This window comes from Acartia tonsa, chromosome 7 (genome assembly GCF_053477335.1).
Source record: "Acartia tonsa isolate MP-2025a chromosome 7, ASM5347733v1, whole genome shotgun sequence".
Lineage (NCBI taxonomy): Eukaryota > Metazoa > Arthropoda > Copepoda > Calanoida > Acartiidae > Acartia > Acartia tonsa.
The window spans coordinates 27464629-27519159 of record NC_137266.1 but is presented as its reverse complement, the minus strand read 5'-3'; the positions used below and the strand labels follow the sequence as shown (position 1 = coordinate 27519159).

At 32.1% G+C, this 54531-nt stretch overlaps 3 protein-coding genes across 3 annotated transcripts; all 3 read left to right on the top strand.

Moving 5' to 3' along the window:
* Nucleotides 1–5374: 5374 nt before the first annotated feature.
* Nucleotides 5375–13830, top strand: LOC145324478 (protein-lysine N-methyltransferase SMYD4-like). Its single transcript, XM_080167064.1, has 10 exons — nt 5375–5453; nt 6433–6494; nt 7293–7358; nt 7682–7718; nt 7890–7963; nt 9437–9469; nt 9817–9882; nt 10229–10319; nt 12876–12972; nt 13808–13830. Exons 1-10 carry the CDS (start codon nt 5403–5405, stop codon nt 13828–13830), a joined length of 600 nt encoding a protein of 199 aa, XP_080023190.1. The 5' UTR covers nt 5375–5402.
* A 400-nt stretch (nt 13831–14230) lies between these two features.
* LOC145325181 (SET and MYND domain-containing protein DDB_G0273589-like) lies at nt 14231–40988 on the top strand. Its single transcript, XM_080168049.1, has 20 exons — nt 14231–14299; nt 15053–15107; nt 16616–16668; nt 17644–17708; nt 19242–19286; nt 19440–19495; nt 20107–20187; nt 21481–21536; nt 22035–22096; nt 23177–23252; nt 24348–24372; nt 26549–26589; nt 29136–29227; nt 29552–29658; nt 30167–30217; nt 32778–32835; nt 34146–34295; nt 37364–37486; nt 39043–39132; nt 40359–40988. Exons 2-20 carry the CDS (start codon nt 15061–15063, stop codon nt 40407–40409), a joined length of 1329 nt encoding a protein of 442 aa, XP_080024175.1. The 5' UTR covers nt 14231–14299; nt 15053–15060; the 3' UTR covers nt 40410–40988.
* Nucleotides 40989–43429: 2441 nt separating this feature from the next.
* On the top strand, nt 43430–51068 carry LOC145325180 (uncharacterized). Its single transcript, XM_080168048.1, has 15 exons — nt 43430–43822; nt 44458–44664; nt 45100–45186; nt 45581–45705; nt 46216–46408; nt 46700–46771; nt 47119–47208; nt 47674–47790; nt 48164–48238; nt 48647–48763; nt 49212–49292; nt 49950–50003; nt 50270–50353; nt 50543–50626; nt 50763–51068. Exons 1-15 carry the CDS (start codon nt 43814–43816, stop codon nt 50925–50927), a joined length of 1560 nt encoding a protein of 519 aa, XP_080024174.1. The 5' UTR covers nt 43430–43813; the 3' UTR covers nt 50928–51068.
* The last annotated feature ends 3463 nt before the right edge of the window (nt 51069–54531 follow it).

The following is a 54531-nucleotide window of genomic DNA, read 5'->3' as shown; positions in this document are numbered from 1 at the left end:
ACCTTTGGGTAGGTTATATTGAATACTGCGTAGCCCCCAGGTTCAGATCCTTAGCAGTAGTAATACAGTCGTTGGATCAAACAATTCTAACTTGTATTTTATGTAACAAATGAAAAAGAATTACATAATGACCAAATAAAGATTCGAACATGACACCCTCTCCCTTCCGGCAGTTAACTAGAATGTAATAAAACCACTAAATACAAAATGGTTGTCATTGTCAAGTATGCTTAACAAAACTAAACATTTTAACCACAGATTTGGCGTTCAATCAATTTCGCGGATTTTTTCAAATAGCCAAAATTAATTAATTATGCAAATATAACATTTTAGATATTAGATTACTTCAGTAACAGATTATTTCCTACCTCACGGAGCAGTACATAAAATAATACATCAAGAAACTGATGATAGTGCCTAAAAATATGACGTCATACAAAACAAATGACCAATAATAGGCTGCATACATTTAAATTGACCAACGGTAGGCCAGTTTGACGTCATTTTTTAGACACCATCATCAGTTTCATCAAACAACAGGCTACTGCTTAGTACCTAATGTACTTTACAATAATTGACTTGATATATAGTTTGCATTTACTAAATATGTACAGAAAATATACTGTATTACTGGGTAATTTTGGGTTTTGTTAGAATATATTTGGTACTGGGTTGAGGTTTAGGACACCGGAGTATTGGTACTGCAAGGTTAGGGTCCCAAGCTTGGATTATGCATAGGAAAAAATTCAACTGCACTTTTTTCAGTTTATTTTATAAATAAAAAGTTGGGAGGGATGGGGGGGGGGTCTCTGAGTACTCAACAGGCACTTAGTGTGTAAGCACGGAATTTTTTTTTGTTATTTCGTATCCTCCCCACCTTTTGAGAAATTTGACGAGATTAATTTTCTGTTTACTTTGGTAAACCTATACTTTACAAAACAAACTATGCAACCAAAAAAACTTTCGTTCACCTACACAAATAAAGTCATTCACATGAAAAAGCAAATGTTAACATAGCAAGGATGCCAGCATCCATAAAAAACAAAGCTTAACACATTAAAAGGTTAGACAAACGAACATTAACAAATAACAACTCGTTGAACATTCTATGATGATTTATAGAATTGCTACTCCTTCTTAATTGTGCCTGACTGATAAGTCATGCAAAGTTTGAAAACAATAGGATAATTCAAACATGCCTAAATTTGAGCAACAATGTGTCTGTGTGTCTGTCTGTTTAGCTCCCGGGAAGGTTTATGACTATATTGGGGTGGAAACCACCAACCTCCCTAAAAGAAATCACCCCTATAAAAATTACCCACCAAAAACCTAATTTTTTTTCTTTACTTTTTAAAACTAAAATTAAAAGTGGGGGGATGATTGACTCCTACGTTCCCCCTCCTCTCCACATCATAAGCCATTAGAGGCTTTTAGGGATGTAACCGCTATTTTACAATAAATTGGAAATTTTTTATAAAATAAATTTCTGCGACCTCCAAACAAAAGAATTATTTAAAAGAATAGTTACTTGGTATCTATTTTGCCTAATTATATAAAGTGTTAAATAATATCATTAACATGTTTTTTTGGTACTAATTAGGTGTTTCATAATAGAAAAATGTTGGTACTTTATCATAGAGTAAGTAAGGATTATCAGCCGTTATATTTCCGCGCAATTGATGGCCGCTGTGGACTGTCAAATGTTGCAGCGAAATTGTGTAAACTGTTGGATCTGGTACGTCTAAGGTGGTTGGACAGGGTGGAGGATTAAAGAGGTATTTTGTTTCCTCCCCCCTTGAAGGAATTTGGGGGTAAATTATTTAATACAGATATTTAAGACAACTTATATTGCACAGAAATTTCCAATTTTGAACATTAACAAAAGGGCCTGCTTCCTTGTCAGATTTATAGGAAATACACGTATATGGGTAGGCTCGAGTTCTCCAGCCATAAAGCTATTTAAAACTCATTGTGGTCCAATAATCCTGATTAAACTCTCATTGACAAAAACGATAAAACCTTTCTTCAATTTGTTTTTGGAATGAATTAAGTTTTTTAATTCATGTTAATATTTGAATTACATTAAAGTATTTGATTTTTATAGAAATATATTATAATTTGATTCCTTCCAACTAACCTTTGAATCCCCTAAAAAAAGCATTTTGTTTTTATAAATGGGGGTAATTATAGTCAGGCATAATGCGGATATTCGATGTTTGATGCCAAAAGATGCTCACTATGATGTGGCTGTCCCTAATGAAAAGTTACTCAATGATTTTTTAATGAAATTAAAGTTATCTAATATAATATATTAATTAGTTTTTGTTGTTTTACGGGTCAGTTATTTTCTTGTACCTTTGAAATTTATTATTATAACCTATTGAAAATTTTAATTTTTAACCATGATTTCTTATTCGTTAACTTAAAAACTTTGGGTGCTTTTATTCATTTAATCATGATTTGTTTGTTAAAACTATCAGTCTTTTAACTTTATTACAAATAATTAGAATAGTTTGGTTGATCATCATTTAGAGTGTATATCAATTTACCATCCATTGTATTCATTGGCGTCGAAGGGGGGGGGTAATGGGGCGATTACCCCCCCCCCCATTTAAAATTTACCCCTACCCTGGGGGTGCCGTAGGCACCCCCAACCATTTAGGGGGGGGTATTTACCCCCCCCAAAATAAAAAATCTCTAACAAAAAAAATTTTTGCGCGCTTCGCGCGCATTTTTAATACTAAATTTTTAATAAAATTTAAATTACCCCCCCCCCCAAAAAAATTTTACCCCGGGGGTAAATTTTGGGGGGGTAAACAAATTTTACCCTTGCCAACAGATTTCAGGGGGGGTAATTACCCCCCCCCAAGCAAATTTTACCTCCGGGGTAAAAATTTTGGGGGGGGAAAAAAAATTCGCGGCGCGCTTCGCGCGCCATTTTACCCCCCCCAAAACCGAATTACCCCCCCCTTAAAAAAAATTTTACCCGCCCCCCAAAAAAAAGCTTCGACGCCCCTGATTGTATTTTTTTTTTGTAAACTTCAAAATGTGTATACTTATTATTTTTGAACACATGTATATTTTCTATTTCATAGCTGTTCAGATGGACTTTTCATCCTAGTTATGATTATAGAATATGTGGATATATTGACAGGGGAAAATTTGTCGTCAATTTGGATTGCTATAATGGTTCTCATTTATTGGTCAGTTTGTTCATCCAGTAAAAGAGGAGATGATGGTGTAAAGGGGGTGGATGGGGGGTATAGTTATTTTAGCCAGCTGCGAGTATCACTTTATTAGAGGACTTTAAAATCTGGTGCAACATGCAAGTAATAATATATCAATTAACCTAAGGTGAATTCTTTTTTAAAAATTGCCTCACTAAAATCAGTTAGGCTCGCTAAAATTTAGAGGGAATAATTTTGCCTCACTAAAATTTTAGTGGGGAAAACTGATTTTAGTGAGGCAAAAGTTTTTTTAAGAATTCACCTCTGGTTTATTTTCAACTAATGGGGTACTTTCTATCCATTCTTATCCTAATATTAGGAAAAACTTAATTAGTAAATTAATGAAAAAATTACAAAATATTATCCATTGTGTTGATTTTGAAAAACAATTACTGCCTTCAATTAAAAATATTAAGATTTTTTATATTTTACGATTTTAATTACTATACAAATTAAAAAGACCGAAAAACGGTCATAGACGCGTATATGTTAATATGTATATATCTATAATACAAAGTAGAACGATGTCTGTCTGTCTGTCTGAAAAATACCCCCCCTTAAAATTTTTTCTTTCTTTTCAAACTAAAATTAAAATAGTGGGGTCGACTACACCCCCGCCCAACCCCCCCTCCCCAATTAAAAAAAAAAAATTTCTTCAAAATCTAAAACACGAAAAATTTGTTTGGTCAAACCTCTTGGGGCAAAGCCCCTAGAGGCTAGGGGCGAAACCGCTAGTGATTTAATATGGAAGTGTAATTTTATCCTTTTATGGAATTTTAATTTCTTTTGTAGTTTTGTAGTATCCAATCTTTTCAACTAATAATTCTAATTTACAGTAGGGGATATCTTGTTCCTCATAATTGGGGATATACATATACAATCATCGTCCATTGTCTTATATATCTTTTATATCTCTGAGTATATGAAAATGAAAGTTACAATAGTTATAAAGAAAGGACATAGGCACAATTGGGGGGAAGCGGAACAGATATACATACCTAGGCATTTATTCATGGAATGCAGGGATAAGACAATTAATGATAATCAAATCTTACCCCTTTCATTTATCAATATTTTGCCTTTGGTAGATAGTAAATATTAGAAGGGAAAGATATGTTGATTCGTTGAAGGCTATTTATAAATTAACATAATTTGACCTAAAGTTAAAAATATGCGAACACACGAAAAAGTACCCCCCTCCCTTTATTCAAGTTATTTCAAAATAAGGGGGATTTTCTTTGCTTGAAAACTCTAAATCGTTATAGTTAACTATTAATTAGATTATCGCACATACAGAAAATTGGGGAATTAAAGCCCATTGTCCTATCCCCATACCCCAGCAACTTTCTTTATTATCTCATGCACTGCATAGGCAGAAAGAAAAGAAAGCCATCTTTGTGAACAATTGTATGGATTCTGTCTGTTTACAAAGCAAGCGTATTCTATTTTTGCCGGAATCAAGACGTGCTTGTGCAGTGCATGCTTATGTTACTTGTGAAAATATTTTTTTATTAAAAACAAGGATGACAACATCAATAAAAGTGAAGCTCTGAAACGGTAGGACAAACGAAACACTTGTCAGAACTCATTAATCAGTTTATAGTATAAAAGTCAAAAAAAATGTAAGTAAATTTGTTAAAAACTGCTGAAATACAGGATTATGTTTAATGATATACTTAATTTTTTAGGACTTGATTATAGAGATGCTTCGCTTATAATATTGTAATTTGTTGTCTTAGAAATCAGTATTCCAAAAAGCAGATCAATCGGATAATAATACCACATACAAATTTGTTGTTAGAAAAGTTAAAAATGGACTTGTTTAAAATGGACCTACGGGTATTCTGGTATTTATTATAGAGTTGCTACGCTTTCTAAATTGTACCTAACTACTACATGAATCACCATGCAAAGTTTGAAATTAAAAGGACAACTCTAACATGCCTAAATTAACAAAAAAATACGCCTCTTGGGCCTCTTTTTTATATTTTTGAAGAAAGAAAACTTTCCTTGACCTGTAAGATGCTTCGCTTAAAGAGAATTAAATCGGCTCAGTAGTTAGCAAGCTCTTAAGCAATAGACAAATAGACATCCTGCTTCTTCTTATAAAAGGATTATGCTATTGAAAAAAAGTGTGAAATAAATTTCAGATCCAAATTATTAATTATTTCTAGAATGGAGAAACAATCTTTTATACAGAAGATATTTAGTGAAATTAGTTTAGAGGTAAAATAATATTTTAACAAAAATTACAACATCCATAAAACAAATAAAAAAAATAATTGACGTACTTAAGACTTTAGACTTCCATATGGAGACGTTTCGCTTGTTACATTAGCCTAATCGCTCAAGTAATCAAAATTTTAAGAATCATTGCAACTACATCAAGTCAAAAGAATTTATGTTTAAAATAAATACGACAATTCTAACATTCTTGAATTAACAATCAGACGGACGGACGGATTCCTCTAGTAGATAAGTCCCTAGAAGCTAGAGGCACAGCTGCTAGATAAAGATAAGTTTTAAATTCTCTAATTATTTCTTATGAATTTAAATTAGACTTAAAAAGATAATCGTATTTATGTTTGATAAAATGTTATATTTAATACTTTAACGTAAATAAAACATTTGACGGCGAAAATTAAAATGCGCAGTAAGAAAAGGTTTAATACATTTTTTGTACGTACTTTTAAGAGCATGAAATAGTAGAAAGAAAGGTGAAGTTAAAAAATTCTTACTCTTAATGCTAACATTTTTGGATCCATTCAGCCTTGCGGCCACTGGAACCATAAAAACAATTAGAGATGCTGCGCAAAATGGTACAAAAAAAATGACGTCATACTATAAAGTTGTCCAATGAGAGGCCAGTATACATTGTAATTGACCAATGGTAAAATATATACTCGCCTCTCATTGGTTATTTTATCATATGACGTCAATTTTTTTGTACCATTTTGCGCAGCATCACAATTAGAAATACAAGTTTGAAGGTGCCTATATTAATACTAAAATACTTTATACTCAAATTTACATTGATAAAAAGTTTATCGCTCTTTCTGACCTTTTAAATTCCTATGACAGGTATAACTGATACAGATGTTTCAAACAACTGAGGCGCCAGGTTGACTTAAAGCGGTCATAAATTCATTGATCAAACCTTATGATAAAGGTTTTGCAATCAAATATACTAATTTCATATGTTTAGAGGGATCCAGAGATTTGGAAAGATGAGGAGGACAGTGAAAATAAAAATATTCAAAGAATCAGGAATTTTACTCATTCAAGTACTATGCAATAACAATTATTTCCAATTTTGCAAAGCCTTTTACGTGGTATATTAGCAAATTTAATGTTTTGGGGCCTTTTTAAATAAACCATTCCCTCAAATTGCCTAGTCAATCACAGGAACCTCTCCCTTAATTTGAAATGAATGGAGGGGGGGGGGGGGAAGTTTACCATGTTTTTGTGTTTTACTTTAAGTCTGGTTGGGTTAGGTTATATTTGTCATTTGATACAGGGTGTTTTCTATTTATACTAGTCGTGCACAGGAAACCTACCTCCCTCTTAAAATTGATAGATTGAAATAATAGGATGTTTTCAAGTTTTTTTTATAATTACTTTTTGAGATTAGATTATAAGACGCTAATAGTCGAAATTATAAAAGCTACTTAAACAAATTTAGGATTCATTATAGAATTATAGAAAATCTTCTAAATGTGTTCTACGAAAAATCCTTGAGTATGAAAAATAAATCTGTAGAATTTCACGTTTTTGTATTTTACTTTTGTTGATATTAGGTTAGGTTATATTTGATACAGGGTGTTTTCTATTTATCCCTAGTCGAGCACAGGAAACCTACCTCCCTTATAAAATTGATAAATTGAAATAATAGAATGTTTTCAAGTTTTTTTTTTATAATTACTTTTTGAGATTAGATTATAAGACGCTAATAGTCGAAATTATAAAAAGCTACTTAAACAAATTTAGTGGGTTCATTAATAATTATAGAAAATCTTCTAAATGTGTTCTACGATAAATCCTTGAGTATAAAATGTAAATCTGTAGATTTTTGTCTGAGTTTCCAGAGTGTGAATATACCAAAGAATTGGATGTTTCAAAATCATCTACAAGGTATTGATTTTAATTATCTTCATCTATTTTTAATATATAAAATTATAGCTTAGGAACTTTTTTGGTGGCTATTGATATCCTATAAATTTTTGTGTTTGGATGTACTTGGATTTACTTCGCCACTAGCCTATAGAGAGAAACAAAGAAATAAATTCCAAAAATAGCCCAAAACCTGGCAATGAACAATGATAAAATTGTAAACTTGTCTGTCTTTGCATCTTTCTAGTATTTACTTAGTATAAGTAGTATAATCAAACTGCCATGCTTTTTAGGTGCTTGTTGGTTTTAATAATAATAATAATATGTTTGTTTTTTCATTTTAGGAAAAATTCTAACCTTGCTCAAGCTTTAAAAGAAAAGGTAATTATTCATATTTGTTCAGTTATGTAAACTATTCATTACAACATAAATGTATTGGAAAGGCATATAAATTTAAAAAGGACTTTTTTATTTTTACACTGTAAATAACTTCAATTATTTACATATTTTAATTCTTTAGTAGATTTAAACATATTCTTTTTACTTTTATAGGGAAATTATTGTTACAAGAATAAAGACTGTTATGGAGCTATGGACCAATATAACAAAGCTTTGCTTTTTGCCAGGTATAATTTACAATGATGCTTTTATCTTTGCACATATATTTTGCAAAAAATAACGTCAATAGAAAAATTAGACATGATTATTTTATTATTAAAAATATACAAAATAGCAATGAATAGAAATATTTATATATTTTAAGTAAAGATATATGTATAAGGATTTGTTATTGAAAATAGTATCTATTCTACATGATGTCTTGTCCTTAGATACGTATTCCACTTTTAATTCTGAATATTTTGGTAAGTCCATGTTCGCTGGTCCTCCGACAAACGCAGGAGTCCCAAACGTCGGAATGGACACTTAAGCTAACCTAACCTATTTTGGACCACCTAAATTTTTAAATGCCTAACCCCTGCGGGGGGCTTATTTGTTCATTCATATCTTAACCTATCCTAATCTGTATAGAAATACTTAATGAAATTGATATTTTAACACTCCTGCGTTTGTCCACTCCGACGTTTGGGACTCCTGCGTTTGTCCTGGAACCTGTTCGCTTATTCAGTTTGTTCGGCGCTATCACGCAAAATACCCTCTTGGACAACCTAAGGATCGGAAGGAGAAAACTACCTCCCCTTTTTTTCAATTTAATTAAAAAAAAAACTGGACATTTGTAGGCTATTACCGTTAGTTTCTCTTCGCTTTAACACATGTTGTCATCCTTGTTGATAGTAACGTTTAATTTAAACACGTGATGATATAGATTTTATAATTTATTTCTTTTGTTCTTTTCAATAAATACTAAAGATTGAAAAATTAGTTTTAGCTTTAGAGTTTTCTTTTTTAAATTTGCTTTTAGGTAACCTTTTATTTTATTGATATCAAATTAATGAGAAAATAATAATAAATCGTTAACGTTTAATCTTTTAAAAGAGACGAAATATAAGATAATCAAAAACTAATTATATGCATAATTATTTAGAGCCAAAATTCTAAATTACATAAAATCATTATAGATATATTACCCTAGATGATCGATGATCAATAAGCAACAATTAACAAACTTTTTTTTTTAAATTTCCAAACAACGCTTTGCTCTAAGAAAGTCAACTGTTTATAGCTGACTTTTTATTTGTATTTAATTTTTAAAAAATACTATTCTTTTGTTCCAAAGTACGTACAATTTCAAAACAATAATGTGATCGGATTGTCCTTACACTGTCTTACTGTTAGTCCAATAAAGGTTTGTTCATCTATACTTTATAATTCATCAATGACTGATAAAATCTAAAGCATAATTTAATAAATCAGATGGTAAGATAAAAAAATTATTAAAATTAACGTGTAAACTTATTTTATAGTTGCTATGCTTTTATATTCAATTTTAAAAGAGGAAGAAATCTTGCTAATGTTTTAAATCAAAAGGGCAATCCTAACATGCCTGAACTAACTAATCTAAGAATATATATATTTTATATATTAATTTAATATAAGTGATAATTAGAATACAAGAAGTCAAAATAATCATTTATTTTCAGTGGTGGAGATATTTCAGTTCTAATTGGAAACAGGTAAACTTTTTTTTTCTAGTTTCAGAGTTTAATAAAATATTAGGGAAAAAAAGATAAATCCTATTATAAACATAACAGGATGTCTACTTGTGTGTCTATGGCTATGGTCGATAAATTGATGCACATCTCTAAAGATGTTACACAAAATTACCTCTTGTATAGGTTGAAACGTTTGGACATCCACATTTATCAAACGACTAATTAAAATTCAATGGAAGCCAACAAAAAAGAACTGTTATTATAAAACTTTGGGGACTAATTATAAACAGACAATTACCCCCTGCCTACCTGGAACTATTCTATGTTGTTCAGCTAGTTTTATTCAATCTAATATTTGTTTTGTTAAGATCTGCGATTTGGTTTGATGTTGGTGATTATGAATCTGTCTGCAACGACGTACAGGCAGCATTCAGGTAAATTATAAAGTTGCTGCGCTTAATTTATCTTAATCCTTATATAAAAGCAACAGGATATCTCTGAGTCTCTGTGTCTGTCTGTTTGACCTGTTAAAAAGAAAAGAATCGGTTCTTTCATTAATAAGATTTTCATAGAAAAACAAAAGATATTCATTTATTTTCAAATATATGTTCAATAGAAAAGTCATCAATTTAGGGATTTTCAAATAGGTCCCGGGTTGGTTGAAGCTACTTTCTTATTATTAATCTTGACAAGGTTTTAAGCTATATATCAGTGGTCTACAACTATCGAACCTTCGTAAACACTATTTTTTTTATTATTTTATATTTATACTATTTTTAGTTTTGGGTATCCAGATAATTTGGCTCATAAATTGTATGAGCGGAGAGCTAAAGCAAGCTTTGCACTGAAAGATCCCGCTGGAGCAAAAGAAGTAAGTTAATTTCTTTTAGAAGCCAAGCAACTCTATATCTAACTGGATCATTTAAAATTGACTATTTAGTTAAGCTTTAAGTAGTGAAGCTATAATTTTCTTTGTCCGTCTGTCAATCCATAAAGCTATGGTAGAAAAGTGATTTTCTCAATTGCTATTTGATATATACGATTTAATTTTTTTCTAAAGATTTTCTATACCAATAAGCAAGCATCCAACCTGTCAGTTTGTCGGTTATACATAAAAATATAAAATACATTGAAAGGTTTCGTGATTTTTTCCAATAAATTCATTCTTGTTCTAAATATTTCCTCTTTAAATCAATGATTTTTTGTATTTCGCAGATAGAAGATTTGTTATCATTGTTTTATATCTAAATTCAAAATTATTTAATAGTTATGAAAGTATTACATCAAAATACTTTCATTATTATATTTTGCAATTAAGTGCTTAAAGATTTTCGATTTCCGACGTATATCACATAATATATTTTATTATAAGGTTGATATACAAATTTTTCCTAATATGTACTCTACATAATAAATGTACTGTTCATAAGCAATAGTTTTTCTTTTACCTGTCAAGCCTCTAGAGGACGTGTACGTAAGTAACTGGAGAAAGTCGCTCAAAATCAGACATGTGACGTCATAAAAATGAGGGAGATGATATTAGAAGTGGGAAAGAAAACACCTAAAAAAGTAATGGATAATCACTCATTTTTATGACGTCAAATGTCTGATTTTCGAGCGAATTTAACCATTTTCATCATATTTTCGCCTACTCTAATAAAATTGCCCTTCTAGTTAGCCAATATAACGAAACTGGCTATTCAAACTTTCTATCCATCCCCTCTTCTGTTACTGGAGATATATACTGACCAATAAAAGAGAACTGGGGTAGCAATAAATAATCTAAATTGACGACATAGTTTTATTTATACCTAATTCAAAATTTAACCCGCGACCGTGGCTCAACATGTAGCGCATCCGCTTGTCGTCGGGAAGTTCATAACTAAAGACGTTAAAAATGGTTCCCACTGCTACTATGTCAGATGCGCGACGTAAATAGTTAGAGTGGGGGGAATCTCTTGGCCCAAAACAGGCGCAACTCGTTACCATGCACAGTTGGGACTTCTCAGACAAAGGTCGTGCATCTCAGAGAGTTGGTTGTCTGATGGGTGAATGGACGCTTTACACTGCTATCATAAGCGGAGTATGATTCAAGGTGTGTGGAGAAGAGGTCTAGTACCCGAAGCGACACCTAGCCCCCTAGAGTCTTGTCTTAATTCCAAATTTACTTAACACAGTTTTTAATTGCACCCCTTGAACCCTTTGAATGCGCGAATTTTACTTACAAAATTTTGCAGTTATTTGCAAAAAAAATACTAGATGGTAGAAAAATAGATTTTAAGTCCATTTTCATCAAAGATGTATAAAAAGATCGAGACTTGCGTCTATTGTTTAACAATGACCATTTTCTTATCAGATACTTAAGAACATAAAAGTAAATTGTATGTCTGATAATTCACCCTAAAATCTATTGTACAATCTAAAAAATATAAGAAATATCTAGAACACTAATTTTAGTAGCAAAGCTACTCTGTAATTCGTTTTATCTGTCCGACCGCCAGTCAGTCTACTAGTCCCCCCGAAGATAGATAGATTACTGAAATCCATTGTTATGATTACCTGTACTAGCATCCAGTAAATAGTCTTCTTATTCCGTTAATCTGTCGATCAAGCTATACAAGACGATAATAATAATTTTTTTTGTAAAGTTTTCGTGATTTAAAGTAAGGATTTAACGCATTTTCTCAATGTCTTTTTTATGACAACTGAGCATATGTTCTATAAATAATTTTGTCAATTACTCCATGCTTGATATTTGTGTACTTCACTACAATTATGGATGTGTTTTCTTGTTTAATTAAGAAAGTAATAAATATCGTAATTTTTCTAAACCTACTTGCTTCATGTTTAAGCAAAGTCATGATTTTTGCAAAGTTTTGATGCAAATGTCATTAATTCTTTAATATCTGCGCCTACCAACTTAATATCTAAGCATTTTTTAGTAACAAAGTTAAACCGAAATAAACCTTTTCTTACTGTCTTAAACGCTCACTTAGTATTTTTCTTCGTTTTTTTATTTTTATTACACCTTCCAATTTTTAGTTTCTGTTCTCTTTTCAAAATTAAAGTTTTAACTTTGTTCCGAATCCTTAACCAATATAAACCCTCAAAACATGCTTTTTGTAGCATCACAAATGTATCTATACTAGCGGCTTCGCTTCTAGAGGCCTCTTTTGGGAAAGTGGGCGACCCTTTACTTTCAATATTAAAAAAAATAATATTTTTTTTCTAGAGGCGAATTTTCTTTGAAGGGTGGTGGTACCCTCACCCAAATTAGTTATTAATCTTGCCAGGAAATATAAGAAGCTCCACTGTAAAGGAGAACCATTTTAGTTTAGCGGTTAGCGAGATACTTTGTAACACACAGACAGACAGAAACATATACTGTTACTTTTATAATGATGGACACAATTGTTCTTGTTTTCAGGATATAAAACTGAGTTTGAAATACCTGGATTGTTCAAAGCTGGATGAGAACATGGGAAAATCTAAGGAATCCAATATTAACATGCCTTTTATTCTACGTAAGTTTTATATTGGAATAGCGGCTGCGCCCTTTGTATTTAATTGAGGAGTTGCAATAAAATAGACTTAAGGCAGAACCAGTCTTTTAATCTAAATATAAATATCATAAATCATATAAGGAAAGATTTTTTGGAATGCTTTTTCACCTTTTTTATGTTTTAAGAATTAGATTTGTCATTGCAAGAAAAGGACAAAATAAAGTTTTTTCACGCGACGAGAACAGCAATTCATCAGGGGTTTGTAAACCAACACACCCTACTCCATACAACTGATTGGGAGGGGAAAAACTGAAAATCAAAAGCTTAAAATATTAAGCTGTTTCTAAGCAAAAATAGAATTGAATAGAATTAAATGATATTCAATTTAAATTTTCAATTTTTTTACATACGGATATCACATAGAAACACTAAAGTACACATATTTCACATGAAAAATTGGTGAAATGTTTTTTACATTTAAATTTGTGTATAAACTTACAGTGAATGATAAATGAGGAAACATATTGAATGTAGATTGATACAAAAATGTTTTACTTTTTTGAACTACAAGATGATTAATCCTAAGAGGAAGGGTGGCCGAGTGGTAGGTCCAATATTAATTTTTTTCAAGAAGAATTATAAATAACCTAAAAACTGTCATATACAAATTACAAGCCTTTATTAAAACTACTGCATGACAGATCTGTGTAAATAATTAATTATATGATCATTATTAAAGTACTCTTGAATGACTGTTTATAAAGCATGTTAAAAGTACAAATTAATGTTTTTTTCTTCAAAAAGTTGCTCTTTTCTTTCAAGTTTGCCCAATGCCAAATGTTTGTGTGATTTTAAGGTAATGTATCCTTCTCCTGTTGAATCAACATTAGATGTATTACCCACAATGCACTTTTTCGAATTTCATTCTTCTGATGACCTAAAAAGTTACTTTAGGGGCCTAGGGATATATAAACAAAATTTTACCTCTCTGTCTCTACTGGCTAACTAGCGTCAGGCCTAAAAAACAACAAAGTTTTTACAGCAATGGGAAGGTTTTTAGCTATTCTGCATATTTATACTTAAACATATAAGGCCAAAGATAGCGTGCACATTGATTCAACAGGGTGGGTAGAAGTCTTAAGGGGGTGAAATGGGTAGGTAGGCCTACCCAATTTATCATTAAAGGGAGGTGTCGATAGCCCTCCAACATTCTGGCTATTTATAGATGAGTAAATTGAGTTTGTGTTAATATTGGATGTATGCCATTTCCTTTAGAATGATGAACTGAATAAAATCCTGAAATCTTTAGAAAAATCCTCAACCGACAAAAAACAGACAAATTCAGAAGGTGTAGTACATTCAATGTTTTTTTAGTAAAGTATTAAAGATTGATAATTGCTACAGAAATTGTATATAATGATCTTCCTCCAAATTCTACCAAATTCTATTTTATATCTAAATGGAAAGCATACCTAAATGAGTTACGCCTGTGCATTGCCAATGCATTTCTCCTATTCTTAGAGTCCGTTTGATAAAGCAGCTATAAAACGTCGTTAGTACTCAATAATTAGAGTACACTGAAAAGTTTTACTTATTTAAATATACTTTGTCTAAAGTTATTTATCAGAAAAATATTCCTCCCATGAAAAAATTGAATTTTGAGAAGCAAATTCAAAACCTTAACAAGTAATTGAATGCAATTTTTGTAGATTGCAATACAATTTCAGTACTTTTTATACATTAGTTGTAGTTTTATTAACAAGATCAAATTAGGTATAGCTATCTATATCTACAAGATTAGTTAACTTACGTCAAAATTAGGCGTATATAAGTGTAAGGTAGCTTAGACTAATAAAAATTGGTCTGCTCAAATATTTTTTGTGTTTTCATTTACTATAGTATTGTAGTTATAGGTTTTTTATGATTTATGCATAATGTTGGATTAATTTTAATTATACTTATTTCAACATGTCAATAGTATGTCAGCAACATCAATTTTTGATGTTTTTAGTCGACAAGGTGCCATTAGAATTGTTTGTTAATTCATTTATACTTAGTTTAACAGTCCTTTGTTGTATCCTTACTTTTTTTTCTTTTTCAGTCACAGACATGGATTTAAAGTTAGAAAATCCAAATCCAAGATTTCCAAACTTCAGGTAAACTTTTAATAACGAAGCTACTCTATGTATAATTCACTTCGTCTGCCCTTCAGTCCGTCTGTAACGCTAAGGGGGGAATGTTATTTTATCAGCTGCAATAGAAGATAGACATTTTTTTAAAGGTTCTCTGTAACAATGAGCATTAAATGTATAATTTACTTTGTCCGTCATGCATAAAATATTTTTTATTATTATTTCAGAAAAGTTTCGTGATTTCTATGAATCATTGCACATTATCAACTTAACATCTTCTGTATAATTAATTTTGTCTGTTTGTCATTTCATGAATGTTTTATGCTTCACTGCTTATGAATGTTGTTATCCTTGTTATTCATACATTTTGATGTGCTATTATTCTATAGATAAGTTTTCTCGTTTCGAGTCTAATAAATAGTATTTAATGCTGCTTTATTAGAGCTTGTTGAAATTAAAATGATATTCCTTTTTTATGTTAACAAAAAGGAATATTTTGGTTGACGATAGTCTGCAAAGCAATTCTTTGGTTGATAAAAAAATAGATATCTATATTGGACATTTTCGGTCCAGTATTTTTAATTTGGAATATTTTTTTTCGGCAAAAACTATTCACAATTGTGCTATGCAGTAATTAAATATCTATTTGCCAAAGTAGTAGGATGTACGTCATTTGTACTTATGTATTGGATTGGTCATACATCGTTTTAATAATAGAGCTGCAAAACTAAAATGAAAAGAATATCTTGTAAATGATGAAAACTTGTGATAAATTTCATAAAGAGTTGCATGTTAAGAACATTTCATGTATCGAGTCTAAATTATTAGAATAGGGTCTTTTCAAATTTCATAATAGTAAAACAATAGAGGGGAAACTGTATGTTCCCATGTGGGGAGAGTCTACCCACCCATTTTTAACTTTAGTTTTTTTTTTGTTTTTTTTTTGGGGGGGGGTCGGGGGGTTGGGCCTTTTTTCTAGATGCTATTTCTCTTGGGAGGGTGGTGGTATCTTCCCCCAAAATAATTATAAACCTTCCCAGGAACTATGAGAAGCTATCCTGTAAAGACAGACAGGCTTCCTTTACTTCATTTTAGACGTTTTACAGATATCTGTAGACCTTAGTGTACCAATTATTAAACTTACTGTGTTTTCAAACGCCTACAGCCCTAAATAAATCTCTTCCATCACATTTCAAACTTGATCTCTGTTTATTTATAATTTATGCTGCTTACAAACAAGACACACAATTCTTTTCTTAAATAATTTATATTTTGTTGCATTTTGCATATCATGTTTTACACAGAATAAAAAGTAGAAATATTCTAGGGGCGATATCTTTTAAAAGGGTGGTGGTACCCTCCCCCCCAAAAAATAGGTATGAACCTTCCCAAGACCTATGGCATTGTAAAGGAGTACTATATTAGTTCTGCTGTTAGCAAGATCCTTTGGTACAGACATACATCCTGTTACTTCTAAATAAGGATTACAGCAAATAATGACAATAATGTTTAAATTTAGTTTTATTTTTCAGCAATGCAGTAAGAGTAGAATATGCTCCTGGACGTGGCAGATATACAGTTGCAGGTCTTCATCATTTTATTCTTGAAATAAACATTCAGTGCTAGGGAGGACAGAACCCCCCCCCCTGCCCCCACTCCCCTATTATTTAAAAGATAAATTGAAAATTGTTAGGAGGGGTAGTATTTTGCATTATGCCTAACCCCTGAGGAGGACCCTATCTATGTGGAGTCTGTACCTGCGGTGCCCTGACCTTCTGGGGCTACTCTGTTCTCATTATAACCTACCATGACGTGACTTAATGTAAAACATAAACAAGCGAAAAACTTCCCAACCGGTTATTTCAATTTATATCAAAGTAAGATTGGCAGTGAGCACTTTGAGTGAAAACGCTGAATATTTTTTCCACATCAGGGGGGAGAACCCATACCTTGTTAATACAAATATCCATTTGAATTGTATCACTTTGACTTTAGTAAAGTAGTTGATATGTATATAATTTAAAATCGGATAATAGTTATTTCTCGTATCGTATTATAAACGGCTTTCTGCGGATATAGAATGTACAATTATAAGATTAAAACTAGTTTTTTTAGCCCCGTGGTGCCGAAGGCACCGGCTAAAAAACTGGTTTTAATCTTATGATTGTACATTTCTATATTCGTAGAAAACTGGATATAATACGATGCTAGACATAGTTTTTTCGTATTAATGAGAACCGGTTCCTATCCACCGGATTCGAATGAATACGAGAAAACAACTTTAATCAATCAATAATTTTAATCTTAAAAAGGGTTAATTTTGTTCATCATTATTGGATTAACAGATAATTTAATTCTCCTATATTGATCTTAATTTATGTGTATTCTTTTTTTTTTAACCATAAACGATCATTTTGCTTATACGCCCTTTCCAATAGGAAATCTTGAAATTGGGTAAAAATACTAAAAATCTGACGTTTTGATAGCTCGAAGATAGTTCTACCTATTACCAACTACAATGAAGTTTCACCATGTTCATAAAATTTTTGCTAAATTATAGAAAGAGATATTGAGGTCGGCGAGTTGATTGCGGCAGATGAAGCGATAGTGGGTGCTATTGATCAGGTTCAAATTAAAGTGTGAAGAATTATCCCTTTGGTAGATTAGCATTATTTGGGACATAAGGTAATCTTGTACTCTCAAAAGAATTCAAACTTTTTTAGGATTGTATGTGGTTTTATTTCTTTTTGAAAAGTTTAAGAAATTGGCGAATTCGATTTGAAGTAAAAGATTTTCTAACAGTTTTTAAATTAGTATTTTATCGTATCCACAATTTGTTTTATGTTTTATAATCGCAAACAGAAAAAAGGTTTAACAAATAAATCAAAAGATAATGTCTATAGTCATTATAACAGTAAAGAATAGTTTATGTTGTAGTAATCCTATTATCTAAAGTAGTAAGCTAGGTTTAATGGTTTGTCCGTTAAGCTTTCGTTAACCTCTGAACTGACTGAGTTTTCCATTTTAGGGAAGCTATATTTACTGGTATGCATTTTGGTCATTTAATTAGTCTTAGGATGGTTTTGGGCTATTTAGCTATGCTAGGGGTACAGCAGCTAGTAAATATATAATGTATACAATTGGAGGAATTGAAATCACACTCTTTTGAGTACTAGAATCATCATGTTTTCCTTTTATATCTTGAAAAAAGTAAACAAATATACATTTACAATCTGTGATTTCTCACAGTTAGGGAGTTGAATCCATTTTTATAGAAGCAGAAATATAATCTATGATTATGGTTTGGACCCTCTAAAACTGTTCTCTACCCTTCCACTTTCCCCTCTCTTGGTGAAGATATCTTCAACGCCGATACGATTTTTGAAATATAAGATTCCACTTTTGTCTCTCTTGTTAAAGATATCTTCACCAAGAGAGGCAAAAGTGGAATCTTAAATTTTAAAAATCGTATCGGCGTTGAAGATATCTTCCCTAAGAGCGGGGAAAGTGGAATCTTACATTTCAAAAATCGTATCGACGTTGAAGATATCTTCACCAAGAGAGGGGAAAGTAGAATCTTACATTTCAAAAATCGTATCGGCGTTGAAGATATCTTCACCAAGAGAGAGGAAATTGGAAAGGTAGATTACAGTTTTAGAGGGTCCAAACCATAATCATAGATTATACTTCTGCTTCTATAAAAATGGATTCAACTCCCTAACTGTCTCATGCTTACAAAGTATTAAAAAATCTTTTCATGTTTTGATGTAAGGAGCAGGGAAAAGGGAATGCGATTCTGACAAACAATTAATTGTACCTTGTCCCTTTCCTCCCCTTCTTACCCACCCCTCTTCAGTTACTTGAAAACTTATTTTCAAAGGTTACGTGATTTTTTGTGGAATTGATTGTTAGAATAGCTAGGCCTGGTAAGGAGTAACTTGTATGAATTTGCAAAACATTTATAGTAGGGAACTGTCAGTGATAAAAAAAAATGTTTCAAAATTTTGTGAATCCTATAAAAAACTTTTTAAGTCACCCTTAGAAAAATCTTTGAATAATATGTTGTGCTTTTTTGATAAGCTTCAATGTGGTCCTTGGGTATTTCTGGTTTTTTCCAAATTAGAAAATATCAAGAATAATTTTTATTTTATTTTTAAGGAATATAGCAGAAGTAACTGTACAAATTGCCTCAAACATGCAAAGGTTAGTTAAAGCAAAAAAGAATTTAAATTTAAACAAATTTGTTTATGCCTTTTTTTAAAATTGCCTTTAGAGTCAAATTTTCAATGAATTGGTTTTGAAAAGAATAACTATTTTTCCATTTATCTCTTGATAATGATTGTTTTAAATTTTTAGTGCCCTCTACCATGTGATAAATGTTCTGGCGTGGTTTTCTGTTCTTTGCAGTGCAGGTACTTCATTTTGGTAGTTTCCCTAAAAGTACCTAATCAAGTACAAACCCTCCCTTTTTTGTACAAATTGAAAATAAGGGGATTGGGGGGGGGGGGGGAATTTCGCTTGTAACATCTTTTAAGTGTTAGGTCATATCACAGTCTTTAAGGAGAAAAAACTCCACATCCCCCTTTTTTAAAATCTATTTTAAGAAAACAGCGGGGTGGATTTCATTGCTTAATAGACACTTAGAAGGAAAACACCATATGATCAATTTAGAAAAGAGTATTTGTGGGAGGATAATGAATAAGTTTAAACTTGAATGGGACTTTGATATTTAAAATACTTTGTAATGTAAGGAAGGAAGGGGAGAAGTCAACCCTCCACTTTCAATTTAAGTTTTGAAAATAAAAACAAATAAAGTGGGTGGGTTTAACGGCTGATTTATGTTTATAGGGTGGAGGTATACTCTCCAAAAGAGTTGTAACTTTCCCTGGAAACCCTACGCTTCAGACAGACAGATTGACTGTTAGTTTTGTATAAAGAAAAAGATTTAATTAAGTTAATACAATATACATATACAAACTTTTAATTACATGAATATATTTATTTTAAAACGACTTTTTTTCAGGGATAAAGCGATGAGTACTTTCCACAAATATGAATGTTTATACTCGGATTTAGTTTCAAAGGCTAATATTGGTGCTTGGAGGTAAATATGTCAATATAGATATGTTTAATTCGATCTGCAATAAATTGGAAATGGTTATTTTAATTTGGCCCGAAGGCAAACTTAAACACAGTTATACTCTATAGTGGCGAAGCTACCCTTAAAGATTTCTTTCAAATAAAAGTCATTTGATTTGGTTAAACAAATAATATTTGTGCTTAGGGGCGTGTTAGATAAGTTGATGTAAACCGAATAGAGTGCTTCAATAAAAATTATTTTCTTGTGTAAGAGGACATTTTCTTTAAGAGTTCAGCAACAGCTTTATATTAAGCCACTAAACAGTCTACCTACGTACTCTGCATTTACATATAAAATAACCTATATCAATAATATCTTACCAATTAAGAACCATTATTATTCATTTATTGTTTTTTGTGTCCTAATTTTTACAAATTGGTCTGTTTTCTTTGTACTTTATCTTATTTTGATGTTTATTCAAAAGTAAAATAGAAATTTAGATCATTTCATTGGCTATTATTCGATTGTTTTTCATAATAAAATGAATTTTATTGCAATTTAGAAAATGTGCTTATTACAGAACAAAAAATACAAGATTTTTTATGGTCTATTTAATCTTCGCATAACAAATATCTATTTTATTTAACTGTACTCTGGCGCATAAATAGAGGGTGCTCACCAAAGAGACAATAGAAAAGACGTCATGTCATCTCAAATGCATTGTCGACAGACATATTAATACCCTTTGTAAGACGTAGTATTGTTTTGCAAATGTTTGTTTTCTGTTTGTTTTTGGGTAATTTCCCGTTAAGTGCCTTTCGAACACAGAAACCCTTTCCGCTTCCCCAATTTTATTATTTTAAATATAAATTTACCTTTACCCTTTTGTTATCAATTTATCTATAAAACAAAGAAGAATGATGTCTGTCCATCCGTCCGTCCCTTAAGATCTCGGTAACGACTGAACCGATCAGATTCTACTATTTAGAGTATATACCTATTGGTCCTGTTGTGGTTTAAAGCTATTTTCTTGGCGGGAGGGACACCCCAACCCCCCCAAAAATGAAAATTTACCCCCCCCCCACAAAAAAAAAATTCTGGTGCTGCCCATAAATTATGGGCTCAGCACCAGATTTTTTTTAATTGCCCATAAATTATGGGCGCAGCACCAGAATTTTTTCTTTTTTTAAATTACCTCATGGAGCAAAGCCCCTAGAGGCTAGGGGCAAAGCTGCTAGTTACAAAATAAAGGGGTGGACGGGTTCTGTGCCCGATAAGGCTTTTTGAGGGAAACTATCGGATTGTATTTGTTTATAGATTGGGTTACAGAGCTATGACCACACAACCATGGACTTACTTTCTCCAAAAAAAAGGTATGCTTTAAATTTTAGTAGCATCGCTACTTTAAATGTCTTATCCGTAAGGTTGTCTATCAATTTTGCCCCTATGACTTTACGAATCAGTAACTGGACAAAGTGTCTCAAAAATCAGCCATGTTACGTCTTAAAATGAGTGTTTATTTATTTCTTTTTAGGGGGTTTCTTCTCCACTTTTCCTTTCTTCTCCCTAATATTTATGACGTCACATGGCTGATTTTTGAGACATTTTGTACAGTTACTAAGAATCGGCGATTTAAGAAAGAAGTTGTTTGACTAAAAGAGATAAATAAATAGTCATTGCATTTAAAGCGCGGCTACTCTACATATATTTTAATATCCCTAACCCATAATCCAATTTTGAAGAAAATATATTTGCAATTTTTGTGACTTGTTGAGATAATATAGCTCTACTCTGTACACTAGCCCATCATTAAATTTGAAATATAGTTTGCTTTGCTTTCATATACATGTTTTCATCCTTATTGTATTTAGATTTCTTTCTATCCCGTAACGAAAAGGCTGGTATGGCATCTGACTATATCTATTCTTCAAAGGTAAACTTGTTGACAAATAACGTAACCTTATTTTAGGGGGCTGGAGGATGGCGGTGGGGGGGGGGGTTGATCTTAGGGTGTCACATGGACCCCCTTTAAGATATTTTTTGTTATGTTAATTTTAATCTACCTACTTTTTTTAACAACTTTAATTTGGTGATTTTCAAGATTGTCGTAAGGTTTCCCATGAGGGTTTTCATGGGCTCCCCCCCCCCCCCCCCCAACCGGTTAAGAACAAAAACATTCTAAATGATTGACAGAGTTGATGAGGTTGTTATAATGATTATATACATTTATCTGAATTCATCTGACAAATTTGATTTTTGATGATAAATCCAACAATGTGTACTCTGTGAAAGCATTAATATTAAACAAAAAGTGAAAATAAATGAGTTTAAGATTCATTTTATTTTCTAAATCAATAAATTTTACTGACGTGTTATATTTTCATTGAATGTGTGTAGTACTTTTCTTTCAACTTAATTCTATATTTTCTTATTGGTAGTGCAGCTACTGTATAACTTAGGGAAAAGGGAATGATATTCTGACAAACAATTATAATGGAAAATTTCCCCACAACCCCCTCCCCCTTTTCCACTCCTTCTTACCAACCCCTCTTCAGTTAAATGAAACACTTTAAAAGGTTTCGTGATTTATTTAAGAAAACGTTAAAAGGTTTTGTGATTTTTTTTGTAGAATTTATTGTTAGAAAAGCAACCCCTGGTATAACTAAAGTTGCTCGCATGTTCGGCCGTTACACAACTTCACACATTCATAAACTCGGGGATCTTAAGGGATAGGACATTCAAAAATTTGTATACATCCTCAATTATAGACGAAATTATTACTTCTGTAGATTATAATCATTTGGTAGAAACGTTCAGACACTGCTAGATTGTACAACCCAATCAATATGAAAGAAAAGCCTTTGTTCAATGTTATCTTATTCCCTAGATAAAAAAAAATATGTGTACAAATACTATAAAACAAGTTCTGTATCACATCTGACTGTCCTTTTTCATTTTATTAACTGATTGTTGCCGTGCTAACTATGCTACTAATTATCCTTGTTTATTTTAGGATTTAAATAATTTCCATTCTCTCGTGACGCACGATGGTTCCGCGGATAAACAAGCTCCTGAACTAATGATGCAGGGAAAAAACAAATAATTACATTTCATTCATTCGAATCCGGTGGATAGGAACCGGTTCTTATCAATACGAAAAAAATATGTCTAGCATCGTATTTTATCCAGCTTTCTACGAATATAAAAATGAACAATCATAAGATTAAAACCAGTTTTTTAGCCCGTGCCTTCTGCACCTCGGGTCTAAAAAAACTGGTTTTAATCTTATAATTGTACATTCTAAATCCGCGGAAACCTGTTTATAATACGATGCGAGAAATAACTATTCTTTCATTTTATTAAAACATTAAAATTAGAAAATTAATGGTTACCATCAAGTCAACGGTCAAATCCTATAAAAATTTAAGGCTATAGCCAAGGCATTGAGATTTTCTTAAATATCTCTTTTTATCTATGTAAGGCTAGGGAAATCTTAACACAGAGGCTATTCTTGAAGGAAGGTTTCCTAAGTCTTACATATTCCCTAACATCTATGCAAGCTAAGCAAACCTCATAAGCTAGCTTAGGAAATTTTATAGGATTTTGTTATGTAATTGTAGTTATACTTTTATTTTATTTTAAATGTACAGTGTACAGATTTAGAATCAATCTTTTAGATTGAACGAGTGTACATATGTAAAAACTTCCAAAGATTTTTATGGATAAATCCAAGAACGGCCAGGTTTTTTTGTGGGGGGGGGGGATGTTAAAATAAGGGGGTTTCACATGTTAAGGAGGGGGGTTCAAAAAGTATTTACATAAATTGTAGGGATTTCTTTTGGAGGAATGGGGAGTCAACACCTCTTTACTGCCCCTCCCCCTTTTTTTCATTTTTATTTTTTCTACACCTATTAGCCACCTGCATCTCGGGGCTTAAAAACTGGTTTTAATCTTATAATTGTACATTTTACATCCGCGGAAAACTGTCTATGATACGATTCGAGAAATAATTATTTTCCATTCCCAATTTGAAACTATCATTTTCTTTGACACATTAATGTCTAAAGACAAACTGAACCAACATAAACCTACATAAGTAAAGAGAAGCTATGCTGTTAACAAAATATTGAAATTCAAATTTAAGAGTAAAAAGATTGATGTTATGTTTTTTCCTCAAATTTAGGCTCATGTTGTAGTTTTCCTACTCAGGTAATTTTTTTCCCAGTACAGCTTGGAAACCGATTGATATCCGGTGGATTAGAACTGGTTCTCATTTGATATCCACGGAAAGCTGTCTATAATACGATGTGATAAATAACTATTATATAATTAGGATACGTCCATCCGACCGCACAGTCGTTTCTCCGCCAAAGTATTAATAAATTTTATGTAGAGAGATAAAAAAATTACTTATTATTTAAATTACACAATCTAATTTTATAATGTTTTAAAACAATAAATTTGTTATACTTTATAAGTTTATCTATGATTGAATAATTTTACTTTGTTGTTGCTACGATAATATCTTAGACTTTAAACCTTAAATAAAGACTGACAATCATAATTTTTTTATAAAATAAAGAAAACAGAAAGTTTTAAAAATAAGAAAAAATAAAGGAATATAGAACAACTGACTTTGGCTAGTGTAATCCCGTTTAATGTACATTTGAAACATAGAGCTAAATAATTATACACTATAATTAGGGCAGCAGATTTAGTTTAAAAGGAAGATAAAACATCAGAGCTAAAATCTCTATCCTTATATTCTTGTACTAGCGGCTACGCCCCTAGGACCTCTAGGGGCACTTGAGGAGGGGAGAGTCGAATTTGAAAACCCAATTTATTATTTTAGATTTAAAAAGAGAAATTAAAAAAAAATTTAGGGGGGGGATTTTTTTCTAGGGGCGATTTCTCTTAGGAGGGTTGTGGTACCCTCCCCAAAAATTGTGATAAACCTTCCTGGGACCTATGTGAAGCTACCCTGTTAAGGAGAACCCGATCGGTTCAACGGTTAGCGAGATCCCTCGGTACAAACACACAGACACCTGTTACTTTATAGAACAGATCTATAGTATAGATGTATATACAGACAACTACCTCCCTTCCTTTTTCAAAGTCCTCTTTCGTCTGCTTCTAAATTATTTTATGCTACTTGGCTTTGTAATATAAGCGACACCATTGGTTGATTTTCAATGACCCAATGGAAAGGTTGCACCAGGCGTTTGCGATGGAGAGATACAGTTATTTAACCCTTTCTCCCTCTAGTAATTTACTCTAATCTTTATAGTATAAGGATATTGTAATGTTTTGTAATACTAGCTAAAGGTGTGATTTTTGTTAGGGGATCTTTATATTTAAACTGGCTTTTATCTGTTTAGATCTTTTTTTATTTCAGTATTTAGAGTTCTTTATAAAAATTTTAGCTCCTTCGTCGCGTATTTTACTTGTCCTGTTTCCGGATAGAAAGAGTAGCTTCGCTTCACAAAAATATTTATGCATATATAGAAGGATCTTCACTGTTCAATAGGAACTTGGAGGGAAAGCACAATTTTTATGATCGCTTAACATCCTTCTGAAAGCATATTCATTTTTTTCTTATTTTTATTAATTACTTCAAAGTTTTATAAGATGTGAAAAGGAAAAATATTGTGAAGAAAAAAAAATGAAAAAAAAAGAATTAGATAGATTTAGTGACTTTTAAAGATACCCAATAAAATCCATATAAACTTACTAATTGTTAATTTGATTACATTTACGTACAATCTCCCCCCCCCCCTTTTTTTTAAATTTTTGATTATTTGAAATGATATGGGAGAGGGATTTCTTGATCGCTAGGAACTCTAGGGGAAATAGCCACATTTTATGTTAGAATGTAAAACAATGTTCAAAAGACTTACTTTTCAATTTTGTTTGTACAATTGTTCTTCAACTTATTTTTTCAGTATTTATATCCCAATCTTTTTGTAGCAAGATATTTAATAACTACTTTAACAATAAAGAAGATTGTTTCATATTAATTAAACTTTTTAATTGATAAGTTAACAAGGATGGTAATAAACAAACTAGCCTAGAGCAGAAATAAATTTAAAAACAATTGTTAAAAAGCGAATAAACTTATGAATTGACAGTAAATTATTAAGTAATGCTTAAATAAATCTGTAGAATATTTTTGAGGAATTTTAAAAACAAATTTAAACATGCAATCAAGAAAGTTGTATTTTTCTACAAAGATAAAATTTTATATAAGAATCTTCACAAAAAATAAACTTATAACTTACATAGAATCCTAGAAAATAGCCTTATCTGTGAGTTGTGACCTATCTAATATAGCAACGGACAATTATATATGAGATTCGCTACTAAAATAATTGTTAACAATGTTTAGGTTACTAAAGAAGACTGGATATATAACATCACAAAATAAAGGTTGGTACATCAAAAGCAAGGACAATCAATGTCAACAAGAAGCGCAGCAACTTTTTTTTTCTTTAGATTTTTAATAAAAATCACCAATATCAAAATTAGGTAGATGGATGCTTTTAAACAAAGTGCCTGTTAACACTCCCTTATTTTTTAAAAGGGTTGGGTCGGATATCCGTTTTGGCCGAATTCCGGATATTGACACTATCTTGATACCGGATACCCGGCTGATTTATAATGCCGGATATCCGGTATTTTGCCGGATATCAAACTTTTGCCAGATATCCGGGCAAAAAAGTATCCTGCCCAATCCTATTTTTTACATAATTTGAAAATATGATGATGGTATTTTTCCCTCTGTGGCTAACCCCTGCGGGGATCCTAAACCTAAAATACCCAATACCAAATATAATCTAACATTACCTGTCTAATAAGAAGTAAGCATAGAATAAGGAGGAATAGAAGTGAAAACCCTAAAAATTTCTGGGAAATTTGAAGGAATCTTTGACTTGCGCAGTAAAGACAATAATGCTGAAGTACAAATCACAATGACTAGTTGGACAAAATTTAATTTGTATCAAAATCTAATAAATACTGTAAAAAGTTAATTGATCATCATGATTAAAATATATGTATTGTAGTGTGACACGCTTGACTTTAGAAAAATTTATAATAAGTCTATAAATTCAGAAGGTAAATCTTTACCCTTAAACATAAGTATCTGATTGAGACTGACCCCTCTGATACACACCTCATATTGAAGTGAAACAGCAATAGCTGCTTGGTTGGTTTAGACATTGAAGAAAAGTCACTTAACTTCTTGTTGTTTTAATTTTGGTAAGTACGATTGACCACATTTGTAACTTCCAAGGGTCAGCTAAATGGGTAGCTTCCCTTCTTCCCCCCTCCCCCCCCTACCACAAGTTAATGTATGGATGTAGTTGCTATCATGTATATATCAGCTGTTTAAAAACATACATAGGAGCGCAACCTAGTTTTATAATATAAATACCAAGACCAATATTTTTTGTAAATTTTCTTACATAATTAAATTTTTTAAGGCTTAAAATGCACATCAAATTCATTTTTAATCTATTGTGAATAGGGAAGAGAAAGGTGGAAGCTTGGCTACAAGGCTTTTAGTAAATTATTGCAATAGGAATTGTTTTTGAATATTTTTTCTAAATAATTACTGAAATCATGTTATTTACTAACAGCCTTATAGCCGTTTTAGTCTTTCAAATGTTCCAATTTTATTTCAGGCTAGCCAGGCAGAATCTTCTACCTGGATTCTATTCTATACTTTATCTTCTTTGACGTACGTACGTAACAGAGATAGCTCTGGTCGTAAATTTAAGCATGTTAAAATTGATTTTAGGGCCTATGTTAATTAGATTTGACTTAAAAACCGTAGCTATTTTGTTAAGACTAATAAATTAATATGCTGCTAATTAAGTTCAGACACTCGACAAATATATGTTCGTTTGTCCTACCGTCTTATTTTAAAGCTTTGCTTTATAGATGTTGTCATCCTTGTTATAAATGTGATTCCAATGCAGATCGATTAGTCATGATTTGCAAAAGATCTTTATATGGCCAATCATTTTAAATATAAAAAATATGACACAATTCTGTTATATCACAAAGATAGCCATAACTTGCATTTTTCAACAAAAATTGGTGAAATATGGGACATTGACAATAATTCTAAAAAAAATATTGGTTTGGGAAGCAACATTTGTAACAATCTTTCCATTTACTGTTTTAACCTGTGATTTTAGGCATAGCAATCATTTTCTTTCCCAGTTGTTGGGGAGCTGAGATGCCATAGGATTCTAAGCGGTTTTCTTCGAAGTGCCTAGTCGAGCACAGAACACCACCCTTCCCAATTATTTTTAAATAGATTGAACTAAATAATGTTTTTTCGTTCTTTTAGGTTTCCTTAGAGTAATGAATCTCCGTTTGATATAGGCATAGGGAAAAATCTCCCCCCTTGATGGTAGTGTGGTAACCCCCCCCCCCCCCACCCTCCCTAAAAAAACCTTCCAAGGACTTATCATAAGCTACATTGCAATCATATTGCTAATTGGTTCAGCAGTTAGCGATAAATAGACAGAAATACAGACAGACAACCTGTACTTTTATATAATGATTATTCAGTGTTTCATTCCTTTCTCCGCTTGTTTCAATTATATAAATATTACTCATAATTTTATGCAAGATGGAATTAATGCAATTTTTTGTCAATACTACTAATAATTCTATAAATACAGTTTATGCAAAAATAGAGTTTTGTGATTAAATTTCTTAGTCAAATTTAGAATCAGAAAAATTTTAAAATCAAGAAAGTAACAGGAAGTTTTTGTGTGTTTTGAAGTATCGCACTTAACCGATATAGTGCTCCTTTACAGCGAAGCTTTATGAGGGGATAATAGATATTTTACCTCCATCCTCCAAAGAGAATTTATCCCAAGAAAAATGCACCCCTCCACAAAAATTATGCACTGCTGATGAAAAGAGTAGCTCCTAACACTTTATAAAATTTTTTTCAGGTGGAGAATTAAGCGAAGAAGAGATAATAGCTGCCAGAATTTTGCATCATTTTATGAGAGCTGCCTTCTTCAATACTCATGAAATGACACAGGTCAGTCCACAATTTATATTATGCAACTTTATCAGGAATCTAAAGGGATAAGCCAATGACAGAAGAATTTATGATACACAAAATCACTCCTTCTGTAGATTAAGATTAGAGGCTTAATTGTACTGACACTCAACTTAATAGACCAACCAATCAAATACTAAATTTAGCCCTCATTCAATTTTGTTTTCAAAAGTATTTTTTTAAAATTTACAGAGGAGATTAATTTTCCTGGAGGGCAAAAGACTCACAAAAACCGAATAAATCATTTCACTTTTTGTAAGGATTAAAATTTAACATTTCTAAAGTTATAATTTTCCCTTTAAGATTTTGAAAGAGGATGAAGACTGGAATTCCAACAAGATGATCAGAATTGGACGGGTTACAAATCCCTCACTGGCCTTGATTAATCATTCTTGCGATCCAAATTATAGGTAAGGAACTTGGACAATTATATCTACTCAAGGGGGCGGGGTTAAAAGGGTGTTAGGCTAGCCGTAGGTAACCCAAAATTACATTGGAATTAAATTAGATCACCCCCCCCCCCCTCCCCCCCCCCAAAAAAAAGCTTTAACATCTTATATCAACGAGTAGGGAAGCATTTACAATGAAACAAAATTTTAAGGAATCATATCTTGACTTCTTTCTCATTCTAACCTTCTCTCTCTCTCTCTCTCTCTCTCTCTCTCTCTCTCTCTCTTTCTCTCTCTCTCTCTCTCTCTCTCTCTCTCTCTCTCTCTCTCTCTCTCTCTCTCTCTCTCTCTCTCTCTCTCTCTCTCTCTCTCTCTCTCTCTCTCTCTCTCTCTCTCTCTCTCTCTCTCTCTCTCTCTCTCTCTCTCTCTCTCTCTCTCTCTCTCTCTTACAAATCTTATGTAATTTCTTAAAATTATTTATTAAATTTTACCTTGAAAGTATAGGTTATATATTTTTATATTTGATTAGGCGAGTTTCTAATGGCATGAAAACTTTTGGATTCGCAATAAAACCAATAAGGTATTGCATATTTAATAATTTGATTGATAACAACAAATATTATTTATAACCTTAGTTAGAATTTAATAGTCTAATTTGATATCATGGGTAAAAAAAATTAAATTGAACCCGTTTCATTTTTGAAAAATAAATATTAATTGCATTGTATTATAGACAGCTATCCTTGGTTATTAAAATGAAATATTCGTGAAGAATTATATGTAATACAATGGTATACATGATTTTTTCTGATAGTTGAGAACCGGTTCTAATCAAGCGGATATTTATCGGTTTCGAAGCCATACTGGAAAAATTTGTTACACTTGCAACAATATTTAAATATAAACTCATGACTATTTCCAGAATGGATGTAATCACACCAAGAACCTGTTAAAATATACATTTTTGTAAATGCAATAATTGTACCTTTGAAAATAACTTTTAAACTCTGCTTGGCACAGAGGGAAAGGGATACGTACGTAGGGCAACAAAGAAATAATTCATGGCATGCTAAACATTCAATACTGCAGCTGGTATTTTAACAAGGAGATGCGTAATTGGTTCATTTAAAAATTAAAATACGTTCATTATAACAAAAGCTTTAGCATATAACTGTTTTTCAAGATTCAAAAATTTCTTGAGTAACTTTTTTAGTATGGCTTCAAAAACCGATTAATAACCGCTGATTTGAAACTGGTTCGGAGCCATACTAAAAATAATGCATTAAAGACAATTTTCAACGAATATTAAAATAAATAGTTCTGAGCCAATACTAAAAATAATGCATTAAAGACAATTTTCCACGAATATTAAAATAAATGGTTCTGAGCCAATACTAAAATAATGCATTAAAGACAATTTTCCACGAATATTAAATTAAATCATAAAATTTATTGTAGGTTTGATAACATTAACCAGTGCCTTTTGCCCCTCGTATGTAACAAAACTGGTTTTAATCTTATGATTTTTTTATTTCAATATCCGCAGAAAGCTGTCTATAATACAACGCTATAAAAAGACTATTCTTTCATTCGATTGTCCATATACTTATCACAATTTCCCTTTTTTGACGTGAATATTTTATGCAATTTTTATAACAGAAATGTATAAATAGTATTGTATTCATATTACATACACATTTTTAAAGTCATTTCTAATTATATACAAGGATGACAACATTTACAAGTTCGTAGTCCAAAAAATATTTTTTGGACAAACGTACGAAGTGATATATAGAGTAGATGTTCTGTGTCCATTAAAAAAGAGAGGAAGAAAAGGAATTATATAATTGATAACAGAAAAACACGAAACCTTGTTAGAAGTTATATTTGATCAGAAACAACACAATGGGGGCTAAAACTGTTGTATATAAAAATCAGCAGTCTATCTTAAATGGCATCTGAGTATTTAACACTTTTCCAAAAGCATTAAAAAAAGTAGGACAGACCAAAGGACAAACAAAGTGATATACTATAGAGTAGACTTGCTATTGTTTAAAGATAATTTGGATCTACTGCAGTTAACGGTAAAATATTGCAGGTAAGCAATATTTCCAAAAATCTATGAATTTTAAAGGCTGCTAGCTGCCAAACGGCTGAACGTACACATACCCGCACATCATTTTAAGCGGCATAATAAGGCCTACAAATAATCTGGATTTAGCCAAGATCCAATTATGCACAGGGAAAGCTTCACTGAAGAAAAAACGCGCAAAATAGACATTTTTCGTAAATTTCTCAGCACTGCGAGATAATTATGCATTATTGATTTATGGCTATTCCAGATTATTTATAGGCCTTTTTATGCAACTTAAAACAGTGTTCGGGCCATAGAATAAGGAGTAATAGAAATGAAAACCCTAAATATTTCTGGGAAATTTGAAGGAATCTTTGACTTGCGCAGTAAAGACAATAATGCTAAAGTACAAATCACACCGACTAGTTGTCACTAGTACATACTCTTGTTTTAATTTTGGTAAGTTCAATTAACCACATTTGTAATTTTAAAGGGTCAGTTAAATGGGTACAGCCCCTTCCTCCCCCATCCCCCCCTTCCTCAAGTTAATGTATGGATGTAGTTGCTATCATGTATAAATCAGCTGTTTAAAAACAAACATAAGAGCGCAACCTAGTTTTATAATATAAATAATAAGACCAATATTTTTTTTTTTGTAAAATTTACATGATTAATTTTTTTTAAGGCTTAATATGCACATTAAATTCATTTTTAATCCATTGTGAATAGGGAAGAGGAAGCTGGATTCTTGGGTACATGGCTTTTAGTAAACTATTGCAAAAGGAATTTATTTTGAATACTTTTTCTGAATAATTACTGAAATCATGTTATTTACTAACAGCCTTATAGCCGTTTTGGTTTTTCAAAAGTTCCAATTTTACTTCAGGCTAGCCAGGCAGAATCTACTACCTGGATTCTATTCTATACTTTATCTTCTTTGGTTCGGGCATAATCTGTACGTTCAGCCGTTTGGCAGCTAGCAGACTTTAAAATTCATAGATTTTTGGAAATATTGCTTGCCAGCAATATTTTACCGCGAACTGTAGTAGATCCGATAATTTTGTAGGAAAGGAGAAGAAATAACTGATATTTACTGTGATCCATTTTCTGTCTCTGATTATCAGGTGGTTATTTTTAAAAAAGAAGAAAGTCCCTCAAAAAATCAACATGTTACGTCATAAAAACAAGGGATTATCCATCTCTTTTTTTAGGAGTTTTCTTTCCCACTCCTCCTCTCCTCGTCCCCCATTTTTATGACGTCATTGAGGGACTTTCTTCGCCTTCGTTATATTTAGTAGCTCAGCTATATATTATACATGTTTTTAATTAAAATTGAAGTTACTTTATAAGTAGGGTGCTTCTAAATTTACATCCCTCAAAGCAATCATACTATAATGATGGCTTATGTCTTATGTATGCAGATTTACATAATTTTCATTATGACATAATTCATTACATGCAGACATTTTCACCCCCCCCCCCCCCTCCATATATATTTTGGAAAGAAAATGAAAAATAATAAGGGGGGAGATTAATAAGGCATTTTCTAGTATATTACTTTAGTACAAGCTGCTAAATGGGTATTGGAAAGCACCACAGGGTTAGGGCACCACGATTATATTCCTGCAGGGCTAGTGTCCTCCTATGAGTTACTCGGAGGAAAAAAATACCCCACCCTTATTTCAATTCAGGTAAAAAATAGGGTGGGGGAGGGGTTATTGCACAGGCACTTTGGATGGAACAAACACCTACATTTCTTGATATATGAAATAATAAGTTTTGTATTGTTCTGTTATCTCAACTGAATGATTTTCTTTTCATATATATTCAATTCAATTATTTCCAAAATTTATATTCTATCAGTAAAAAGTATAATACGTTTTTTTTTATTTGAATTTTCATTATATGGTTTTGTCTGAAAACGTTCAAGCACAAAAATTTTAACTTGATAGACTTAAAAGTTTAGAACAAAGTTATTTATAGAGTAGTCTTTTATTAATCAGGAAAATCTTCACAAAAAGTAAATCTTTCAACATAATATTTAAAAACCAAAACAAAACATTTCTCTAGCTAGGTGTTTTTTCCTTGTAGGACATGTTTTCCCTTTTTAATATTGAAATAAATTCAAATAAGGAGGAACCTGGGTAGTTTTATTTCATTATGTCTAACCCCTGTTGCCCCTTCATTCTGTAAACCATTGGTGCCCTAACCCTGCGCGGCCATTCTACCTCCCCACTTCCCTGAAAGGTACAACCCTTTTGAATGACTAATTTCTGAGATCTTTAGCTTTTGACATTTAGACATAAACCTTACTACTTATGAGATAGGATAAGATGGGGGAGGGGGGTTTGTTTGCTCGGCTAGACTTTGAGGGAAACCGCCTTTCCGTTTTAATGACATTAGAAAATTGATGAAATAACATGTTTCAATTTAGTCTCGTCACAAAAGACTGGCAAAGTACAACTTTACCTGTGCCTGCAGTGCCTGCCAGCAAAAGTGGCCAACTCTGGAACAAATAAACTCCCAGCTGGATGGATTACACCCCAAAGCATATAAACTGCCACAAAATAAGATTAATGCGCAGGTAAATATCTTTCAATTATATGCTTCCCTTTTTCTTTGTCAGTTGTATTTATATTTTTCTTTAGTTTTTTATTTCCCTCGCCAAGTAATTATGTCTATATCTCTTTGCTTTTGAAGTGCGTAAAAGACAGGCTTTGCCAATTTCAATTTCAATGGTGGTTTTGACCCCTCTACACTCCTTACAGCACGCCACTGTAGATGCGACATCTAAGTTTCAATAAATTAAACAAACTTATAGCCTTATTACTTAGAAGCTTCACTTCTGTCTTCTTATATAGAGCTTATTCAAATGTTGTAATTAAAGTGTAATTTGTTAATCAACACCAAGCAGTTATGATCACATACTCCATATAGCTCACAACTTTTATTTTTACATGCCTTAACGAAACGGCCTATAAAAATCATATTATACCAGAAAAAAAACAGTAATTCAACTACTTTATTGTATTGTTTATACACAGATACGCATATATGACCATAAAAAGGATATCTCTTACTGTAAAAATACTATTATTCGTAATATTTGTATTGTAAACCTAATTATATTCATTGTAAATTAACACATTATGATATTATGTAAAACTCAGTTTGTGATATCTTTTGAATCTTATATACATATCAAAGCACCCTTTAGTTAACCTAAATTAAGCAACAAAGATTTCATCAGCCGATAATTACTTTGGCCTTGGTTCTCCCCTCTCAAACCAACTATCTAAAATTAGATTCTTGGATGCAATGGCAATTTTATTCAGCTATTCAGTGAATCTTGAAGTATTAACTTCTCCTCTCTTAACCAGTTATTAGGTAATAATGATTTAGAACTTTAGGAAGCTTTGATTAGTAAAAACTTTGTACTTAGAATCTTGGAGTAATTCATGCATTCAAGCCCTTCTCTATAGGCCTATATATGTATATGCGAGTGCACTATTACACCAAGAACTTATTCACTTGATTTCCTATTCAATCCATTTCTTTTCACTTACTTGATTTGTATTAGCATGTTGTAATATTTTTGATTTACCAGCTTACTTGTAATATATAGAATATTTCATATGCCCAACAAACTATAAATATAGCACATAATCTTAAAAGGCTTTACTTTCTGATTCATTATATACTTGTATTAAGCATAATTCACCATTATATACTTTAACACTTATAGGTAGCAGTCTTATCGTGTGGGCTTTTGTGATTAGTGTACTGATCGTAAATTCATAAGGCAGTTATTGGTTTAAGGTATCATTGAGCATTCTACCCGTCATAATTAGCATTGAGATACATATTCCCTTTATTAACTACTTGAAATATTCATAGGAAGCAAAGCGTCTTATTTTTGAGCATTACTGCAGGAGAGCGTATCGGCATCACCACCACCTCAGAGAATACCAAAAATAAGATAAAAATATACATATTCTTTTTCTTATTAATTTTGTAAATATTTAAAAAATAAACGTGTAATGTATCAAAAAAAACTTTACTTATGTAATATTTCGTTAACCTTTTTATTAAATATCTTTTATTGAAAAATAGATTATTTTATAACTTACTAATATGCTTTGCTTTATTACAAAGTAATTAATTCTCTAAAGACAAAAGCATTTTTTCAAATATTTAGTTCTTATTAACTTTATTCTGGTGGGGTTGGATTACGATAAAAGGGTTAATATTAATAAATTACATAAACTTCTTTTTTTTAAAAGTATAATACCTTTTGTATGAAAATATTCGATATACAAAATTTTTCAAATGTATACATACTTTCCTTGTGAGAGATGTTAAATTATGAATATTGTCGTATGACAACAGACAGAGCATTGATTGGTAAACAAAACATGTTCAACCAGTATTTTAATTACAAAAGTGTCAAGATCTTTAAATATTTTTTTCATATCTGTTGAATAATTAACCCAAAAAACAGAGGCTTGCATAAAGGAGGTGTATACACCCCGAGGCAAAATTAAGGGGGATTGAAACGAACCCCAAGGTGTCAAGCAATCTTCACCTCTCTTCACCCCCCTTCCCCTATCAGTTGATAGTGGTCTACACCCCCCTAAATCAATTGAGGGGGGGGGGGGGTGTCAAGGTAAGTTACATAACCTGACAATAAAATAACACCACTCAGCTCCTATTATCTTTATTATCTGTATTACACCTCTCTAAACTTTACACTCACTTCGATTTTGTTTTATAAGGGGTGTTAAAAATCGTAATGGGGGTGTAAAAATTCAACTATTATGATGATAGATTTAGATATTCTAGACCACACTATAGCTTAATATACGATAAATGTTTTTTTTTTGTATTAGGTAAAGTATAAAAATTACAAAGAAAACTTCTAATAAATAGCCTAAGTACTTATATTGAATTAATCTATATAATTTAATTAAATGATATACAACTTAATGAAATTTTTGGAATTAGTACTTTGTAATAATTAAAATTACATAATAATAAATGTTTAGTAAGATTTAATAAAGAAAATTACAGGAAAAGATACTCAATAATATTCTTCTATGTGCTTTGAATTAAACTTAGAAGGAAATATTGTTTTACTATGAATTAAATTTTGTTAAATCAGGCGAGTAATGACTAGAAACTAATTTTTGATGATCCTTAAATTATACCATAGTACAACAGACAACCATTTTTTATTTTTAAAAAAAGAAAAAAAATTATTTGGTTTTTATTCCAGAGGCCAATTCTCTTGTGAGGGTTGTCGTACCCTCCCAAAAATAGTTATAAACCTTCGCAAAACCTATGAGAAGCTATCTTTTAAAGGAAACCCATTTAGGTTTTGTGGTTAGTGAGATCCTTCATTACACACACACACACACACACACACACAGATATTGTTACTTTATAATAAAGGTTGCTTCGCCGCTATAGGAAGTCATGGGAGGTAATAAAATTAGCCTAAAACCACCCAAATACTGTGTACTGAAGAGTAAAACACATATAGGCGAACAATTTCTGAGATCTTAAGCTTCCGACAAAAATAAACGCACTACTTTATAGTATAGGATTATAAGTATAAAACTAACCATGAGTATAGCCATCCTTGTTGTTTAGGCCAAGCGGATAGTGCGAGCTGAGGAGAAATTTACAAGTTACTGCAGAGATGCCGCCAGAGTTGCTAAAACATTGGAGGAACGTGAACAAATTACAAAACTAGCCACCTCAACTCTAAATGAGGTATAATGGAATTTTTTGTCCAGGATTATTTCCTTCAAGTTGGAAATATCCGCAAATTTATTATTGAGTTGTAGGCTTGAACCTTCTTTTTATACATACCAGCGGCATCGACCCTAGAGTTATGGTTAGGGGCACTTGAGGAATAGAAAAGTTTTTTTGTGGGGGAAAGGGGTATATTTTTTTAGTGGCTGTTTCTCTTTTGAGGGTGGAGTAATAAACCTTCCCTGGCCAAATGAGAAACTTCACTTAAAGGAGAATCATATCGGTCCTACGGTGAGCGAGATATTGAGCTACAGACACACAGAACTCTTTTGGAGAGGTTAGGGAGGGGGGGGGGGGGGGTATGTCAGCCCTTCCTTATAATCTTATAGTCTTTTTCTAGTTTAAAATAATATATGTAATCCTTACATCAAAGGGCGACTAGAGGATTAAAAAGTAGCTTCACTCAAAATTAGACTCTTCTAGATTTTGATAAACAACTCGATACCAAATAAAACACAGATGGAATAGTAAACACTCATTTAAGTGTATAGCTTTTCTTTAAATATTTATTTTCATTTTTATAAATCTATAGACTATGTAAATCTATGTTTATTATCTTGGCAAAAAATTATGGGGTTGTTGTCTAACCAGGGGTGTATATTCTGCAAATTTGACCCTGCTAAAGGGAGGGTAAAAAAAATATAAAAAAAAACATGTGGATGGGGGAAAAATTGTAAAAATTAAGAGATCTGAAAGCATTTTTTTCCTTTTTTCTCCTCTTTTTGGTGAAAAAAAAACTAAAAGAATATGTGGGAGTGGGGATAATATAAATAAAATAAAGAGTTCTGAAAATATTTTTCCACTTCATCCCCTTTCTTTGTGGAAAAAATTGGGTGGGGAAAAAATAAAAAAAAATTCAGCAGGGGAAAAAATTAATGTTGTGCAGAATATATGTACACCCCTGTGTTTAACATGCACTAATATACTCTAATAGCTAAGGCTCTAAGGGTAATCTTTTAGCATATACTCTTATAGCGTTACATGTAATGCATAACAGACAGACAGTGTGAGGGAACTTAAGCTTTGTAGAACCCGCTTTACGTCTTAAAAATGACTGCCCTATCAAAATCTGTAAACTCTCTGACCAATAATGTCGATGGACTATTCCTACCCAGCAAGGACTTCAAAGCTTTTTTTTACTCCCCAATTTTTTTACCCCAGGGGTAAAATTTACAAAGGGAGAGAGAAGTATTTCCCACCACAATTTTTTGCCGATAACACCCCTAACAAGAAGGTTAAATTTTATTGGGAGGGTGAAGTAAAATCTAATATTTTTCCTAAAAATAGCTAGATAACTAGCGGCTACGCTCCTAGAAACATCTAGGGTAGTAAATCGTCCACCCCTATTTTCAGTGTTCAAAGGAGGAAGCACCATAGGCGATTAGCTAGTTCCATCAGAACACACACACACAAATATCATGCCATGTTACTTTTGTATATGAATAAACTGAGCATCTAAACTTTATATATCTATTAAGTTTATCTTTTTTTATATAAAATTGTTTTATTTTCAGCACGTGAAACTGTTGCAACGGCCCCATCAGTTGTTAATCTATTGGGAGAACCAACTACACAATATTCTAATACATAGATACGCAGCAAAGGTGAGTTGCTATATATTTAAGACAAACAGACCGATTTTATTGATTGTACAGAAGATTTATAAAAAAAATCATGTCTAAAATTGATTGTATTAAGTATATGCATATTACAGTTTCCCGTCCTAGAAAAAATTTGTAAAAATGGTGGTCGAAAATTCATTGTATAAGAACTGAGAAAATCTCAAAAAACCTCTACAAATTGGACAATTCTCAATAAAAAATGGTGGTTTTTAGTCATTTCTAAGGCTAGGAACGAGATATTTTGAAACGGACAAAGTTTCTTGATTCTACTCCTTGGAGCATCATGAAGCCATAGTTCTGATGCAACGGATGTTTGACCTCCATAAGTGGGCCTTAAAATTTCAAAGTGCTTGTATCGACGCAATTTTTGCATTACAGAAAAAATATTTTGCATGGGTCATTATTTTGCATAAATCATATTTTGACTGGTGGCCAAAATTTAAAAAAATTCTTGGACGGGACACTGTATATAATGCATATTCATATTATTACACGACAAGGGTAAGCAACTCAGAGATCTAAAGAGATGAGACAGTAAACGATAAATTGATGTACATCCCTAATGATAACATATAAAATTAACAGTTTTGTAAAATCCATCGGTATATAAAAATTGATGTAGGATATTATTACAGGGGAAAAATTGTCAACAATTTAGTTTGCTATAGGACCCTTATTGGTCAGTTCATACATCCCGTAGGGGAGGGGAGGGGATGTTGTAAAGGGAGTGGAAGGGGTATTTGTTATTTTAGCCCCTTACTAGTTTCATTTTAAGAGAGAACATATAAATCTGGTGTAGTATCCCAAAATAATATATCCATTGGAATAAAGAAAACTTTATGCCTAACTATCGTAAAGTTGCGGACAGTTTGTAGACATAACTGTAGTACCAAAGAATATTGAATAAAGTAAAAAAAAAACTTAGTAGCGAAGCTACTCTATAATTAATTTTGTCTGTCCGTACCTCTGTCCGTGTTTACCAACGATCGTTATACCAAGCATTATACAACTTAACATGTCTGTCGGTTTGTCGGTGATGCATCAAAAGGTTTTATAATTTCCTATAATTTGGCTGTCTTTCATTCTTATTTATTTCCTTACCTTCTTTTTTTATTGAGCAACGAATATTTCACCTTGTCCGTTCGTTAATACACGATTTGGATGTGCTTTGCTATTTATGTATTTGTCATTCTTGTTGTATATTTCAGGTTAGAAGATGCACATACAACGGAACTACATTGCTGATGCCTACAGAATAAACAAATATCATGGTGCTTTCCCTCATGGTGACTATCGAGCAATGAAACAACCTCTTATGTAGACAATAAATTACAAATAAGGAAGGGGGGTGACCCTGCAGAGGCCTTAACCCTATGGGAGCTATACTTTCTGTGTCCTAACTCTGCTTGGCTACCCAGTACCCAATATAACCTGAACTAACGTCACTTAATGTAATCAACAACAATACGCAAGTCTAATTCCTCTCCCCCCGTTAATTTTCTAATTATTCTAAAAAGGGAGGGGGGGTTCTATGTTCGACCAGGTACTATAAGGGAAACCACCAATATTATTTTGAAATATTTGTTTTTGTATATTTATTTGTTATATTGTAATTTTAAAAGAGAAAATATTAGTTTTTGTAAAAGCTGCACTTATTGTAAACCTATGATTCTTAATTAAAAATGGTAAATGATGATGTAGATTGTAGGATCATTAAAGGGGAAAGAAGGGCTGTAGATTAATTAAAATGACATTTGTATATTGTATGTATTTGTATAGAATATAATTTGTAATGTTTATAATATTTTTTCATTGAAATAAATCAGTTTTTATTTTTACATTTTTTACCGGCCGCAAAATTTTATATAAGTTGAAACAACAGCCGCTAAAACGTAAACAAATGACAGTTTAACCGAACATTTTTTATCAACTCATAGCCGTTGCCAAACATGATTTTTTGAACAAAATATGCAGCCGCGGTCTAACCGCTACTGGCCTATTTTTTATATAAAATTGCTAATTCCGGAACAAATGTTTTTCCTGTTTTATTTCTTTACATCATATTTGTCTATTTAGTTTAATGAAAGAACATCAAACATAAAAGTACGTTAAAAATGAAAGTTAATATATCTAATTTTCAATATAAAAGTTCTAGACAAGTAATAATTAGGTAGAATCCATTTTAAAACCATTATGTAACCACCCTATAAAAAAAATAGAAAAAAAACACAGATTAACATTTACGGGCTCACCCAAACCTTGAATAACCTAACCTAATTAAACAAGGAGAACAACAAAAATCCCTGAAGGCGGGGGGCGGTGCTATTTTTTTATTGATGCATTGACGAGGATTTTGCCAATGATTCATTGAAACTTTTGAATTATCATTAATTCAAAACTTTTCAAAACTTACTTAATATTATAAAGTATTATCATTTTTAAGACTTCATCTAATTTTAAATTAAGTTTAATGAAAATATAAAATGAACATTATTTTTTTTCCATCTAGGAGTTATCGACAATAGAGTGAAAAAGGGAGATATTTTTTATGCAAAATAATCATCGATTCTTTTCTAGTATTAGACAAATTAAAAAAAAATATATTTTATATATACATATATATATTAGGAATTTTAAAGTTACCGAGTTTTATTAGTGCGGTTACTCTATAACTATACCGATTTTGTCATATATAGAGATACCTTAGACAATACATACAAAAAGAATTATAAATTAAACACTTCAAATCATCTTTTTTAAAAGCAATTATTGTATAACATTTATTTTTAGTCTTTAGACCTAATTGTTCTTGTTAATTTTATGTTCGTAAATTAAACCTTTTATACTTTTTAACCTACTAGCGGCTACGCCCCTAGAGGCCTTTAGTGGCACTTTAAATGTTTTTGTTTGCTACGATAATTCTTTAGTACGATACCCATAGGCGTCCAAGGGGGGGGGTAATGGGCCATTTGGCACCCCCAAACGATTTTGGGGGTGCCGTAGGCACCCCCAAAATTTTTTGAACAATACCCCCCCCAAAAAAAAATTACCCCTACCTTGGGGGTGCCGTAGGCACCCCCAACGATTTTGGGGGGGGGTATTTACCCCCCCCCGAACGATTTTTGGGGGGGGTAATTACCCCCTAAAATAAATGTTCTTTAAAATTTTTTTTGGGGGGGGTATTTACCCCCCCAAAATTGAATGTTCTTAAAAAAAAAAATTTACTGAAAATTTTTTTTGGGGGGGGGGAGAGAGTAATCCCCGCCCCCCCCCCCCCCCTAAAAAAAGTCATAGTGTGACTCGAGCCTTGAGGTGTAATATATTTTATGTTCCTCGTTTGGTCTCCTAATAGTTAATGAAAAGTATATCCTAATGTTTCAATTAAATCAGATCTTGAACACCATGATAACAAAAAATTTAATAGTTTGATCATGTTTTATTTGCTTGGGCCTTTATAAGGGCTAAAACCATCCCGGGAATCTATGATGTAATTGTAAAGCACTGAAAATTCCATAAAATAGATACCTAACTAAATTAAATATTTCATTAAATAATGAAAAAGAATTTCTATAGGCGATTTCTTTTGGGAGGAAGTCAGGGTGTCTCAAAACTAGTTATAAAACTTACCAGGACCTATAAGACGCTTCACTTTAAAGTATAATCATATTGGTTCATTGGTTAGTGAGTTAATTATTGTATTTTTATGTTCTAAAGAATGAGATACTACTATATATTTGAATAGTAGTGGCGCCCTTAGCATCTAAGAACTCGTATTTTCTAAAGGGTAAAAAGGGAGGAGAAAAAAAGCCTAAAACCACTCAAAGGATTGATCTATAATAGTGTGGAACCATCATGGGATCTATGTGAAGCTTTCCTAAAAAGGAGAACTCAGTATTAAAAGTAATGAAATCTGAAGCTATAGTCAAATAAACCTTACTTTCTACTTTATGTTATAGGATAGTACTTATTAACTTAATAGATTAGGTAGGTGCTTTTTTTACATAATTAAATTACCCCCCCCAAAAATTTTACCCCCGGGGTAAATTAGTTTGGGGGGGGTAATTACCCCCCCCAACAGATTTGGGGGGAGTATTTACCCCCCCCAACAGACTTTAGGGGGGGTAATTACCCCCCCCAATCAAATTTTACCCCCGGGGTAAAAATTTTGGGGGGGGTAAAAAAAAATTTCGGCGCGCCATTTTACCCCCCCCAAACACGAATTACCCCCCCCCCTAAAATTTTTTACCCCCCCCCAAAAAAAAAGCTTGGACGCCCCTGACGATACCCCTTTATTTTACGTTGAAGTCTCCCGTATTTAACAAAAATTTTCGATTTTTTTGTCATTTCTCTTGGGAGGGTGGTGGTACCCTCCCCCAAAATAGTTATAAATCTTCCCGGGAACCATGAAAATCTACCCTATTAAAGAGAACCCGATCGGTTCAGTGGTTAGCGAGATCCTTCGCTACAAACAAACAGACAAACAGACAGACATAGACAGACATCGTTCTACTTTGTATTATAGATTAGTCAGAATAAGAATCAAGTAGTAATAAATAATAGGAAAGATACAAACTGGTTTGAAATGTAAACAATATGGGTTATAAAAGGTTAGGTATCTGCTGATTAAGTTGTAGTCGCTTACAGCATCTTCTACCACTTGAAGATGTACAAGGTATGTATTTATTTATGTATTCACTAGCGGCTACGCCCCTAGAGGCCTGTTGGGGCACTTGAGGAGGATAGAGTCGAATTTAGTAATTCAATTTCTTATTTTAGATTTTAAAAGAAAAAGTAATAAAAATTTACGTTTGATGTTTGTTTTTCGTTGAACTCTCTTTCTAAAATTGAGAAATTTAAAAATAATTTAATTTCTCTAGGGAGGGTGGTGGTACCCTCCTCCGAAATAGTTATAAACCTTCCAGGGACATATGAGAATCTACCCTGTTAAGGAGAACCCGATCGGTTCAGTGGTTAGCGAGATCCTTCGCTACAGACAGACAGACAGACAGACAGACAGACAGACAGACATCGTTCTACTTTGTATTATAGATTGTTTTATTATTAAATTATCTTTAGTAATTAAGTTATAAGATTTATATATCTGGTATTTTACTGTGTTTCATTATTGCTTTTAAATATGATATGTGTTAGAATTTAAATTTTGTTTGCATATCCTTTTTCAACTGAAACGGACATTTAATCTATTTATAGTTTAGATATCTATATTTATCTGATTATTCTTTTTCTTTATGTTTCGCTACTTAAAAATGTTGGGCGTTCTTGTTATAATGTTTTAAATATTCTTAGTTTTTCTCTGCCGTTCTTGTGTTGTCCTACGCCTTCGCTGGCGATGCGGGTGTGCCACAAACCTGCAAAACTGTCTGGGAGGAGAAGTGTTGGGACGAGCCCCGTGAGAAGTGTGAAACTGTGCAGAAACCCTATACTGTAACTGTTGAGGATACACACTGTGTTACTCATTATGATCAGAAGTGCGACACTGAATATATCACAAAGGTTATATTTTTACCATGTTTATTTTGTTAGTTTTAATTGACTCTTTAATATAACCTCTAAAGTTTTTTTCAATTCAGAATTTTATTAGTTTCATGTCTTTGGAGTATTTTAGTGTCTCTGAAATTTATTATAATAGCATTTCTGTATTACAGAATACTTTTAAATATTGGTTACTTTTAGATAAAATTAAAGATAAAAAATAAAGAATAAGCTTTAACTAACAAGAGAAATAAATTAAAAATATTTGTTTGGCAAATAAAAGGTCTCTAATTTAAAGTGTTGTCTACCAAAGACAGCTGAGAATCTCTTGCGGGTTTCGTCATTTATAAAATTGTTTTGTTGTTTAAGTTGCTTGCGTGCGATTTATTATTTATTAAACTCTTAATGCTTGACAATCCCTGTATTAATTTCTGTATTAATAACACTAATGCCTAGGTTGATTATGTTGATCGTGAAGAGTGCCACACTGACTATGAACAGAAGTGCCACAAGAAGACTGACAGAGAATGTGCTACTAAGCAGGTTCAATTATCTTTTTAATTCTAGTAGGGCTATTTTTCTTCTATTATAATCTATAACTTAACTTTGTTTTAAGGTTCAATCCTTACTATTAAGTAAGAGTGTCTGTCTGATAACTTCTTAAATTGCCCTATAAATTAGAAATGATAGACTATCTTCCCCTCTCCTAAAAAAAACTTCAAACTTTTTTAAAATCTGAAATAAATAAAGGCTTTTTTTACATCTTTACGTTTATCATTCTTCTTTAAGGCTATCTTCTTACGGGGTTAAGGGATTTTCAGCTTATAAAGAATACTCTGAGCATGTTAAACCTAGCCACCAATATTTTTTATTTGCTTAGGTTTGGTATTTTTAACTCAGGGTTTTAAAACTTTTGTAAAATGTAAATTGTGTAAAGGTTGAGAGGTCCCACCATGTGCCAGAAATGGTGTGTGAAGATGTACCAGAACAGCAGTGTGTCACCAAGTACGACAAGAAGTGCCACACAGAATACGATGAAAAGTGCTGGACTGAGGTTGACAAGTAGGTCTTTGTTATTAATGGCATAGCTATATCTATATTTTAAGTAGATTTATGTCAGTCAGTCTGTTTGTACTAATCGCTGAACTGATAGGTTTCTTCTTAACAGGTTAGCTTCTCATGAGCCCCGGGAAGGTTGTGGGTGATTACCACCACCCACCCTAAAGAAATCTCTCTTAGAAAAATTACCCCCGCAAAAAAATCCCCTCTACCACACCCACCCCCAAAAGTGTTTTTTAATCAAAATTATAAAAATGGGTTCTTAAATCCCTCTCCTCCTGAGGTGAAGCAGCTATTCTTACAAAAAGTATTTATTTAGGGAGTTAATATTTACACTGTTTTTAAAGCTTTTCTTTAGCTATAAAGAATTTGAACTTAAATTTTTTAATGCTTGCATTTAAAATAAAATTTTAATCTTTTAAATCTGGATTTTTTTGTAGGAGTTTGGGTGAGAAGTGACTAGTAAACTTCTTTCAAACCTTCTTTACAAAATATTATTGCTTTTAATTTTAGAAAATGCCACACTGAGCAGGAGAAGAAGTGCGACACCATCCAGGAGACTGTCTGGGAGACTGTTACCAGGAACCAGTGCAATGTAGAGCTGAAGGAGGAGTGCTATGACACACCCAAGATGGAGTGCAAGTCTGTACAGAAGCCAGTCACTAAGACCAAGCAGGAGAAGGAATGCCACACTGTTACCGATAAGGTATGTGTTTTTTGTTTTGCAAACCTTTGTAATTATTTTAGTAAATCTTATTCTTTCATACCCGAATTTTGAGAGGGGTAAACCAACTGGGTTTTTCATGATTGCTTTACATTTAAGCTTTCTCTATAAATATTTTGGAAAGGGCATTCTTATTTTAAACTATTATGTCTACACCCTTCCCCCTGCCTCCAATTGTCGCGATTGTAAAGGTTTTTATTTAAATAGTTTAGATATTTTTCTTAATGAATTTATAGTAAACTTTTGTAAATGGTAAATTCTAATTTTGTTAAGGTTTGTGAGACCAAGTATGACAAACAATGCAAGACTGAATACGTGAAGGAGTGCCACCAGGAGCAAGAACAGGTAATTTTTTCCAACATTACTTCGGAATCTATTAATATCCGTTGGATTAGAACCGGTTATATGCCAAACTGATTAGTCTAATATCATATTTAACGAATATTAAAAGAAATCTTAAAATTGATGCATGTTGATAGCCCGGTCCCTCTGGGTTAATACTTCTAATTATATCCGCGGAAAGTTTTAATAACTATAATGTACTTTTCATCAGGCATCAAATTTTTAAAAATTAATAGATTCTCTCATTCATATATTTACAGCCCTTAATTTTAATCCCCCTAGAAAAAGCTTTGGCGTCTTTATGCAGGAGATAATTAATAATTGGCATTTGATAAAGATTCTCTTTTTAGGTTTGCATTGACACCAGCGAGAGAGTTTGCAAGACTGACTATGTTGAAGAATGTACCACTGTATCTGAACGTGTCTGCAACACCATCCAGGTACATAGTAGATTTAATTATTGGTTGAAAAGTGAATACAAATTTTAGTTTACACTATTGAATTAGGATTCTATTTGTTTTTAAGCGGAGAACATCAGGATTAAGGTATAACTAACAAGCAAAATCTATAATAATATTTGGGTTGGATGGAGAGGTAATCAATTTTACGATGTGTTACTTACCCCCCCCCCCCCCCACTCACGAAAGCTGAAGTTTTTTTTCCGAATTATTTTAGTTATTGGTATAAGTATAAAAATTGTAGGTTGTCACATTTGTTACCTTTTAACTTAAATATACTATTAATATATTTATCTTTTATTAGATTAAATGATGTTATATAGGACCTTTTCCATTGAGCAGGAGGTCAGAGCCCTGTACATGAAAAATATTCAAAATCTTCTGATAATGTTATATTAAGGTTTCGTAATTCAATTAGTTTTCAGTATTTTAATTTATTTTGTTTAGGAGCGTGTCTGCACCTCTGAGAATGTTCGTGAGTGCGCCCTTGTGAACAAGCCAGTGTGCTCTGTTGATGCCTGGGGAGAGAAGAGCTGTGTTGATGTTCCCGCCATGGAGTGCCAGGTAATTGTTATTTTAGTAAAGTTTATTTAAGTAGAGTTTCTAGCATCTAGATGTAATGATTTCAAGAAATAATAACCTAAAACCATTTTTGTTTAACTTCTTAGCGAAGCTACTATATAAGTGCAGAGTGCTCAAATTTTAAATTAAAATACTCTACCTAAGCAACTTTTCATTCCTTTTTATATGATTTGCATTGAAAATGGTCGTTAGAATTTTAGCTAACTTAAATATTAATAGTTTTTGTTGTATGATTAGATTTATCAAACTTTGTGGCTAATTTTTTATTAAAGAAATCTGCTGTAAAATGTTTAATCAAAGATGCATAACTAGTTTTTAGAGAAAATATGATTTTTAAAATGTCCTCTGTTTGCAGGATGTGCCTAAGGAGAAGTGTTGGGATGAGCCTAGACAGAAATGCTGGGATGAGCCCCGTAAGGTTTGCAAACAGGTTAGTTCTATAAATGTGCTTTGCACAATCTGATTAATGCCTTTGCCTATATTTAAAGTATTATGTAAGAAGTATAAGTAAGTTTACTCGAACGTTCTCTAATAATATTTGAAAATAAGAAAATGCTTTATATTAGCATTTTGCTAAGAGTTTCAATGCATGTAAAGATTTTTTTTCACTTAAGGTTTGAAACCATGGAAGTGGAAAAGCGGGATATTTGTCAAAAGGGTGTTGACCCTTTCAACTTAACCCCCTGGATTTTTTTATTGAATATTTCACACCTGAAACCCTTTAAACTACTTTTTTCCCCCCATTCTAAGAATTTAATTACCTTTCTTTCAATCCCTGGTATTTTATAATTAACTATTTTTGTTATCATTTCTTACGTATACTGAAACCTTGCTTTAGGTGCCCAAGGAGAAATGCTGGGATGAGCCCCGCAAGTCTTGCCACAATGTCCCCAAAATGGTCTGCAACGATGTTCCCAAGGAGAAGTGCTGGGATGAACCAAGACAAGAGTGCAAGGTAGAGTTATTACTTTCTTTATTTGCTCAATGATTACAAGATGGTTGCATTACCCCCCCCCCCCCACTTCCTCTTTAATTATCTTTTCAGTAACTATTAAATTTAAAAAGATTTTAAAGAGTTTTATGCATATTGAAGTACAGTATAACTGATAATGCATACATTTACAATCTTAATTTAGATAACTTAGGATTGTTCGCTTTAATATCTTTTATAACCTATCTACTTGCTGATTCAATAGTGAATATATTTTTTTATATTTTAGTGAATTTATACTTAAAAGCAGATATTTTCTATAATTAGGGTCTGTACATTACAGTTGGCTCCTTTAATTCACAAGTGTCCATGTATATTAATACATATAAGTTTCCATAAATGCAATTTAATCCTAACTTAATTATCTTTCAAACTTTTTTTGTATAGCTATAGTCTTAAACTTTATTTGCAGGATGTTCCTCGTGAGGAGTGCAAGATGGTCGCCAAGGAGTACACAGACTACGAGACTGTTGAGGAGTGCGGAACTGTTCAGGTATGCATTATACTTGTCTCTATGAGAAGTGCAAGATGGTTGCCAAGTAGTATTCAGACTACGAGACTGTTGAGGAGGTTGGTACTGTTCAGGTATACATTATACATATCTCTGTGAGTAGTGCAAGATGGTCGCCAAGGAGTACACAGACCACGAGACTGTTGAGGAGTGCGGTACTGTTCAGGTATACATTACACTTATCTCTATTAGGAGTGCTAAATGGTCGCCATGGAGTATACTGACTAGGTATACTGTTGAGTGTGGTACTGTTCAGGTATGCATTATACGTGTCTCTATTAGGAGTTCAAAATGGTCTCCAAGTAGTATACAGACGACGAGATTGTTGAAAAGCGTGCAATTGTACAGGTATTTAATAATTGACGTATTACCGTAGATTGGCTGTCTGATAAACTTCAAATGTGTTATCTAGCTAATGTTGGATACTATATTTTTGATTTATTAAAAATCCCATAAACTTTCTTAATTCTAATAATTTTGACAATATTTAACTAATATGACTAATATGATAGGATAGGTGAAATTTATGTTAAAGTTATTTATCTATCTTATGTTTTTTGCCTATGAACCTATTAAGATATAAAACTTTTCCTATTTGTCTATCACAAAGGTTAATATTTACATACTTTTATTGCCCAGGTGCCAATCTGCAGACCTGTCCCCAGAGAGACCTGCAAAGATGTAGAAGAGAAGGTATGTAATTCTAAGCTTAAAAACAGTTTCCAAGTCTCTACTTTCCCTCTCTTTAAAATTAAGTTTATTTTATTATGTAGTGTAGATATTCCCTCTCTTCCTTTCTTTTGTAATAGTGTAGAGTACTTTGGTTTTGTTTATCCTTTATATTTCTATACTTTTGTTGAGGCCGGTTATTAGATTAGGTTTCTTATATCTACTTTAAACGCAACTCTTAATGCCATGGTTGCAACTTCAAGTTATCTCTAATACTAAATTTTGTCTAGGTAAGTAAGCTTGTCCCTAAGGAGAACTGCTACAATGTGCCCAAGGAAGTGTGTGTTGATGTCTCCCGCCAAGAGTGCAAGAAGGTATTCAATTTTAGCCTTAATGTTTTATATAATCTTTTTTTTTTCTTTTAAAGAAATCTTTTCTTTTATTTGAATGAATTTACTTAAACTTAAGCTTTAATATAAAAATTTATTTGTTAAAAAAAACTGAAAGGACCTTAAGTATAAAATTTATATATTAATGTCTAATACATAATATGAAATGTTTAGGTACCCAGAGAGGAATGCAAGGACGTGCCCCGCCAAGAATGCAAGACTGTTACCAACCAGAAGTGCCACACCAAGCAGAAGGAGGTAATAATTCTCTTTAAAAGTTTGAGTTTCTTTAACTTCTTAGGGATAATTTTACTAGTTGTGAAATTTAACTATATTTATCATGTAAATTTTCTTTCTTTTTTATTTTAATTCAATTATCCTTTTCAATTTCTAGGTAAAGTATACCGTACCTGAAGAGCAATGCCATGATATCGAGACTGATGTCTGTATCTCTGTCCTAAGAAGTCTTGCAAGACTGTCCAGGACAAGGTTGAGCGCAAGGAGCCCAAGACTACCTGCACCAAGGTGCCCAGGAGGACTGCAAGAAGGTGCCACGTGAGGTGACCAAGTACAAGGACCACCAGGAGTGCAAGACCGTCACTGAGAAGGAGTGCACCAAGGTGTCTAGAAAAACTTGTCATTAATTTTAATATTTTATTCTTTATTAAATTGATTTTATAAATCATAACGCAATGTAGTGGTGATAGAAATATTGTAAATAAATTTTATATCTAAATTCTGTTTTATTTTTTAAAAATTACAAAAAAGCCTTGGTACTTGGTACAAATTCTGTTTATTTTATCAAACTTATTTATCGTGATTGTAAAGGTTTTTTCATAAATTCTGAACCTTCTATTAATGTGGTAAGTTTGAATATTAAAAATCTCTAACTGCTGTACTAACTGAGTTTTGTATTATTGGGAAAGTTCTATTTTACGCTCTGATATAGCTGATCTTTTATGATATTTAAGATTTGGGTTAGTTTTAGGCTATCATTCTTTAAAAAGTTCATTTCAAAAGAACCACTAAATGATTTTTATTGACCTAATATTCCTAAAAATAGTTAGGTTATTTAAAACCTTATTTTGCTTTATGGAACCTAAAGTTAGATTTCTAAATGTTGCAATGAAATAAAAACGTCTCAATCTATGGAAGCTGAAGAAAATGGCAGCAACTTAATTATCATCACTAAAATTAGAAATTTTGTACTGTACTGAAATAGCTAATTTTGACAAAAAACAGATTAACATTTAAGAGCGAAGCATAACTAAATACATAATGTGTAATAGTTCAATGCCAATCTATTACTTAAAATTTAACTTTTTAGTATTTATTATCCTGTTAATATAGATAACATTATGAAATTTGAAGTTTAACAGATTGACCCCATATCCTAATATATTGAAACTTCTCATTCAATTTGGTTAACGTTTGGATAACTAAAAAAAATTAAATTTAAATATATAAAATACTTTGAGACTTATTTACATTTTATGACTGTAATATTTATTGACTTGTAAATGCTTCGTTATTGTTTAACTTTGCTATCCTTGTTCGTCTTGCAAAACCCTCTACAGAAAGGTGTTTTTTGTAAAATTTTTGGCGTATCCATAATTGTTCTAACCAATTGATTATATGATTCATAGAGATGTATGCTAAGGCTGACTATTGATAAACTCTATAAGCTCTTAATATTGATTCCCAGATTGTTTCAAAGATAAAGGCGGAAATTAAACGTCAAAAAAAATCCACCTATCTCTGTATCCCTGTTCATGATTTCATTGAGTGATGTACTCATGACATATCAGGGATAAAGGAAACTGGATATGTAACCATTCGAGGACTTCTACGTTCCCAAGGATATGTGGTTAGGATATAAATGTAAATTGATACATTTTGTTTTGTTTTTTGGAGGGGGGGGGGGGGGAATTTATTTGCTGTTATTATCGTTAAACATCAATAGTACCTTAATGGCATTTCTTAAGCTTTAAGGTATCAAAAAAATACAATAGTTTTAGATACAATGAGTATACATATACCAAACTTAAAATAAAATAACTTTTCATTAAAAGTATTTATTAAAATTCTTAAATCTTTATCTTCCCTAATCTGCTTTTATTTTGCATACATTAATCCTTACAGCTCTGTTTCTGGTACGCATAAACTTTAGCAATGGATGTAGAATATACTTGGATATTATGACAGGGAAAAAATTGTCAACTTAACTTGGTAACATGGATATTACGTATTGGCAAGTTCGTTCATCCATTAGGAGGGGAGGGAATAAAATTGGGTAAAGGGGATAATCGTTATTTTAGCCCGCTGCGTGTTTCATTTTTTTAGAGAACATGAAAATGTGGTGTAATATCCAAGTAATAGTATATCCATTATTTTAGTCCCCGCGTGTTGCCATGGTTGCACAGTGTAGCAATTTATTTAGAAAGCTTAACACTCACGTATGATCTTTAGGATGGATTCATTTCATAAAAATATGTAATAATTATAAGTAATATTTTTATCTCAAAGAAAAATTAGTGTACATATGATCTTTTGTTTCAAATCAAAATTTAGATTTTACCCTTTTAGAATCCAATTATATAAAGTAGTAAGCTTTTTTCTGTCTGTAGCGAAGGATCTTGCTAACCACTGAACTCATATGGTTCTCCTTTACAGTGAAGCTTCTTAACGGTCCTGGGGTGGTTTTAGGATATTTTTTGCCCTTTCATGTCCCTTTGAATATAGAGCCCCTAGATGCTAGGGGCACAGCCGCTAGTAGAATTAAAGCACTAAATAATTGCAGTTTGATTTTAGCAAAGCGTTTGGTATAAATCATGATTTGTTATTTGTTAACATTTAAAGCAAATTTTGTCTTAATCCATAACTTGCTTTTTTACTTTTAATATTTACTAACGGCAACGCCCCTAGAGGCCTCACTGGTCACCTGAGAGTATGGAAGGAATAGTGAATTATGAACCTCTGTAAAGGAGAACCATATCAGTTAAGCGGTTAGCGAGATTCTTTGCTACACACAAAGAGAGAGCCAGAAAGGAATCTTGATACTAATATAAAATGATTATCTTGAATATCTTTATTCGATTTACTTTGTTTGTACTGTAAAATTAAAATCGACTTCTTCTATAATTTGTCAGGTAGGGAAGGGGTGTTATTATAGCAATAAACAAGGGTGACAACATCAATAAAAGCGAAGCTTCCATAATTAGACGGTAGGACACATGAACATGAACACTTGTAGAGTGTCAGAACCTAATAAGCAGAACATTAATTTTTAGGAATCAATATTATAAAAATATAGAAAAAAAAGAAAAATCCTTCAAAATAATTTCTTTTAAATCAACATATTTTATATAAAGGTACGGACTTTTCTGGTAACGATTTGATTTGCTACGCGTTCTAACTGTAATAGGAATCATCATGCAAAGTTCGGAAATTAAAGACAATAGCTAACCGTTTCGTACGGACGGATGGACGTACGAACATAACCTAGTTATAGATAAGATTGGCTTTTTAAAAACCTCTCATATCCCCAGCGAACATTTCTTTTCCCTTTCCCCCATGTCTACCTCACTGTGTTCCAGAAAAGCCAAAAAATGACAAAAAAATCATAGCGAGTGTATATTTTAAAATTTTGACGAAATTTTATTTAAGTAGCAATAAGTATCCATATATCTTTCAATGTAATGACGAAATTTTGAATATCTCCATCCTGGTTGGCACAGGATGCCAGCAGACCTGGCAGGGTCATACAGGTAAAGAGCAAAAATATTTTGTTTGCCTTAAACTAAGCATTTTAAGTTACCAAATACTAAAATGTCCTATACTAGTACATACCAATATGAAATTTAAGTGTTTAAGTCAATTTCAGGGTCCAGGTATGATCCTGCAGGTCCTGATCCCTCAGAAATCTTAAAACAGCTCTTGAGACCGCAATTTTTTACCTATAGACTTCAAATTTTAAACATAAGCTTTTCTAACAAGTATGTATGACCTACTGAAACTATATGAAAATCTGCTGCCGTTTTACCACCGATCGCCGCCACCGAAATTTATTTTTTGAGATTTCCAATCTCAAGTTTACATACAGATGAGCCTATTTCTTATTTATTTTCTGTGTGTAAATGTACGGAGGGAGGGGACAATGGGCT

What these genes read in the sequence shown, in the direction of transcription:
- LOC145325180 (XM_080168048.1), top strand. An exon ending in AACCAAGACAAGAGTGCAAG is followed by an intron (nt 48,764 to 49,211) that starts GTAGAGTTATTA and finishes CTTTATTTGCAG; the next exon opens with GATGTTCCTCGTGAGGAGTG. An exon ending in GCCACACCAAGCAGAAGGAG is followed by an intron (nt 50,627 to 50,762) that starts GTAATAATTCTC and finishes TTCAATTTCTAG; the next exon opens with GTAAAGTATACCGTACCTGA.
- LOC145325181 (XM_080168049.1), top strand. Translation starts at nt 15,061, where the DNA reads ATGGATTTAAAGTTAGAAAATCCAAATCCAAGATTTCCAAACTTCAG. An exon ending in TTCTGTTCTTTGCAGTGCAG is followed by an intron (nt 19,496 to 20,106) that starts GTACTTCATTTT and finishes ACTTTTTTTCAG; the next exon opens with GGATAAAGCGATGAGTACTT. An exon ending in TTCGCAATAAAACCAATAAG is followed by an intron (nt 30,218 to 32,777) that starts GTATTGCATATT and finishes ATAATTTTGTAG; the next exon opens with GAAAGGAGAAGAAATAACTG.
- LOC145324478 (XM_080167064.1), top strand. Translation starts at nt 5,403, where the DNA reads ATGGAGAAACAATCTTTTATACAGAAGATATTTAGTGAAATTAGTTTA. An exon ending in GTTTCAAAATCATCTACAAG is followed by an intron (nt 7,359 to 7,681) that starts GTATTGATTTTA and finishes TTTTCATTTTAG; the next exon opens with GAAAAATTCTAACCTTGCTC. An exon ending in TAACATGCCTTTTATTCTAC is followed by an intron (nt 12,973 to 13,807) that starts GTAAGTTTTATA and finishes TGTGATTTTAAG; the next exon opens with GTAATGTATCCTTCTCCTGT.